At 32.4% G+C, this 72089-nt stretch overlaps 5 protein-coding genes and 1 pseudogene across 7 annotated transcripts; 4 read left to right on the top strand and 2 right to left on the bottom strand.

Moving 5' to 3' along the window:
* The first annotated feature begins 8874 nt into the window (after positions 1–8874).
* Positions 8875–10797, top strand: LOC105765639 (hypothetical protein). Its single transcript, XM_012584844.2, has 2 exons — positions 8875–10611; positions 10693–10797. The coding sequence occupies exons 1-2, from the start codon at positions 8875–8877 to the stop codon at positions 10795–10797; spliced, it is 1842 nt and encodes a 613-aa protein (XP_012440298.2).
* A 13927-nt stretch (positions 10798–24724) lies between these two features.
* On the bottom strand, positions 24725–26592 carry LOC105769199 (chalcone isomerase-like protein 1). The gene is made up of 4 exons (XM_012589684.2): positions 26322–26592; positions 25724–25946; positions 25555–25646; positions 24725–24926 (listed from the first exon to the last, which is right to left on the bottom strand). The coding sequence occupies exons 1-4, from the start codon at positions 26527–26529 to the stop codon at positions 24793–24795; spliced, it is 657 nt and encodes a 218-aa protein (XP_012445138.1). The 5' UTR covers positions 26530–26592; the 3' UTR covers positions 24725–24792.
* A 5748-nt stretch (positions 26593–32340) lies between these two features.
* LOC105769180 (serine/threonine-protein kinase STY13) lies at positions 32341–36007 on the top strand. The gene is made up of 6 exons (XM_012589652.2): positions 32341–33022; positions 33116–33248; positions 34135–34330; positions 35015–35139; positions 35225–35383; positions 35470–36007. The coding sequence occupies exons 1-6, from the start codon at positions 32892–32894 to the stop codon at positions 35788–35790; spliced, it is 1065 nt and encodes a 354-aa protein (XP_012445106.1). The 5' UTR covers positions 32341–32891; the 3' UTR covers positions 35791–36007.
* A 944-nt stretch (positions 36008–36951) lies between these two features.
* Positions 36952–40628, top strand: LOC105765656 (golgin candidate 6-like; annotated as a pseudogene).
* A 651-nt stretch (positions 40629–41279) lies between these two features.
* LOC105769149 (uncharacterized) lies at positions 41280–46954 on the bottom strand. 3 transcript variants are annotated; one of them, XM_012589612.2, is made up of 15 exons: positions 46761–46954; positions 46195–46334; positions 45513–45624; positions 45301–45417; positions 45081–45185; positions 44859–44942; positions 44496–44611; positions 44303–44404; positions 43683–43799; positions 43549–43605; positions 43059–43125; positions 42904–42957; positions 42555–42629; positions 41926–41973; positions 41280–41551 (listed from the first exon to the last, which is right to left on the bottom strand). In XM_012589612.2, exons 2-15 carry the CDS (start codon positions 46212–46214, stop codon positions 41414–41416), a joined length of 1212 nt encoding a protein of 403 aa, XP_012445066.1. In that variant the 5' UTR covers positions 46215–46334; positions 46761–46954; the 3' UTR covers positions 41280–41413. The 3 variants fall into 3 exon arrangements, with proteins under 3 accessions (XP_012445066.1, XP_012445081.1, XP_012445059.1); XM_012589627.2 differs by lacking the exon at positions 46195–46334; XM_012589605.2 differs by lacking the exon at positions 46761–46954 and having other exon boundaries at positions 46195–46728.
* Positions 46955–53020: 6066 nt separating this feature from the next.
* On the top strand, positions 53021–56324 carry LOC105769190 (SAGA-associated factor 29 homolog A). Its single transcript, XM_012589666.2, has 9 exons — positions 53021–53377; positions 54314–54407; positions 54534–54610; positions 55016–55125; positions 55216–55298; positions 55398–55451; positions 55683–55836; positions 55976–55989; positions 56091–56324. Exons 1-9 carry the CDS (start codon positions 53260–53262, stop codon positions 56191–56193), a joined length of 807 nt encoding a protein of 268 aa, XP_012445120.1. The 5' UTR covers positions 53021–53259; the 3' UTR covers positions 56194–56324.
* The last annotated feature ends 15765 nt before the right edge of the window (positions 56325–72089 follow it).

The following is a 72089-nucleotide window of genomic DNA, read 5'->3' as shown; positions in this document are numbered from 1 at the left end:
GCAACACAAAATAAAATAAGATGAAAATAGGAGACACGTAATAAGAAAAGGTAAACATCACGCAAAATACCAAGACAATGAAACAAATATATAAAACTAAGAATAGAATATATGTATGTATGTAAGTGTATATATTTACAAATTGTAATAATATAAAAATATATGTATGTGAAGTAAAATATGTATACATATATGTAAGTATATAAGAATTATGAAATATGAAAAATACATTTTAGAATGTACAAGTACATATATATATATATGAATTAAAATGTGTATATTACGTATATCTATGTATATAAAAATATGAAATATAAAATATAAAAAGTATATATTTATAATGAATGAAAAGTATGTACGTAAATATATATATTATAAAAATGTATGAACAATTTGAAATTATTAATGTTAAAACATTTTAATATAGATAATAATATATAAGATGATAATATATAAATTTAAACCAAATAAATAAAAAATAAAACTTGAGATAAATACTAGTTAATCTAAAACAGTCTAAAATAAAATAGCATATAAAAGAAAATCTTAAATAATAAAAGAAACAGTTTAAAAATATACAAAAATGGGGTTAAAAGGTCGAGGGCGCGATTGAAATCATAATAAAATAAAGGGGCTAAATTTTAAAAAGAAGTAAATAGGAAAGAAGGACCAATTCGCCACGCGCTGAAAGTATCAGGGAGCGAAGGAGAAAATATCCCAAGCCCCTTGTGGGCGGCGTTTCAGTGCAAAGGGCACACATGGTCAAAGGACCCGATTGAAGCAGACACGGAATTCACAACCCAAATTAAAAAATAAAAAGGTTAGATTGCACTTTAGCGCAATGTGAAGGGACCAAATGCGCAAATTACCCATTAGGGCAAGAATGCGCAGATCCCCTTCCTTCAAACGGCGCCGTTTTATTTTACTCTTATTTTTCTGCTGTTTCATTTTCTGCAAAGAATACAAAAGAACAAAAAATAAAAGGAAGAGAAGGGGCTCCTTTTCTCTGCTAGGGTTTGAAACCTAGCATGGAAAACCCCGCCGCCATCCGCGTCCCTTGTTTCAACTCGTCTCCGGCGACAGAGAGCAGGACTCCGGCGAAGAGACCGTGGCGCTCAGGTAAGTTTTGTTTTATTTTTGTTTTCATAAACAAAAGAAAAAAATAAAATAAAATAAATACACATAATATTAGAACCAATATAGAGAACGCAAAAATCACCTTAAAATCTGTTTTTTTCTTTTTATTTCGATTTTTTTCGAAGAAGAATCCCCCTTCTGATTACATTTCATTCGGCTCTTATAGCCGTTTACATATTTACTTTTTGCCGCTGTTTGTTTCTGCGATCTTCGTTTTTTTCTTGCTTCTGTTTTTGTCTTTTTTTTTTGCAGGCAAGATGAAGTCAATGGAAGAAGTCTTTGCCATTTCGGTGCAAGGCGTAGCTGGCGGTGGCAGGTAAGCCTCGGGATGAGGCGCGGATGGTACGCCCGAGGCACATGGGAGCAGCAAGAGCTGCGGCGCTAGGGCAAGGCAGGGAACCCTAGGGTTCCTTGATGCTTGTTTATTTTTTGGGCCCAATTGGGCCAATTTCAGTTTTTTTTAAAAAAATTAGGCCGTTTGTTTGTTTAATTTTGTAATGGGCCCGGGCAAAATTGGCTTCTACAACCCATAATTATTTTTATAAAATTTTTAATGATTTTCCAAAGTCACAACAGAGGAAAACGAAATCATTCTGACCTTGTCTCACAAAATTTATTATATCTCATAAATTAAAATTCCATTACTTACACCGTTTCTTCTATGAAAAGCTAGACTCAATAGGATTTAATTCCATATTTTTTTCATCCTCTAATTCAATTTTCAAAATTTATGGTGATTTTTCAAAATCAGACTACTGCTGATGTCCAAAACTGTCTTAGTGTAAAATGTTGATAACCAAATTTATAACACCCTCCTTTCTTTTTTCTATAATATTTCTCATCATTTCCTCTTATTTCCCTTCACTAACATATCAAGAACATAAAATCTTATATAATAAATCTCTATTTTAACATCAATTTCATACTTATTCAATAATATAAAACTAAAAATATATTGAAATTTTGATATTCTTACATTGTCCTATTGATTTCAATCTTTAACTTGATTTTGTAACTAATTCACTAACACTTAACATTCCATTTAAACTTCCTAACACAATACTTTATTTCACACATAAACTTTTGTACACTTTACAATTTATTCTCTTTTCTATTACTTCAAGATACCATTTTAATTTTCATACATAATATTAGCACATTCACAATTAATTCAACTAATTAAGCATACTCTATACTTGATTAAAATTAAATAAAGTAAATTTCTTAAAGTACTTACCTTGTCTCTTTAATTTCCTCACTTTTCTACCATTTTCTCCACTTTCACTTCCAATTTTCTCTTCCAAGATGATATTTTAACTCTCTAATGTCTCTACTTCACTTCTTCTTTTGGGTGGTCATGAAATTTCTAAAAAATTTGAGAGAAAAGGTGAGATTTAATAGTAAAGGACCAAATTGTAAAGAAAAAAACTTTCTTTCTTCTCTTCTCTTCTAACGTGAAATGCATGGAAAGATGATAGAAATTCTTTATCTTTCCTTCCTTATATGCTAAATAAATAATAATAAAATATCTCCTTAAATATTAATAAAATAATATTTATCTAATTAAATAATTATAAAATATCATCAACATCATCATTACTTTCTAGATTTCTCCCTCTTTCAATTGACCATTTTGCCCTTCGTGATCTTTTAAAATTCCATCCTTGAATCATCACTTAATTTGGTAAAATTGTGATTTAGTCCCTCACTTAATTCCACCCTTAAAATATTTACACTATTGGTCCTTCAAATTTTTCATATTTACACTTTAACCCCTCAAATTTTGAGTATTTACTCTTGATCAACAAAATTTTTCTCACTTTTGCAATTTAATCCTTTCTTGAATTAATATATCATAATATAATTCTCAATGTTGTCATAACTCAAAATTTCCCTTTTGCCACTTTATTTCCTTATTTTACTATATCAATGATACCTACTTTCTTACTATAGTAATTTTTGGGATATTACACCACCTATTAAAATAATATGTTAACACAAAAATTTAAAATTTGAATAATTTTATTATGGTAAATATATTAACTAATGAATTTTACCTTTTTACGAGTGGGAATGTATAATGGTAGTCCATTCAAGAACGTAAAAATGGCAACTGATACCGCATTCATGATTGTAGTAGAAGCATGCAATTACCAATTTTGATTTTTTGTGATTCAGTCACCCGACACATCTCCCGATACAACGTCGTCAACACAATTGACCCCCAGCTGAGTTCTACCGCTTCTTTAAAGTTGACGAGTTTTAGAAGCCACCTAAAATGGACTAGATTTCGTAACTTATCGGGCATTAGGAGACCCTTGATAATCATAAGGATGTACATTCGAGCGTGTTGTTCTCTTTGGACTTCAGTCGAATCCTCATCGAGCCCACCAAAATTTTTTCTTATCCAATTCATATCTATCTACACTCCAAAAATGGTTCCAGAACCCACCCCAGAAGTTGCTCGCATACATCTCTCCAATCGACTACGTGAATTGACCCAAATACTATCAGTCCATCCACTGGTAACCTGAGCTGTAACTGCATGTCCTCCAGAGTGATAGTGCACTTACCGCATAGAAGGTGGGATGTGTGGGTCTTGGGTCTCCACCTTTCCACCAATGTGCTTACAAGTGTGGGTCCAATTTACACCCCCGACTAATAAGTGCCACGTGTAAAAATCTGGCATATCTTAAATATAGTTCGATTAAGGGTGATGGAGGAGCAGGTAGATTACAAATATAAGTCTCCAAAATTCGATCTTTAACCTATATATAAAAAAATAAAAAAATTTAACTTCCAATATAACGATAAATTATTTAAATTAAATTACATTAAAAAAATCTGACAATTTGCAATTGATTGAAGGAAATGTGCTTCTTATCCAAACAGATTAGAGATTGTGTCATTATTAATTTCAGAAAACACGAAATAAAGTTTAATATAAAAAAATTACAAAAAAAAAACTTAAGACAATTTTTAAAAAAAAATAGAGTTAAGAGAGAAATAAAAAATAGTGAGAAATTACGAGGGAATTGAGAAATATTTGAAGATGTAAGAGAGAGTTGAAATTGAATTGAATAGAAAAATGAAATTGGGGGGTTTATATAGAAAAGAAAATGTGAACGTTGGGGCGGGGGGCATTGGCCCCAACGGCTAATTAAATAGTCGTTGGGGAAAAGAGCCGTTGGGGTGGGTGACTGTTGGGGAAAAGTGCTTCCAACTGGAAGTGCTTTTCTGCATTTCACCTGAAAATGTTTCCAGCAAGAAGCGTCTTCATAAAATCGATCTATTCTCATCATTTTTCGAGAAAATGGCCTAAACACGTAAAAAAAATTGTTTTCAGCATTTTTAGGTAATTTAATCCTGTAATTGGTGATTGATGTAAACCAAACGCATGTTTGTTGTGGGTCCATTGAATATGGCTTGAATGCATGGTTCATTCCATTGAACCAAACATGGCCTAAGGGTTTAACAATTGAGCATCAATTTTGAATAATTTCTCTAACGATATTGACTAAATTTATAAAAAAAAATTAAAGTGACCAAAATAATAACGATGTAATTTTAAGGTGACCTACAATATAGTTTACCCTTTCGTATTTGATTGGTCATGATAAGCATATTTGCTTTACTAAAGTGCTTTGGTTGGTACCAACTAGAGGTGCTCATGGGCCGGGCCCAGAAAAAATTTTGGCCCGCGTCTTAGGCCCGGGCCCGGCCCAGCCCGAAATATGGGCCTAAAATTTTGTCCTGGCCCGGCCTGGCCCATTTTTTAATAAACACCAAAAATTTATTTTAAAAATAAAAAAAGTATTTTAAAATAAAAATAAAAAAATATATTTATTATATATTCGGGCCGGGTCGGGCCCGGGTCAAAAAATTGGTGCCCGAGGCCCAACCCGTTTTCTAAACGGGCCTCGTTTTTTGCCCAAACCCATATTTCGGGCCTACATTTTTACCCGAACCCTCCCATATTTCAGGCGGGCTGTCGGGCTAGGCCCGGCCCCCCAGCCCATGAGCACCTCTAGTACCAACTTCCCCGCCATGCTAGTTAGGGATGATAAAATTCAAACCATCCGATTAAATTTTGTGTCATTTCACTTCATTCGATACACAATTTTTTTAAATGTGGATGCAAAGTAGGGCAAAGTGATTTTTTTTATAGTGAGTATGGAGTAATTATGATAATTTCTTGACCCGCTCTGCCCCGTCCCACCATATAAAATTATTATTTTGCCCTTGCATATATATGACTATTAAGGGTAAATTTGTAATAATTGTTATAGAAAAACTCATGTGCTCCATGTTTAAATCATGGTTTTCAGAATCAGACTGATGGCCAAACAGGTCAAATCATCGATTCAATCGATTCGACTAGTTCGTCTAGTTCAATTATATAAATTATTAAAAAATTAAAAATACACGTTAAATTAGAGTAAATCGGCTTGCGGATCAACCCCTTATTTCGATTTAGTATCCCAGTCAATTCTCAATCCAACCAATCTAGTTTTGGAAACAATAGTTTAAATACTTTTTAAAAAAAAATTAGGTTTAAATATTTACTTCCCTTTAAAAATATTAAAATTATTATAAATAGCTAGCAATAAATAAATTTGAAGTGGAGTGGGGTAAGGCAAAGATGGATGCATCCAATATCCATGAAAATAGTAGTAATTTTGAAATTTATACATGAATAATGGAATAGATTGAGTGATGAAGTCAAGCGTGCCAACTCTAAGGTATTGATGTATTTGGCAACATCTACTTCCACTCTACTCCATTATCATACCTACTGCAAGAACCCAAACCGATCTAAATCGAAGATAGCTCACGCTGGACCTTCTTTTAGCTTCCTTAAACCATTACTTGAGCTAGGTCCAGAGCAGAGCTAGAAAATGGCTATGGCCCTCCTTTTTGCTTGCCGAAACTGTATGTCCCTACTACAACCACTAGGTATCCTTTGTGGGCTGCTCTGTGATTAGTATTTTTGGCTTTTGACTATGGATGCAATTAATTTGAGTCCGAGTTGAAATATAAGAAGTTTAAACTCAATTTTGAAATTTGAAACTTTAGAATTGATTTGTGTTTGAATATTTATTTGAGAAAAAAAATTAAACTATCAGTTAGAAAAGAAAAACTTGATTTTCATATTCGACTCTAAGCTCATTTATTTTGAATAAGATTAAGCTTAAATTCAAAATCTAATTTAAAAAATAAACTATATCCAATGTCATAAAACTATTAGTAAGTTTACATTTTGATATTTCAATTTTAAAATATTACAAAATGATCATTGAACTATTTAAGAGTTTTTATTTAAGTTACTGAGCTATTAAAATTATTGTTGTATGGCCTTCTCTGTTCACATTGCCTACAACAATTGAAAGCTCTTATTCCCCTTCTCTTTTACAATTCATCTTTTTTTATGAAACATATTTTAATGTCATAAATCTACGAACCAAAATCCAAACAGCTTTCTTCCTTGATCTCTGACATTGATCGTCAAATCGACTTGCTTTTAAGGTATATTATTCTACTCGTTGGTGGGTACTAATCCACTGTATCGATAATCAAATTGTCACTTGATGTCCACTAAACTAACGAATAAATCAACTAAGGCAAGTGCACCTATCAATTAATAGTATAGCTATGGTGAGCACACATATCATTCCCTTGAGGACTACAATTACTAGTAATTATTGTCTTTTTATTATTTAACCTAATAATTCAAAGGATTGATTAAAACTAAAATTAACTAACGAATGCATCAAAGAAACAAAACACAAAAAAAAAAATCAAATATCAACCAAGTGACAAAACAATATCGAGGTAAGAATCCACCTAGACTTCATCTATAATTCTCAATCTAATTTATGTAATTTCTTTTTGTAGTTTCTTTGATCCGTAGAAATCTCTAATTTATGTTAATATCTCTTTCGAGCATAAGAGCAACTAACTCTAAGTTGATTAATTGAAATTTCTTTCTAATTAAAACCTCTCTTATTGTATTAATTCGCTCTATGGATCCCTGTATTAGATTTGACTCTAATCCGGTAGATTTATGTCATCCTATTTTTAGGATTGCATGCAACTCCATTCAATTATGTAATATCTAATCATAAGAAGGGTCTATTCAACTTCAAACTTATGCACATCAAACATGGATTAATACTCTATAATTATCAACCCAAGAACAATTAAGTATTCAAAATTGAAAACAATGAACTAAGGTTTTATTGCATAAACTTAGAAATCAAACAATAGAATCCATGCTAGGGTTCATCTCCCTTAGGTATTAAGAAAATTAGTTCATACTTGCAAGAATAAACAAAAAAAAAATACAATATAACCACTGAAATAAAAGAAATTCATGATAACTCCCTTGGAAAGCAACTTGAACTCTTGAATCTTCATGGAGAATTGCTTCGAGACCAGATTCAATAGTGTTCTTCGAGAAATTTTCGTGCTATTCTATGCCAGCTACTTATTCCCCTTTTTTATTTCCTTATTTATACCTTTTTAAAGTGTCAAAAAACCTAAAAATCGTCACTTTCAGCTGTTAGCGCACATGGTTCCCGAAATCCACACGCCCAGGACACACGCCTGTGTGGTTCTCTACTGTATGTGTTTAGCTTTTTCGATTGCTCCAATGTTCTAATTTCCACCTTTTTTTCACTTTTATTGCTCCTAAGTACTTTATTAAGCATCAAAACATGAATATAAAGGATTAGGAGTATATAATTCATAATTAATGTCACATAATCATCAAAAAATGCACTAAGAATAAATCTAAAATATGTTACTTTTGACATTTATCATCACTTGAAGCTCACTAGCCGAACTTTTAAAAAAAATTGACAACTCATTGACTTAAATAAAAACTTTGAAATAATATGATGACTTAAATGAAAACTTTCAAATAGTTCATTCACCATTTTAATCAATGTTTGACTTAACAAGGGTAAAATTTGAAATTTTTCAACCAAATGGCTTTTAAAGGCACGTCATTTGTACCTTGATTCTAATATCTCCTTTTATTTTTGTGAAATTATATACAATTTTTTCTTTTAAATTTTATTTTTTAACTATATAAATACAAATATTAAATGATTACAAATAGATTATCTGAGTAATCACAATGTGAAATCAAACTATTACATTACAAACAGATTAAAATTTATACAATTTAAATTAAAATCAATAAACTGACTGGACTGAACTAAACTAAAACCTAACCATGACAATCATATGAGACTCGAAAACCTATACATATTATTGCATGTAATGGGTATCGAACGTAGGTACACAACACCTCAGCGTTTTTGTTAATTGAGTAAAGCGCAAAATTTTATTATTTTTAATTTCGTTTGTGATTTTTAATGCTCCTAGATAGAAAAAATTGAAATTTCTTCATTGATTCTCGGATCTTAGTTATTAATTATCTCTCTCACTTCAACCATTTCCTAATCTTAACATTAAAAATATGGATAAAACTACGAAATTATGTCAAAAATAATTAATCAAAACACTCCCAAAAGTCATTCAAAACCTAACAAGAAAATCAGGCATGGCGATGAACACCCATGTTCAGCACAAGCAAATGAAGATGATCATCAAGAACCTAAAACAGGCAATGAAACCTTCTCTAATTCAAGCCCAAGGAAAAGAAAGAAAACCCCAAGAAGAAAAAAAAGCCAAAAATCGCCATTTTCATCCAATGATCCTTCCATACGAATGGCGATGTACGTCGCCATGGCTCATGCAGGACTTGCGTTAACGTTAACTCTCCTCTTTGGCCTCACCAAACTCCTTCAAAACTATTGGCGACCACTCCAATGGGCAATCCTTTGTTCCATGCCTTTACGTGAGCTTCGAATGTTGATAGTTTCCTTTTGGGCACACCCTCTTAGCCTTGGCCTATTTGAAACCCTAATCGCTATCCCTATCGCCATTTTGCGCGCCACCACCGCCTCCCTCCTCGACTCGCATGCCGCCTTGCTCCGCCTCATGAGCTACCGTTCTTCCTCTTCGTGTTCGACACCGCGTGCATCCGGTCGTCGTCATCAAAAATCACGTGTAATTGCTTTCTCCAAGCTCATGCAATGGCTAGTCACTTTTGGCCTTTTTGTTCTTGTTTACGAAAGAATAGGGTTTTTCTCTATCCCAGTTATTACAGTTCCTTGCTTTTTAGCTTATATATCTGGTTTTGGAGTTATGATTAAACCTGGACTTGCTTCAACTCTCTCAAGAATTTCATCAGCTCGTAAAAAGAGAAAAGCAACTGAAAACAACAAAAGTTTCTCATTTTTTGGAAAGTTAGGCCAATATATAACTTCCATGTTGTTCAATAGATTGAATACAATGGTTGGGATTGGATTGATTTTGTTTATGATCTTAGGGTCAATGTTAGGGTTCCTTTTCTTTTCTTATAAGATTGCAATTGAAGGGAAAGAAGCAGTCATTTCATTGAAGAAACATTTGGAAGAAAACAATTACAGTGAGATTATTGGGATTAACAAATGGATTGATGATAATAAAATCCCAGAGTTAATTGATAGTTATATGCCAAAGTTTTATGAAACTTTGTCACAAAACATTGATTCTTTAGCTGTTTATTACAATGTGACAGAGATTGTTGATGGTTTTAAGCAATATTTTGAGCAGCCATCAATAGTTGCAACCATGAACAATGAAAGCATTTTCTACAAAAAGCCATTATATGAAACCATTCATGGGTTACAATCAAAAGTGAAAAAAGGAGAATGGAAATCAATCTATGGTGACTTCTATGGCATCTATAGGAAACTCAAGTCTTCGATAGCTAATGAAGATTTATTAGAGAAAATCAAAGCATTTCTACTTCAAAGCTTGGATTCAACTAAAAGGGTATTTTTCAGTTGTTTAACAGTGTTGGGAACGGGTGCAAATCTCTTGTTCTTTCTAGGAATCCTCATTGTATCAGGAGCAGCTGGATTAGTAAACTTCATATTTGAATTAACAGTGTTTTTATGGCTATTATATTATTTAATCACTTCAGATTCAGGAGGGGTAATGGATCATGTTTTGGGAATGTTACCAGTTTCAAAATCTACCAGGAACCGATGTGCTCAAGTTCTTGACCATGCTGTTAGTAGTGTATTATTAGCCACAGCTAAGCTTACATTGTTCCAAGGATGTTTCACATATCTTTTGTGCAGATTTTACCGTATTCATTTCCTTTATATGTGCACATTCTTAGCTCTTTTCAACGCTCTTTTGCCGATAACTCCGGCTTGGGTTTCGTCGATACCGGCCGTAGTTCAGTTAGCGATGGAATCGAGATATATCGAAGCTGTGTTACTTACATCGATTCATATTATATTATTGGATTATGGAACAATTGCTATACAAGATGAGATACCAGGACATAATGCTTACCTGACTGGACTTAGTATCTTTGGTGGCATTGCTTTTTTCCCCTCCATTTTAGAAGTAATGTTATGTCCTCTTCCTTGTATGTTTTCATGTTATCAAGTGTGGTTATAATTTGGTGATTTTGGTTTGATTTTACAGGGAGCAATTATGGGTCCTTTAGTCATGACAGTCATCATTGCTTTGAAGAATCTTTATGTCGAATTTGTTCTTGCTTTTGATGCTGACAACACTACTCAGCACTAAGGTTGATTCATAATTTGTATAATTTAGCCTGGATCGATGGTATGTATTAATTAGACTATATTTAATTTATTTCTTAAAATTTGTAATGTTTCATTAATAAAAAACAGTTTAATTTTACAAGCATGAAAATTCTATTTTTGAAATTATTTTTAAAATATAAATATTATAATAGTAGATTGTTTTAATTATTAATTATTAATTACTTAATATATAGAGATTGTTAATTAAATTTACATATCGTGACTACTAAATTATTTGTTGTAATATTATTTATATTTTAAATATCTATTTCAATTTTAATAGTGTATTTAATTTATAAAAATAGTGATAAAGTTAAAATCATATCTCTATTGATATCAATGAGAAGGATTTTGCACTATCGATATCTTTTCATTATGGGTAAATTTCACTTATAGTAATCTAATTATGTTTTTTTTTATGACTTGGCTTAAAAAAGTTATAAATTTGGTCACTAACATTTTCAACATTGTTTTTGTTTGTAGTCTAAGCGTATATTTTTGTTATGAGTACTCCAACGTTTACGGTTGTTGATTCAGTTAGTTAAAGTAGTTATCTTGTTAATATAGTTGTTAAAATAGTCATAGCGTTTTGCTCTATACAGACTCTGAAATTAAAAAGGAAAGTTTCTTTTTCTTGTTACTTTGTAATCTAGCATGGTATCAAGAGCTGGTGTTTTCGTGATATAACAAGTATCGTGTTTTGTGGTTTAATGGCTACGGATGAAGTTCCAATAGTTGATACTCCTCGTCATTCATCAAACATTGGGGAGGCAGTTTGTTCCCAAGATACTGGTGGTCTGATTTTGTAGCAGGTTTAATACTTTTCAAACATGGCACGATAAAACTTAGTAAGAACAAACTTCTTTTATGGACACATCAAGTTTTATTGATTCTTAAAGGATATGATCCTAAAGGATGTGTTACGCACTGTTAATGTTCTTGCACAATTTCTAACTGACAATGAAGGGTAGTTGGTTGCCAATCTAGCTTTTCTTGTTCACAAGAAACATGACAAGTTTCTCTCTTCGTGGTTGTTATCTACAGTCACAAATGAAGTCTTGGTGTATCTCACAACAACCAAGACTAGCTTTGAAATCTAGTCAACTATTGACAGAAAGTTTGGTGCTAAGTCAAATGTTAAAATTTCAAGTATGCTTCATGCTTTATATTCTTTAAAGAAAGCAAATCTTACCATCAAAGAATACCTATTCAAAGTAAAAAGTATGAGTGATGATAGCCTGATTGTAGCTGGTAGTATGGTGACTGATCAAGAACAAGTGAGCATTATTTTAGCATGGCTTCCAATGGAATATAAGTCTATTCGTGTGTTAGCATCGGCAAATCCGGTGTCACTCCTGACAAAGATGCTTCTTGATTGTGAGGTGAGGCAGGTGGCCTTACTCATTGAAGTTCCTCTACAGGTCAATTTGGCATCTCACCAAAAACGAGATGATCGATCAAAGCAAGCTGCGGATTCTAGAAGTTATTCTCACGAGTTCAAGCATGGGCACAGAAGGTATGGAAGAGGTTGGTCTCGAGGCAGATCTCATGGTACTGGTCATAGCTGGTCTCGTTCTCGGCCATAGTGTCAGTTATGTAGCAAAGTTGGTCATGTGGTTCAAACTTGCTATTACTGATTTGATGAGAATTTTTCTAGTCCCAATCACGGTTCCTCTATGTCAGTTAATTATCATCATTTCAATAGGCAAGCACCTCACTACTCCACTCTATCTAATTGCTGTGGCTCGTCTGTTTCTTCTTTACAACCTCATTTTCAGTCCTTTCCAAGCAATCTTCGAGACTCTTCTTCTGTCAACACCGATCAGACCTGGTACCCTGACTCAGGAGCAACTAATCATATTACTCCTAACATGGCCAATCTCACCAATACATCGACCTATATAGGTACAAGTAATGTGTCTATGGGAAATGGTGTATCTGTGTCTATAGCTAATGTAGGGTCTTCTGCTCTATTGGCTGGTGCTAGGATTTTGTAACTCAAGAATGTACTTCATTTTCCAACTGTCTGTAAAAATTTACTATCAGTAGGACAATTTACAAAAGATAATAGTGTTTATTTTGAGTTTCATCCTTTTCTTTATTTTGTGAAGGATATTCAGACAGAGAGAACACTACTAGTGGGCCAAATGCATGATGGACTCTATAGATTTGATATTTCTTGAGTAGTTTCCAAGTCAATTACTAATGTGGTTGCTAGGATACGATTAGCACCACAACTAGCATACAATGTTCAACAAGGACCTCCTGTTAAGTAGTGGCATAAACGACTCGGTCATTCATGTAATAACACACTTGGTTGAGTTTTGCGTGATTGTAATATTATTTTCAGTTATAATGAATTGCCTCACATGTATTTAGCTTATCAAGTAGGCAAAGCTCAGAGGTTGCCTTTTGACTCTTCCAAAACAATGTACACTTTACCTTTTGAGTTAGTTGTGTCAGATGTTTGGGGACCAGTACACAACCGATCAGATGGCTTTCTCTACTATGTTTCTTTTGTTGATATGTATAGCAGATATACCCGGCCGTATTTCCTAAAGAATAAATCTGAAGCCTTAAGTTGTTTTCTTCACTTTCAGAAGTTCGTTCAAGTTCAGTTTGGTTGTTCAATCAAAATGTTTCAAAGCGATTGGGGTGAGGAGTATCGTTCTCTCTCGAAGGAACTCTCTCGATTAGGAATTCAACATAGGGTCACATGTCTGTATACTTCTGAACAAAATGGAGTAGTTGAGAGGAAACATAGGCATGTTGTTGACATGGGACTAACTCTTTTGGCTCAAGCATCCATGCCTCTAGAATTTTGGTCACATGCCTTTTCTCATGCAGTACATCTAATAAACAGGTTACCTACCACTATTCTACAAGGATGTACCCCTTATGAGAAACTTTACAAAGTCAAAGTTGTTTACTCACATCTTTGAGTGTTCAGACGTGCTTGTTTCCCTTATTTACGACCGTTCAATCAACATAAATTTTATTTTCGATCTAACATTGTGTTTTTCTTGGTTTTGCTACAAATCAAAAAGGCTACAAGTGCCTTGATAAAGCAGGTCATGTAGTTGTTTCTCGGTATGTTGTCTTTGATGAGTATAAGTTTCCCTTTTGGTGGAATTTTTCTTCCCAGTCTCGATCGGGCTCCAAAGTGCATTTGCATCAGCAGTCCCTTGTTCTTGTAGTTGTGACTCATGCACTTCGACATTGTAATTGTAATGGCCCAAATTCAAAGTTATCGAAATAGTGGTTTCGTAACCACAAATCCGATTTAAAGATAAATTTATTTTAATATTTTTGCATGAATATTGATATGATAGGAAAATCCTATGAAAATATTGATAGAAAAATTTTATCGATTTAGTGGTTAGTTAGAAAAAGAAAATATTGAAGAAATTGGGTAAAAATAAGGTATCGAGACCTCGATCTCGTAAAATCGAGTCAAAAATATTTTTATAAATATTTACGAAGTGTTAGTAAAATGGTATTAACATTTTGTTAGAAAATTTTAATGTTTGGGTAGTCAATTAAGTAAAAAGGACTAAATTGAAAAAGGTGTAAAAGTTACTAGAAGGATTAAATAGCTCAATTGTTAAATGAGGAGGGACATAAATTGAAAATAACCCCAAAATGAGATATTTTGGGCGGCAATATCTGAGAAAAATCAGGAGGATTGAAGAATTAAGGGTAAAATTGGAATATTGCAAAAATTTGCTTTAAAAGTTAGGACTAAAGTGGAATATCTAGAATTCTCTTCATATTTTCTGCACTCTCATCAGCCAAAAACGTCCTAAGGGTTTCTTCAAGCTGGTTTTTCATAATTTTTGCACCAAGTGAGTTAATGCTTGCCTTTTTCTTAGAATTTTTGTGCTTCTAAGACTTTTACAACTAGGTCCTATTACTAAATTCATTAGTTTTTGATTTCATGGATGAAATTGAAAGTCACTATGGTTGAGTGCTGTAAGTTCATGATGAAATAGCATGAAAGTGAAGCTTTAATTTGTTTATGAAATGATTTTATTAGGTGATTTCAATAGAAATTGATTTGTAGGACCTAATTGTGAAAAAGTTTGGAATTAAAGTCTAATGCTAAAATTATGATTTCCAAAGGTTATAAAGAAGTTTAAAGTGATGTAATAATGTATTAATTTAGGAAAAATCAGCTCAATTGAGAGGTTAATTGAGCAAGGATGAAATTATCATTTATTGAAAGTTTAGGGAAAAATGGTAATTAACCTCATGCACTAAAACAGTTTGGACAGCAGCAGTACTCTAACTTTGAAAATTCACCAAAAATTGTAGAGATTGAATTAGAGGATGAATAAAATATGAAATTAAAGCTTGTTGAGTCTAGTTTCTCATAGAAGAAATGGTTTAATCAATGAAATTGTAAATAATGAGATATAAAAGATTTTGTGATACAAGGTCAGAATGAATTCGGGTTCCCCTGTTCTGACTTTTGAAAATCATTAAAAATTGTACAAAAATGATTATGAGTTATAATTTATATGGTTAGAATACTTAATGAGTCTATTTTCAGAAGAAACAAACTAAAACATCATCCGAATTCTGTACAATGAGATAATTAATTTTTAGTGAAGAGGGGTCGGAACTGTCAACAAGTGAAACAGGGGAAACTTTAAAGAATAAACTGTACTTATTGGCTATACAAAAAATTATGAAAATTTTATGGTAATAATATATGTGAGTATAGTTTTAGGTAAAATTAACGGATCTTGATTTGGGGTTCCGTAGCTCAAGATATAAATAATTTAGTGTCTGTGACTCAGTGAGACAGCTTTGAATGCACTATAAATAATAATGGAATTATAGAGAATCTTACACATGAACATGAAATGTATTAGATTAATGATCAAATTTATTTATTTAGATCCGGAAAATTCAAATACGAAGCTAGATCGAGGAAAAGAAAAATTTCGGGATTAGTAGATTTTTATTTACGAACAAGTATCGAGGTAAGTTCGTGTAACTTAAATTTTATTCTTAAATGCTTGAAATGTTTGTTATTGATGTGAAAATGAGTTGGATGTTTATTGTATGATAATTGATGAAGTATTGATATACTTGATGAAAAGAGGAAAGAAATCCCGGTTGAATGAAAGGAAAATTGATGGATCTCGAAAAGGAATTGACGGTAAAAGGATCTAGCCGGACGGGTGATCCTATTCGATATAGCCCTCCGAAGAATATGTGGAAAATGGATTTAGCCGGACGGGTAATCCGAATTAGGGTCTCAATTTAGCTTGGATGGTATTTGGATCCAAGCTCATTAGAGTAATTATCGTTCATAGGATTTAGCTCTGGTGGTAATCCCGACAATACTCTATGAGTTTATATTACGAGGATTTAGCTTGGTGGTAATCCCTTTGTAAGGATGAGGTTCATGGAGTGTGCTCTCTGAAATGGAAATGTCGCACATGAATATGAATTGACGGACCCGAAATTCGTACACTTAGGTGTACCCCTGAAAATCCATCGAAATTCCAAGTAGTTCAACGGGATAAATATGGAAAAATAACAAGGAAATGGAAATCATGGAATTATGAGTTCATCAATCATGGTATATATATTATTGATACATGGAAATTATTGGACTAATTTGAATGTTGAGTTTGTGCATGATAGGGGAATAATGTATTAAATGGATGTATGAATGTTTATTGCATTGTATTGAAAATATTAGGTAAGTATAATTCTTGTTACATGAGCTTACTAAGCACAAAGTGCTTATCCTGTTTCCTTTTCCCCTGTTTTGTAGTGTTAAGAGCTCAGAGGTCGGATTTGGTCGGAGACGCATCACACTATCAACCTCAAGATATCGGTACATAAAGAAACTTATTTTGGAAATCAATGGCATGTATAAGCTAGTAAAGTAGATGTTAATGTGGAATGAATGTATGGTTAGCCATTGGTATGGCTAACAAATTTTGGTTTTGGCATGTGATGAGATTATCTTATGAATACAATAAATCTATCTTGAAAATATGTTAAAATGGATTGGTTGTGTTGGCTTGGTCTCGGTTTAAAATTTGCAGGGAGGATTAGATATTTATAAAGGGGTTATATTGAGTTTTAAAAAAATAGTAAAATCTGGTAATACCTCGTATCCTATTCCGGCGACGGATACGGGTAAGGGGTGTTACAGTAATCGTGCCTCTACTCCCTCATTAGTTTTACCACAGGTCTCTTCTATAGTAAGACCTTCTTCAGCAACAAGGGCTATTGTGTCTGAATCTCTTACTGAGGGACAAATTCAAATTGCAGATCCATCAGCAGTTGCTTGTGTTAGTGATAATGACCCTCCATTTGAACCACCCCTTACAGGTTGTGACAAGTCTGTTTTACCTTTACACACCAATTTAAATTTGCATCCCATGCAAACTCGGTCAAAGAATGGAATTTATAAGCCTTGTGTGTTCTCCACAGCTCTCACTAAAAATGAGCTCGTATCTTTTGCAGAAGCATTCAAAAGTGCTGCTTGGACAAAGGCTGCAAAAAAATAATATGATGCATTGATCACTAATCATACTGGGGAGCTAATTCCTTTACCTGAGGGATGTAAGGCAGTAGGATTTTAAAATCAAAAGGAATGGTGATGGCTCGGTGGCTAGATTCAAAAGCAGGTTAGTGGTTAAGAGTTACCTTAAAGAAGCATGTGTTGATTTCTAGGAGACTTTTAGTCATATAGTTAAACCAACAACAATTAAGATGGTTCTTGCACTAGCTGTCTCGATGGAGTGGTCTCTCAGACAAGTAGACATAAACAATGCTTTCCTAAACGGTGGTCTGCATGAAGAAATTTACATGGTGTAACCACTAGGTTTTGAGCAATAAGGTAGTAATGGATAGCAGCTGGTATGCAAGTTAAAAAAGGTATTATATGGTCTCAAGCAAACACCTCGAGCCTGCCTCCACAAGCTAAAAGAGTTCCCTGTAGCTGTTAAGTTTGAGGTGTCAAAGGCTGATAATTCTCACTTTATTCATCGTGAGGGGTTTCAACTACTCTATGTTATGGTGTATGTGGATGACATTATTGTCACTGGGAATGACTATCATGCGATAAATCGATTCATTAAGGAACTTGGTGATCAATTTTCTTTGAATGACTTAGGACAGCTAAGCTATTTTCTAGGCATTGAAGTTACTTACACTTCAAATGGTTTTTTCTTCAATCAGGAAAAATATATTCTTGATCTACTTCGCAAAGCATCTATGGACAAGCCGAATGGACCTCCCGCGCCAATGGTAACTACATGTAATTTATCTGCTCAAGTTGGAAGTCCTATTGAAGATGAATCTCTATATAGGAGTATAGTAGATGCTCTACAATACGTTGTGATCACAAGGCTAGATATTGCCTTCTCGGTGAATAAAGTATGTCAGTTTATGCACAAGGCATTGGATTCTCATTTTAAAGCTGTCAAGAGGATCTTGCGTTATTTGCAGGACACCTTGGATCACGGGTTATGTTTCACTCGAGCTTCGAAGCTCTTACTTGAAGGCTACTCAGATGTGAGTTGGGGTTTAGATGTTGATAATCGAAGGTCCACTCAGGTATTGTGTATTCCTTGGAAGGAACCCAGTTTCCTGGAGTTCAAGGAAACAACAAGTAGTCTCGTGGTCCACAGCTGAGGCTTAGTACAGAAGCCTTGCACATGTCATAGCAGAAATAATGTGGATCCATTCACTGTTATCTTAATTACATGTACCAATTAAGAACAAAGCCTTGGTATGTTGTGACAATTCAACAGCTGTTGCAATTGCAGGGAATCCTATTTTACATTCCAAATTTAAGCGTATAGAGTTGGATCTATTTTTTGTAGAGAAAGAGTTACAAGTGGTTCACTTCAGGTTGGTCATGTTCCAAGTCAAGATCAAATTGCAGACATCTTTACTAAACCATTATCAGCATGATTGTTCACCAAGTTCAGAAGTAAACTTAAAGTTCTTACCATCAGTCATGAAGTTACAATGAGGAAAAGAAATAACCAAGCACGGGGAATGTTATGAGTACTTCGACGTTTATTGTTGTTGATTCAATTAGTTAAAGTAGTTATCTTGTTAATATAGTTGTTGTTATTTCTAGTACAATTACAATATTTCTATGTTAAATAATCATAGCGTTTTGTTCTATCTGAGTTTTGAAATTAAAAAGGAAAGTTTCTTTTTCTTGTTACTTTGTAATCTAACAATTTTCAAGATTGTTTCGTTTGGTGACTAATGAGATGATGATGTGACACTTTTAAATTGATTATAATTATAATTATAATTAAATAAAGTTAAAATTTTAAAATATTCTACAATAATAATTTTGGGACCTAAAAGTTAATTAATAATTCCAATTTATCGTATAAAAGTATCATATTTTATTATTATTTTGCTTTTAAAAGTTTTCAATTATATATGATTTCAAATTTATGTGTTGTAACATGAAATTAGTTATCTTGTAATAAGATTTTAATTTAACTCGAACAATTTCACTCCATTCGCTTCGACTTGATTCGAAAAAATTTCAAATAGATTTAGGATAATAAAATAGGACTCGTTAACTTGATTAACTCAAATTTTCAATTTGACCGAACACTCAAATTGACAACAATGTTAACATCATTAATTATTTCTAATGAAATATTTATGTATATATATATTTTTTAAAAACATTCTTTTCACCAAGTGTTGGGTGTAGTAGAAAAGCACCTTACATTCTCCCGATGAGAATAAAGTTTGAATCTTAGCAACGATATTGTTGGAGTGGACAACTACAAACCTTAAATATAGATGATAAGACGGACATACATTCTTTCCAAACTCATGATGTTAATATAAATTTTTATATTGAAAGGAGTTATAAAAAGTTGAGGGCACGAATTATGTCAAATTAATATACGAGGATTAAATTCAAAGTTTAAGGAAAATAGAAAAACTAAAGTCATAATTTGATAGAGATAAAAATATAAATTTGGATTAGCATGCAACATTTAGTTGAATGTGAAAACTGACAATTGAAGCAAAGTAAAAGATCATGGTTGGCTATATAATGAAGCAGCTTGAAAATCATGGTTGGCTATATAATGAAGCAGCTTGAAAATCATGAAAGAACACATTTGAGTTTTTCTGGGAAAGAGACTGTGATTACATGTCTTATTGCAATGAATTCATTGGTTGAAATTAAGATTTTACGAGAGATCAAATCGAATAGAATCGAATTTTTGGATAAAGAATAAAGACAAGAATATTATCATGTCTTTCACCGGTGAAGAACTCAATGGATTGCTTCACTTATCTGCAGGGCTAGGGGTGAGCGTTCAGTAGAACCGAGTGAAAAATTTTCGAGTTAATTGAGTTTACGAGTTCTATTTTATTATCCTAACTCAAGTTGAATTTTTTTTTCAAATCAAGTCGAGTGAAATGAAATCGAGTCGAGTTGAATCGAATCGAACCGAATGAAATTGTTCGAGTTAAATTAAAAAAAAATTAAACATGTCAAATAAAAATATTGTTACATGATAACTAGTTCCATGTTAGAGCACATAAATTTGAAATCATATATACTTGAATATGATCAATTTGAATCATTAATTAGGCCCCAAAATTATTATTTTAGAAAAAAATTACAATTTTAATCTTTTTATGTATTTTTTAGAATTTTTTATTTTTTAAAAATATAAATTTTGGAAATTTTATAAATATTTTGAATATTGAAAATTATTTTGATTTTTTTATAATTTTTATTGAGAGAGACCAATTTGCTTATTTTCAAAGTTGACAAAGACCAAAAGAGTATTTACACCAATCTATTATTCGAATTATTTGAATTATTCGAGTTATTCGAATTTTGAAATTCAACTAGAATTTAACTCGAAACTCGAATCGAGTTATTCGAGTTGATTCAAATAATTCGAATAACTCGATTCGATTAACTCGAAATTAGAAAAAAATTAATTTTTTCAAATCAAATCGAGTTTTGTTCACCCCTATGCATGACGGCTTTGTATGACACATAAAGACTATATCCCACCAGTACCCATAAATCATAATGCAATCCGAATCCAACTCGATTTCATTCTATTTAATGGGATGGAGTGAAAAAATATGATGTAAAGATTGTTCAGAATTCAAACCGAATAGGTAACTTTCCGATAACGGTGACATAGTACATGTGCCAACTTACAAATTCCTAGCATTCAATGCAATGCCTAGTGTCACGGGCCAAAGTGCAAAGCTCGTGACCATGGCACAAGATGCGCCCCATGGAGGTCTATCGATAAGATGGGGAACATTTAGCCCACGAGAGCTGGCCCGATTCAGAGAAATATTGGAGAAGCCTATCAGATTGAAGCCTAGTTGGCCCAATGATGAAGACATGGCAACTTAGGCTAATATGGTAACTAATCTTAGAAGATAGAGGGAATCATATCTTGTAAAGATTAGATTAGATTTGATATGGCATATCTTGTAAATCCCTAAAATTAAGGGATATGGTTAATCTCGTCCGTCGATGTAAATATATCTTGATCGTCGGTTTTGGGGGAGCTCAACTATAAATAGAGAGCCTACCCCTCATTTGTACTCATTCCATTGTATTCTAAATTCTTAAGAGTAATAGAGTTCTGAGAGCATTTACTCAAACACCTTGTGTGCATTCTTTTCTGTGGCTTTCTGTTGTTCTTTGGCTTAGCTTCTTTTGGCATAAATCGCTTCCGCTCTTCAATTGGTGCCTTGGAGGAGTTATTAAGGAATCCTCATTTGAGTTAAGGCTGACTTAGGGGAGTTTGGAGCAAACGGATCGCCTAAGGCCGCACGGTTTGCGAGACGAAAGGTCTAGCCCCGTGACAAGTGGTATCCGAGCAAGGTTTGAACCAAGTAATATCGGAGTTGTTGGTTCAAAGGCACTGTTGGGATGTCGAAAGAAGTTGGTCAGAATGAGCCAATGGAGACCCGAGGAAGGGCTAGAAAAGCAAGTCGATCAAGGGACTTAATTTCAGCTTTGGAGGAGCGAGTCGTCACTCTCGAGGAGTCCATGGGAGACATCAAGGAGAGGATAGACGATGTCGATGATAGACACAATGATGGGTTGCAAACATTGCAAGGACAGCTCAGGGAATTTGTGTGGGATACTATCGGTTCCTCGGAGAATAAGCAGGCTGAAAAGAACGATGCTCTTGAGGCTATGGTGACAGCTTTGAAGGAGGAAATCAACGAGCTTAAGGGGGAGCTCAAGATTTTCAAGGCTGCCATAGGGAATGGAATGTTGGCTTCAAAGCCGAAGCCACAAGCGATGGATGTGCCCAAGCCGAAGGCGTTCAAAGGGGGAAGGTCTGCAAGTGAGGTGGACAACTTTCTTTGGGACATGGAGCAATACTTCCGTGCGATGAACATCGAGGATGATGTTACAAAGGTAAACATTGCTGCTATGTATTTCACTGACGTTGCTTTGTTATGGTGGAGACGTAGGTCCACTGATGTGAGACGTGGTGGTACTGAGATTGGGACTTGGAAGGAGTTCCAAGATGAATTTAAAGCACAGTTTTACCCCGAGTATGCCGAGGATGAAGCTCGAGCAAAGTTGCAACGGCTAATGCAACGAGGCACGGTTAGGGAGTATGTGCGGGAGTTTAATGAACTCATGCTTCAGATCTCTGATTTGAGCGAGAAAGAAGCATTTTTCTCCTTTACGGATAGGTTGAAACCATGGGCGAGGCAAGAATTGCAACGTCGAGGAGTTAAAGAATTCTCCAATGCCATGATGGTAGCGGAGTCTATAGTGGAACTTACTCCGAGAAGGGACAGGTTTGAATCTTCCAAGCCCAACAGGAGGGGCAATGGTGGGTACCATGAGGAGGATGAAGAGGGACAAAGCTATGATGGCAACGGTAGCAGTAGCGATGGTGATAGGAAACCACGAAATGGGAAGTGGAGACCTAATAGCCCGAAAGAAAAGAGGGGAAAGTTACGATACTACTTTTGCAAGGGACCGCACATGAAGAGGGACTGCCCAAAGGTTTCTTCAGTTTCGGCTATCAAGAGAAATGATGAGCCGGAAGAGGCGAAGCCTATTGAGGGAAAGCCATCGAGGGTCAATTCGATGGTGCTCATTCCTAAGGAAAGGAATGGAAAAGAAGGGTTGATGTTTGTAGACATCAATATTGCGGGTCAGAAGCGGAGTGCTTTTATTGATACGGGAGCATCAGACTTGTTCATATCAGAGAAGGCGGCAAAGAAGCTTGGTCTGTCGATTAGGAAATCAAATAGGAAGATCAAGACAGTAAATTCTGAGGAGGCCCCAACTTTGGGAGTAGTTCAGAATGTGGAACTACAAATCGGTGAATGGAAGGGCAAGGAAGACTTTGAGGTAATCGAATTAGATGATTACGATTATGTACTTGGCTTAAACTTCCTTGACAGGATTAAAATAGTTCTGTATCCATACGCCGATCAAATTCATATTTGTACTGGTCCGTTAACAAAAATTGTTGTGCCGGTGCATCGAGATATGAAGGTGGGGGCAAAGGTGTTGTCGTCAATCCAACTAGTCGAGGATGTTTCGTATGGGGGGAACATTAACTCGATAGAATGGAAAGTTACGAAAGCTCCTTCAGAAGTGTTAGTGGCGCAAGAGTTCGATATGAAGCCTGCAGATTCGACTGTAAAGCCGACACCTTTGGGAAATGTGGGTTGTGCATCAGGCATTCAGAAAAAGGGAGCGATGCAAAAACAGTCGGGACAAGTAAATGCTGCGAGTAAGGTACATTGCGAACACGTTGATAGTGTTTTGAATTCTGACTTGTTGGCTTGGCAAGGTCGTAGGGGCCCTTTCAAAGTTCATGAGCAATGAGGCCAAGGGACTGTGGGCAATACGAAGCCAAGGTGTGAGAATCGAGATGATTCAAAAGGAAGCAAGTCAAAATTTGGGCAAGTTAGTGTGGAGACTTCTTGCAAACGAGATGTACCAACGAGTGCAACGGTTCAAGTAAAGATGCGACGGAAGCCAAGGCAAAGGTTCCACAAGAAGGGACAACCTGATTGCAAGACAAGTCGAGAAGAAGCCAAGGCAACGAGAGGGTTCAAAGTTGAATCAAGTCAGTGCCATTCGGAAGTCGCAACGAGGGCGTTGCGAGAATGGGTGGGGGAGAATGTCACGGGCCAAAGTGCAAAGCCCGTGACCATGGCACAAGATCGCCCATGGAGGTCTATCGATAAGATGGGGAACATTTAGCCCACGAGAGTGGCCCGATTCGGAGAAATATTGGAGAAGCCTATCAGTTGAAGCCTAGTTGGCCCAATGATGAAGACATGGCAACTTAGGCTAATATGGTAACTAATCTTAGAAGATAGAGGGAATCATATCTTGTAAAGATTAGATTAGATTTGATATGGCATATCTTGTAAATCCCTAAAATTAAGGGATATGGTTAATCTCGTCCGTCGATGTAAATATATCTTGACCGTCGGTTTTGGGGGAGCTCAACTATAAATAGAGAGCCTCCCCCTCATTTGTACTCATTCCATTGTATTTTGAATTCTTAAGAGTAATAGAGTTCTGAGAGCATTTACTCAAACACCTTGTGTGCATTCTTTTCTGTGGCTTTCTGTTGTTCTTTGGCTTAGCTTCTTTTGGCATAAATCACTTCCGCTCTTCAATTGGTGCTTTGGAGGAGTTCTTAAGGAATCCTCATTTGAGTTAAGGCTGACTTAGGCGAGTTTGGAGCAAACGGATCGCCTAAGGCCGCACGGTTTACGAGACGAAAGGTCTAGCCCCGTGACACTAGGACTTGATTGTGACAATCAATTAAATGTTAGAAATGTATACATTCACATCTGTGTAACACATATCTCATATTAATACGGAATCAATACTAATATCATATTCACATTCATAGCCATTGTTGCATAATCATAGATCTTATTAACCAACAGTGCCTTCTTCCATAAACCTAGAAATTTAGAAGAGGGAAATCAAGGAGATCCCAAACTTATCTTTGGCATCTTTGTCAAGTGGATCATCTCCTATATACATGTTGATATAAGCCCTGCATAGAAGTTCACTCTCAACCTTGCTTATCACTTCGCCCATCACTACAAACCATTGGAAAAACATGTCACATTTCTGCAATTATTATTTCATCTAGAGATGGCAAAACACATATCGTTAGACAAATTCTAATCTAATCTATTTTTATTGGACGGATTTTTTCTTAAAAAGTGCATACGAGATGGGATAAGGTGGATTTTTTTGGGAGATAGTGGGTATGGATTATGAAACGGTTATAGTAATTATTTGTCTCATTTCACTCCACCTCACCCCACTTTCTGAATTTATCATTTTACCCTTATATATATAACTATTGTTAAAGTAAAATTGTAATAAAGTGTCAAGAAAAACTCATATGTTTTATGTGTAATTTTTTTAAAGAAATATGTTTAAATACATACTTTGCTTTAAAAAAGATTGAAAATATTAAAAATAACTAGCAAAAATTAAATTAAAGTGAGGTAGGATGGGACGGGGTGGAGTTGGGTTAGGTTGGGGATGAATGTATCAAACATTTATGGAGGTGGTAGTAGTTTTTAAGATTATACGTCCATAGTAGAGCAGGGAAAGTGGTGGAGTAAATCGTGATAACTGTGGAGCAGTAGTGAATTTAACAAAATTTACCTTCTTTCCACTCTATTATCATCCCTAATTTCAATTTCAAATACTCACCTTTTGTTTCAAGAACAAAGCCTGGAAGTCGAGAAATCTCAATAAGAGAACCCAGTGTAAGCTTGATATCATCTGATGCTTGTCCCATAACCCTATCATCAATAGAAAAAGTTAATTCAAAACTCGGATACTTAAAGAAAAATTAAAAATCGGAGCAACGAGTTATTACTTGTTGGCTAGCTCATCATTCTTCTTCCCACCATTTAGTTTCTTGATGGATGCTCCTAGACCTTCCCCAAAGTTCTTTCTCACCATGCTAATGGTGAGGCTTGAATACACAATCACCAACCTTACCATAATTTCCACATCACTGTTGATCACCATTTGATAGAGCTCTTTTGTGGGTTTTTCTAGGGCTTTCTCAATCTTTGACTTCAACAGAGCGTACATTCCTTTAAAAAAAATTTAAACAATGACATGATTCACTATTATGCAATACAATCATTTGAGATAAAAGTATCATAGAAGTTCTTAATATAAGAGTCGAATGCATTTTATTCTTTCTATTCAAAAATTTGACAAATTAGTCCATGAATATTAGATCAAAGAGTAAATTGACCATTCTATTAAAAATTTATTCATTTCCATAATTAAAATTGATCACTGTACATAAAAATGAAGAATTGTAATTATATAGTTACTCTATTTGTCATGTTAATTTTTAATAATAGAAATAGATAAACTTTTTAATAAAAATATTAATTTTTTTAATCTAACCTATAAGAAATTTTTAAGTAAAAGTAAGTTCCATGATTCATTTGATTTACCATAGCTATAAACCTTGATGCCCAATCCAAACATGGATTTCTTCCTAAGACCAACACAATTGAGCTGTTTCCCATCATCCAATTTAACAGGAAAAGAAACCCCAGTTTTTGGTTCAACTGCAACTTCCTCAGTTCCATTTGTTTCCTTTTCATCATTGGTTACTTCTTGAGTAGCTTTGGCAATGGTATTCTCAGAGCTGGTCGCCATTGTTGAAAACTTAAAATAACTTTACAACGCAAATGGAAATTAAAAACAATAACGATGGTTTTATGTTGGTGTGGTTGCTTTGAAAATTTGAAGAGAACCCAAAGGTTTATATAGATGGAAGATGTAAATAGGAAGATAAGAAACACATTTGTCAGCATTTTCATCTTACTGGCCTACCTTGGTATCAGCATCAGATAAAAAAAATCGAAATTTGTAAAGAATTAGTCACACATATCAAGGGGGAACACATCTCTTATGAATCCTGACTTGTCAATATTAGATTGGTTCTGGGTTTTGGCCATTTATGTACTTCGAAGTGCTCAATCCACCTTCACCTATCAACTTAAACAAAATGGCACATTTTCAACTTATTAAAACATCAAAATCCACCAATAACTCTTTGATTTTTACCATCATTCATTCAAGTTTATTAAAATTGTAAGTATTTTCTCCTAAAATTTATCAATTTAAAATTTTAATCAAATTATTCTCATATGATGTAAAATACAATTGATAGAAAATTTTGACAGAAAACTATCAACGATAGTAATGCTTAAACTAGAATTTTTTAAATTGAAAAATAGTTGGATTGAACTTTTAAAATTTAAAATACAAGGACCAAATCTTAAATTCTATACAAATACAAGGATTAACAGCACCTATATATTATAAAAATTATCATTTTTAGGTGATGAAGCGATATAATATCAAAGTATCACGTCATCACATAAATCAAAACTGAAAAAGGTTGTCAAATTTTGATAAAGAAATCAAGGACTGAATTGAAAAAAATTACCAAATTTAAAGACTTTTGAAAAGTGGTCTCTAATATTGAATGGGCCTTTACCTTTGAACTTTGGGTTTCAAAAACTGGCCCCAACTACATCCCATGTGTTCAATGAGAAGCTCTACACTTGCATTATTAATCTCTCTTTTTATTTTGGAGCAAATTTTAAGGGTTCATTATGATACATAATATAGACTTAAGTTTTCATTAATCTATTCTAGCTAAGAGAAATAAGTACTAAGATAATAATTAGATATAACTTTGATTTAGCCCTACTTAATTCTATCTATATTAATTATTATTGTTATTTGACATAATGTGAAATTTATTTTTAATATTTACATATTTTATTAATTTGATTTTTTAGTTAATTTGATGTTTAATCTTTAAAAAATAAAATTTGATTACATACTTTTTAAACATGGTCGAATTGTTATTTTTTCTTGAAATCTTGATTAAAATGTTAAAATTTTAAAATGGCATGCATAACAATTCATATGTACTTCATGCTAATTTTTTTTATTTTTTTAATATTTTTTAATATGACATATAAAATAAATAGTGTTATGCCAATATAAAATACATGTGGACTACCACGGTTACACGGTTGCGGGTTACCATGCGAACATTGTTAAAAGAATTAATGTTTAAGTCAATATTTTCATTAAAAATAATAATTTAAATTTTTTAAAAATTAATTTTTAATAAAATACTATTATCTTGAGTAATATTATATTTTCAATGGGTGATGAATTTTAATTATTATTTTGTTAATTGGCCATAATAAATGTTCTACATAATTTTTTTTAATTTATTTTGAAATGTACGAGAAGAAAGAGTTAAGAAGTCAACGGCTGACGCATTCTTACTTTTTCTTTTTTCTATTTTATTTTTGTATTTTTGCTTTGCACAATCCAAAAATAATTTCAACAAATTTTTGCATAATTTTTAGTGGCTTCCATTAATTCCTCTTTTTCTTCCTCACCGACAAGGTTGACCTCGTCAAATAACTATTTCTTTTTGGATTTTATTTAAAAAGAAAAACTTCCTCAATTTATACATCTTTTATCAATTTGACCCGTAATTTTTTTAACTAAATTTGGTCGTCAATCTTTTAAACAAATTTGACATTTCAAAAAAAAAGACCAAATTGTTATTTTTTAACAGAAATACAGACTAAAATGTTAAACTTTTAAACATGTCATCCTGCATGACAATCCACGTGTACTTTGTGCTATCTTTTTGAAAATTTAATAAACTTCTTTTTTGGATAATTTTATAATTTTAAATTATTTGTTAACATAACATATAAAACAAAGTAGTGTCATGTTAACATAAAGTACATATGGAATCCAACATGAGTTGCTATGCCAACATCATTAAAAATTAATATTTTAGCTAGTATTTTCGTTGAAAAACAATTCAAGTTTTTTAAAAGATCAATGGTCAAATTTAGTTAAAAATAAAATAAAGACCAAATTGACAAAATATATAACTATTAAGGGCTAAATTTATTATTAGACCATATTCATCGAGGTTCAACATCGTTATATACGCACGAAAATCACATATTTAAAACACATATATATGCTTAAAATAATATATAACAAATAGTGAAAGATAAGGTTTGAAAGTAATAATAATAAAATATATCCAATACATACGAAATTTAGATAAAATTTTAAATTGTAACGTAAATTATTTTAAATAGATAAATATATATGCTAAATAATTAAAATAGATAGTTTAAGATAAAAATGAAATGAAATAAACATTAGAATGCATATAATTTAATTTCTGTATAAAAAATACTATAATATTTCAAATAGTTAAAAAGATTTAAATTTGGCATGAATAGACGATTGAGTTTTAGTTCGATTGGTATGAGCATTGTTACCAATGTAAGAGGACATAAGTTCGTAGTGGCAGAGCCTGAAAATTTTTTAAGAGGGGTTGGAATTAAATTGTATATTTTTACGATAGTAAAAATATAATTTTATCATTTTAATAGTCTATATATTTATAATTTTTAAAGGGTTAAATCAAATTTTTATCATTTTTTGGGGTAAAGTGTAAATTTACCATTACTAGTTTAAAATTTTATAAATTATAAAAGGGCCTAAATTAAAATTTTACCATTTTAGGGTGACCATGATCCTCCACTATGCTCCGCCGCTATAAGTTTGATGCGCTGAAGTGCATTATCTTCCTATTTATAAGTTGAGAAGGGATTATGAGTAGTTTTAAGTATTACGTTAAAAAAGAACAGATATAATCCGAACCTATAATGAGATTGTAGCATGTAATGAAATAAAAATGAAAAACCTTGACTTCTTATTTCTTTCTTTTTATATTTTGAAATTATAATAATAGTAAAAAGAAAAAGCTTTGTTGATTGACACGTCATGAATCTAAGGGTAAATCAGGAAATTCGTGGAAAAAGTATCAATTAAGTAATTACGTGGCAGCTGATTGTAGCGTGACAGACTCAAAAACTTTGGAGAACACTCAAAAGAAGTCAGAGAACATATAAAAAAGTCAACGGTGTTTTTGTGATTAATTAATAGTCACCAGAAAACATTACCAATACTAAGGTTGATTTTAGTTGAAATCTTTAATGTTGACCGATTAAGTTTGATATAGATGGGATCATTAATTTCCACATCAATAAAAACTTGAATTTAATCATAAAATTTACTAATTTCACTTCACTTAATTTAAATCCGAATGACTTTAATTTAAAATGATCCGAAATTAGAATGTTTCAAACCTAAAATAATTTGTGTAAAAATAATATAAAGTGACTTTAAATGATACGACTTAAAAATTTGATTGATAAGCCTAAATTATTTGATTTTGAAATTGACTTGAATTCAAAATGATACAATAAAAAACTTTCAAAATTTTAAAGACTTGAATTGATTTGACCTAAATTAATTTGATTTATAATAAACTTTCACGAATTTAGTTATTCGAGATTGCTCCACAACTAAGGATATATGGACACAGATTATACCAATAGACAAGCTCAACTCATTTTTCTCGGGAGACTTGCATGAATGGGTTACAACTAATCTAGAGAATAGTCTTAGATTGCAATTGGCAATCTTTCTTTGGAATGGTAGCTTGGCGTATTTCAAAGAACTGGAACTTATTTATTTTTCAGGGAATAATGTGGAGGATTGAGAATTTAATTAAAGTTTGATACAATTGGGCTAAACAATATACCCCTTCTCTTAAGGTAAATGTTTCCAACTGGCATGTTCCCTTATCAGCTTTGCCCATGTTCAGAAACTAGATTCAACTGAACTCTGATGGTGTTGTAAAAGATGATTCCAATTTTGCTATGATTGGGGGAATTCTATGTGCTGGATACGACAAATGGATTCTTTGGTACAACCAATTTGTGGGCATTTGTTCAATTTTAGATGCTGAATTGTAGGGTATTTCAAAAGGCTTGATGATTGTTATTGATGAAGAATTTGACAAGATCTTTATTTTATCAGACAGTCAAGAAACGGTACAAGTTGTTCAGGGGAGCGTTTCAAATGTATCGAATTCCACTTTAGTTTAAAGAATTAAAATACTTTTGACAAAAATGGTGCAGTAATCGATTCAACACACTCCCAAAGATTATAATAAAGATGCTGCTAGGTTAGTGGTACTCAACTTTTTGAAACTCCCACAAACAAATTTGAATGTATTTCTAAATAGTTTGTTGTAATGAATCCCATCCACCAAAAAATAGAATTATTAGCATTTAAATATTATATAATTTTTTAATTCACAATAATTAAAATTAATATAAACACCATTATCATTATTCATTTTATGTATATATATACGGCTAATATTTGAAATTTAATACAAAATCAAAGTAGTCTTTGTTGGACTATATTTGGCAGTCAATCAAGGCTTAATAAAGGCCTGAAGAAAAACGCTATAATTTTTTGTTGTTTTATAATTTTCTTTTTCTTTCATGTGATTCATAGGAAATAAAAAATAAAAAAGGCCTTAAAATGTTATTTAAATAAATTATATTCTATAATATCTATACCACTTATATAAAGAAGTCTCAAACTTTTACAATTTTTTTAAGTTCAGCAATAAAATTGAATATAATTGTCAAGTTCAGATATTAAAATAAAAAAATATTAAAACGGATTTAATTGTTAAATTCAAATATCAAAATAAATAAAAAATATATGTACAAAAATAGACGTGGTTACCAAATTTAATGACTAAAATTATATTAACCCTTTTATTCTTGTGTGGTATTTGTCTTTTAAAATGTTCAATATGTGTTTTATTATGGTACATAGTGTTAATATCATTAGAGATTGATGAACCGATCAATAAAATTTCGACGGTAAATTTATTTTCCCAAATCATGAAGTTCACTTGGATAGTATGATATTAAGTGAAAAATTAAATAAATTAAAAATATTAAATTAAAAATAAACAACTAAACATATGATTAATGAAAAGAAATAAACACTTTAAAAGATGATCATTTGCTCAAATGGACAATATAATTACTTCATTAATCATATCTACTTTATGATGATGTTAACGGTTTTACTTATGTGAGTATAGTATTATTTACTTTATCTTTATTAATCATATATTTATTTAATTTATTTTTATATAATTTTTCATGTAATGTTATGTCGATTTAATGTTTTGAAAAAAATTTACATCTTCAATTTTCATTAATTAATTTAGTCATTCACTAATGGTGTTAACATTAGGTACGGTAATAAAATACATATTGATAGGAAGATAATAAAAGACTAATGATTAATCATAATAACCAACGTCCTTCAATATTAATAATAATACCCTGTAGTTAAATTGAAATAAAATTTTTAATATATTTAATAAAAAATAAACAATGATTTTTCAGACAAAGATTGAGGAAAGAAAAAAAGAGGACATAATAGTGTAGTAGGTAGTTTCATTTTCATGTCATTTCCATTACAGTACATGAATATAACCGCGTTGAAAATAAAAAGCCAAAAAACAAATCTTCCTTACACAATCTTAAATAATCTCTCTCTCTCTCTTCGTCTTCAATTAACCAGTAACCACATCCCATCACCCATTTCTCGATCCACTCTTTTCCCAGAGTCCTTCATTAAACTCTTCTTTTCCTTCTTCTTTACATAATTCAACTATTTTTTTTACTTAAAACAGCTCACTTTTTCCACCCTAAAAAAATACATCTTTTTATTTTAATTTCTCTTTGTTTATCTCAGTGTTTGATTCTTGTTTAAAGGGTCTTTTTTTTTTAAAAAAAATTTCTTGTATTTCTCTGTATTTTTATATATGAAATTTTGTTTTGTTGGGAGTTTTTGACTTTTGTAATGGGTAGTTCTTGATGGGTCTTTTTGGATCTGAAATCCATGATTTTTGGGATGAATCTTTGAGTATTAGTACTTTAATGTAGGCGAAAGCTATGAAAAAGTTTTTTTTTAAATAAAATAAAATAAAATGTGGGATTTTTGAAAAAGGGATTCTTTTTATTTGATCAATAAATGGTAGTTCTTTAGTTATTATTATTGTTATTTTAACAATGGGATCTGGAAATGGGTTTTTTTCAACTCAAGAGTTCAATTTAGATTCTAAATGGTTAATTGATCCTCAACAGCTTCTTGTTGGTCCTAAAATTGGTGAAGGTGCTCATGCTAAAGTATATGAAGGAAAGTAAGTAAAAAAATTTTCTCTTTGATTCTAGCTTTTGATCATTTAATACTTGTTATTACTTTACAGTTAACTTATGTTTTGTTGTTTTTCTAGATACAAGAATCAAAATGTTGCTATTAAGGTCGTTAGAAGAGGGGAAACCCCTGAAGAAATTGCAAGAAGAGAAGGAAGGTTTGCAAGGGAAGTTGCAATGTTATCCAAAGTTCAACACAAAAATCTTGTCAAGGTTCAATTCCTGTGGCTGAATTTTATGTTTGTTAGGTTTATAGTTAATACGTTATCGATCGATATCCGCAAATCCGCAATGTTTTATGTCATACTTAAGCCGAAATAGGTTGATATTATCTATGAATATCTGCGAAATCGGAAAGTTTTAGGTCATATTAAGCGGCAATAGGCGTCTGTCTTAGCATATTGTGTGCAGGTTTGTTGGATCATTATATTTGTTGGTTTCCGTCGATTGATATCCTCGAATCCACATAGTTTTATGTCATACTTAAGCCGAAATAGGTTGATATTGTCTATGAATATCTGCGAAATCGGAAAGTTTTAGGTCATATTAAGTGGAAATAGGCGTCTGTCTTAGCATTTGGTGTGCCGGTTTGTTGGATCATTATATGTGTTGGTTTCTGTTTATAATCAATACATTGTCGACTGATATCCGCAAATCCACATAGTTTTATGTCATACTTAAGCCGAAATAGGTTGATATTGTCTATGAATATCTGCGAAATCGGAAAGTTTTAGGTCATATTAAGTGGAAATAGGCGTCTGTCTTAGCATTTGGTGTGCCGGTTTGTTGGATCATTATGTGTTGGTTTCTGTTTATAATCAATACATTGTCGACTGATATCCGCAAATCCACATAGTTTTATGTCATACTTAAGCCGAAATAGGTTGATATTGTCTATGAATATCTGCCAAATCGAGAAGTTTTAGGACATGTTAAGCTGCAATAGGCTTCTGTCTTAGCATATGGTGTGAAGGTTTTTGGATCATTATATATGTTGTTTCGGTTTATTGTCGATGAATATCTGCGAGTCTGAAAGTTTGAGGTTTTGTTAAGCGGAAATAGGCTTGTATCTTAGTGGAGTTTTTGTTTATTTTTCCAGTTTATCGGAGCTTGTAAGGAGCCTGTTATGGTGATTGTAACTGAGCTTCTACTAGGTGGGACATTGCGTAGATACCTTCTGAATATGCGGCCTAAATGCTTGGACATGTGTGTGGCGATCGGATTTGCGCTCGATATTGCTCGTGCAATGGAATGCTTACATTCCCATGGGATCATTCACCGGGACCTCAAACCTGGTATGACTATAACTTTTTTCTAACAGTGCTTATATGTCTGCACTAGTTGCTTGCTTTGAAATATTAGTGTACTAGGAAATGGATTGCATTTTGTCCCCTTTTCTCAAAAAAGGGAAAAATAGTCCTTGTACTTTAGATTAAATAGCAAACTGGTCCTTCTGGTAATATTTCATCCATTCTTACTGTTAAAAACTGCCCCTTGTACCTCATGCTGAGGTACACATGGCATGCCGCATGTCACTATCTGGTTATTCCATCAGCTACGTCAGTTTTTAACAGTTCAAATAAATGAAATTTGTAATAGAAAGGACCAAATTACTTTTTGATCTAACGTGCTGGGAACAATTTGCCCATTTTTATGTAGAAGTGACAAAATGCAATATGACTCCTGGTACAAGGCCTCCTATGGTTCTTTTACCAAAAATTTGGTTGCTTCTATGTATTTTGCTACTTGATGGATCATTAGTTTCATACCGTATAAGCATATCTCGTGGAAACTCTTGACTAACAGAGAAGAATCGATTTTATAATGATTTTTCATCCTTACCTAATGAAAATTTCCCTTTTTAAACTGGCCAAAAAATACGAATACTGTAATTTAGGAGGACAAGCTGAGTCCATGAGATATTGTGTTGTCGACTTTAATACGCTTGCGTGATCCCAATAAATTCTGTCCTATTGTAGAGAACCTGATATTGACCGAAGACCATAAAACAGTTAAACTCGCGGATTTCGGTTTAGCCAGGGAAGAGTCATTAACCGAAATGATGACTGCTGAAACCGGGACGTATCGTTGGATGGCTCCAGAGGTAAACTTAAAACCGATGTTTCTTTCTGTATAAACTTTGGGTTTTCTTTTACATTTGTGATGCTTAACCTTTACATACGTAACAGCTTTATAGCACGGTCACGCTAAGGCAGGGAGAGAAAAAGCATTACAATCATAAAGTAGACGCGTACAGCTTTGCTATCGTGTTATGGGAACTCATCCATAACAAGTTACCATTCGAGGGCATGTCGAATTTACAAGCCGCATATGCAGCCGCTTTTAAGGTAAAATGAATAACACATAGCCTTGTTTTTGTACCGATAAACTAAGATGGGGATGGTTTCTCGAGTTTTAACTTCGTTATTTTCAGAATGTTCGGCCTAGTGCTGAAGACCTTCCGGAAGATTTAGCAGCGATCGTGACTTCATGTTGGCAAGAGGATCCGAATGCTCGACCCAATTTCACTCAAATCATACAAATGCTATTACACTATCTCTCGACGGTTTCACCACCTGAGCTGGTAATGATGCCTCCGAAAAGAACAACATCCGAGAATGTTGTGTTCCCGCCGGAATCCCCGGGAACAAGCTCGTTGATGGCTGCTAGAGATGATGTAGTGGAAACCCCGAAAACTGTGGACGGAGAGGATAGGCGAAAAGGTTTCTTCTTCTGCTTTAACCAGTGTTATTGATCCCCTTTGAAGACACAATTTTGTATTTCAAAGGGTATTATTATCACAAAATTAAAATTTTAGGGAAGTTAAATAAAGTAAAATTAGCATAAATTGCTTAGATATTAGAAAGAAAAAGTGAAAAATAATTGTTAAAATTAATCAGATTAATTTAGTTCATAATTGTTAAATTTGCACATTACTTTTAAATTAATGGATCAAAGAACTTTTGGTGGTAGGGTTGCTTCCATTTTCATTTTGTTTTAAATATTATTATTTCATATAGAAGATATCAGTTAATCTATTTTTACTATTAAAACTGGTCTTTATATATCAATATGACCACTTATTGTTCTGTTAATTTGAGAATTTTGATCAATTAAAATATATTATATATTTATTTTTACTTTAATTTATAGTTTTATATTTCACAAAATTGAGAATTTAAACTAATCATCGATAAACACATAATTTTTTAATTAATTTTGCCAACTATTGTTTTTAAATTGGCTTAATATAACATTTGGTACCTAATCTTTTTTGTTTGATTTTGTACTTGAACTTGTCCAACGTTTTACAAATTACTCTAATATACTAACAATGTTATTTCTTTTATGAGGTAGTAAAATAATCAATGTATGACTAACATGTGGCAGATGATATGAATTTTTTGTATTTCACATGTTCAATTACTTTTAATTCTATTTGTTTAATTAATTATTTAATTAATTGAAAATAATGAATTTATTTTAATTTGAGTTTTAAAACTCTTTTTCTTATTTAATATTAATTTGTTAAGAATAGCTCAATACTTATTTTTTAACATAAATTTCCGCTAACACTAATAATATTTTTGTAGCATAATAAGAAAAAACACTGCTAGTGTTTTGCTTAATTTGTATAACATTTAATAAATCTGGTACCAAACTAGAAAAAAGTGTCAAGTTTAGGTACCAAATTGAGCTAAAAATGTTTAGGTACCAAATTAAAAAAAGTGCAAAGTTACAATACCAAATGTTATATTATATAAAACGATAAAGTTTAACAATATTACTCGATTTCAACTTTTATGAAAAGACTTTGGTGGGCCCAAAAGACCAGTAATACGGCACCGTCTTATTCTATTATATTTGTATTTTTTTCCTTCGCTCAAAGATCGGAACATCACTTGACAAAACGACGATGAAGGTCCACATGAAACGCAGATCCGATTTCATTCTCTTTTTTCACTATACTTGGATCATCTCCAGTTTTTGAACAGTATGTGTCTATTTGTTCAGTAAGGTTAGCAATTGCATTTTTGCAGGCTTTCCCGTACGCATGGGTGTCTTATACTTGGATCATCTCCAGTTTTTGAACAGTATGTGTCTATTTGTTCAGTAAGGTTAGCAATTGCATTTTTGCAGGCTTTCCCGTACGCATGGGTGTCTTATAGGATGAACGTGATGATGTTGAAATGGTTTGTGATGCAATGTTTATTCTATTTGTTCCTCTTCTTGTTTCTTGTATACTGTTTCTCACTAGTGCTTGTGCTACCTCTGGAGAACTTTGATTCAGCAGTTTGCTGTCAATCAAGAATATTTTCGTGGCTTTTTTACGACCGTTGTTTTGTGGAGGAAAACTATATTCAAATGGTCTTCAAGGAGGAATTTGTAGTTCTCAGATGTATTAGATTTATTAGTGAAGGATTAAAGGGTTCAGTGATTAGCCTGAGAGTGGGATGATCTAGCTCTATGATCTGTGTTTATGCTTCTAACTTGTTATTTCCGGGTTACCTCCCTAGTCCCTATTCACGACCAAAGAAGTTTCTGGTGATTGTTCTTGGCAAATAATATTGCAGTTTTGTTTTCTTCATAAACCAAATATTCTTGTTTACCTTTATCCCACAATGGAAAAAAGATTGATCCAGAATTTCCTGAAAATGGAAAAAAGATTGATCACCATTCATTCCCTTCATGCAGGTTCGATGGGGCCCTTGAAACTCTTGTTAGTGCTTTGACACCAATTGATCATGCAAAAGGGCCTACGAACGAGGTTCAGCCAGCTTTAATGAATACTGATTTGCTTTCCCAAGAATCAGAGAGCATTGCTCTTCTACTGAGTTTGCTGGTTAGAGTTCTTTGTATCAGAGAGCTCCTTACTTGACTCGTGAGGCTGAGGTGAACTTTTGGTTTGTTTAATCCCCCTGTATTCAGCCGTTCAATATTTGATTGCTGCACCTGAACCTTGCTTAATATATTTGATTGTAGTCTTCGAAGGTGCATTTGAAAAGATTTTTGGTATTATTAAGGAGGAAGGAGGTTCTGAAGGGGGTGTTGTTGTGCAGGTGATTTATTTCATTTAATTTTTTCGAGTTAAGTGAATTTATGCTGGCTGGTTTGCTGTTATACCACTCTTTTTTTATTTTTTTGGCAGCTTGTGTAGCTAATTCACGCATGCTGTGTATCCTAATTTGCTATGATATGTTGGAGCAATCTATAAATGAAAGAATGTGATGCTTATATTGTTCTTGAACAGGACTGTCTCAAGCTGGTGAACAATCTTCTTCATAGTAATGCATCAAATCGGGTTTACTCCATGTTTTATTTTCATCGTTACCAATCTCTTTTGTGAGGGTTTATCTGCTGCTGATTTTAAGTGGGTTTTAGGTAGTACTAAGGGAGACTGTGGGCTTTGACCCATTAATATCACTCTTGAAACTAAGAGGAAGTGCTTACAGTTTCAGTCAACAGAAGGTTAGATATTCAATTGTTTATAGCTTTATGTGGCTTCTGTTTTTTCTCCATGATATCACAAGCTAACAGGTCATTTGCTGTTCTTCATGAAACAAACAACATGCCAGTAGACAACTAAAATAATCAGTGCATTGGAGACTGTTAATTTGTTGATGATGGGAGGTTCAGAAGCTGATCCTCAAAAAGACTTGAACAAGATCACCAGTAAAACGGTCCTAGTTCAGGTTCATTAGGAATCATTTCTGCTTCAATTAAATGCCTAAGAGCTATCTGTTTAACTGATAGATTATCTTGTTTCTGGTTTTCTTGATTGTAGAAAAAGTTGTTGGACCATCTGCTAGAAAATGTATTGATCCTATGGAGCCAGTTAAATCTTAAAGCTTTACTGTTGGCTTGGTCCATCGATGAAATTATTTAATTATGTTGTATGTATGGCAGCATGCTATTACATGGTCTTGCATTGAGTGAAAGCAATGGTGATCTTGAGGTAACCTAATGGTCTCATGTCTCCATTCCGCATCGTTAACTTAGTGAAAACGGACGATACAGAGATCATAAATTTGGACCATCTCATGATATTACCTGAAGTTTTTTTTATAAATATCGATATCCATCATGTATGGTATTAGATTTTCTTCATTCTAAATGGCGAATACTGCCTGAGAATTATCTAGCTCTGATATCTTAAAGTACAGACTTGTTGCGGGGCTGCTAGTGTTCTTACTTATATTCTCAAGGACAATTCTTGGTGCAAAGAAAGGGTATGCTGTGACATTTTGTTTCTCTTTTACACTTGCATCTAGAGAAAACTGCTAACTGCATGCCTCGATTTTTCTCTAATCTGATTTTGATGGAGATTGTGCAGGTCCTACGAATTGAACTTGAAGCCCCAACTCCATCCTTCGGGGCTCCAGAGCTACTATTGCACCGTATCGTTAGGTACTTGGCTGTTGCCTCTTCCGATAAAGATGGGAAGCCAGGTTTCTCGTATGTTCAACCAGTTATGTTGAAACTGCTCGTCACTTGGCTAGCAGATTGCCCAAGTGCAGTGCAATGCTCCTTAAATTCACGTCCCCACTTAACGTATTTGCTTGAGTTGGTTTCAAATACATCATCAACCGTGTGTGTTATGGGGTTGGCTGCATTTATCTTGGGAGAATGTGTGATTTAAAATAAATCTAGTGAAAGCGGAAAGGATGCTATTACCGTAGCTGATGCCATAAGCCAGAAAATTGGTCTTGCATCATACTTTCTAAAGTTAGATAAGATGCAGAGAAGCTCCCTTTTCTCATCGGCAAAGTCAGCTGAGACCCATAAACCGCTGACTAGATCCGCTGCTGCTAGTACGTTAGAGATTGAAGATGTTGCCGAGGATGATATCTATCTCCAACACTCGTGTTAATTAGTTTTCACCTGTCTCATATCCTGCTTTCCATGTGCTTTTCATTCCTAGAAACTTCTTGGCCGAAATGCCACTTTGGCTGAGAATTTGGCAAGGGCAGGTGGGAGTGGGAATTCTCAACCTGAGCTAAAGGCGGGCAGCGGCTCAGACCGGGTCCAAGTAGAGACACTTCGTAGAGATCTTCTGGAGGCATCACAACGGGTAGAGATGCACGAGGCAGAGAAAGCTAAATTTGAATCGGAGGCATCGACATACCAGAATTTGGCCGGGAAGCTGGAGTCTGATCTTAAGAGTCTTTCAGATGCTTACAATAGTCTTGAGCAGAGCAATCACCACCTCGAAAAACAAGTGGAAGCCTTAGAGAGTGGCAGGGGGAAGAAGCGAAGCAGAGCTAAACGATTTACTCGTGTGCCTCGGTCAAGAACAGAGCAAGGTGGAAAGACTAAGTGCAGGGTTATGGGAACTAGGTGAAGATGTTGATAAACTGCTTGAAGGTATGGGAGATGATACGGGGCTTCCCGAAGATGAAGAGGAAGAAGACTGATGGAACATGGATTTGCCTGGTTTATAGTTTGTACATAGCATGTGTAGCTGTAGAATTGGATGGAGTCGTCTTTGTTCATTCGGTTTCTATAGACGTTTTCTGGATATCTATGTTACTTGGGCTTGGGTACGACTTACGAGTATAAGAAATATATACCGCATACAGACCTATTTATTTATGTGCTGTACTATTCGTTCAAGCTCGATCAAAATTTAGGAGGATTTAGATAAAAATATTAAGTTTATTTAAAATATGAATTGAGCTCGGATTTAAACATTAAAGGTCTGAGTTTAACTCAGCCCGACTCATTTTAAGTTTATAATATTTTATATTATATTATTTTTATATATTATGTAATTTAGAACATATTAAAAAAATAAATTTATATGTATAAAATTATTAAATATAAAAATAATATAATATAAACATTTTTAAAAAAAAAAAAAATAATATGAGCGGGCTTAAAATAGATTTGGGTTAATCTTTTATAAATATGATCGAATTTAGATAAGCATAAAGTATGTTAATATCATACTTAGAGTTGGTTTGAACCTAACCCGACTCGACCCATGAGAGATAGACACGAATATTTATCAAATAGGGATACTTTTAAGAAAAACAAATAGGATAAATCTCAAAATTATACATGAATTTTAATTTAATATACAATTTAATACATAACATTAATTTGGTGCAATTACATAAAACTTTGATTGTGGTTCAAATGTATACATGACACTTTAATTTTGATTCATTCATACACATCTAAATAAATAAATACATCAATTTATTTTTATATTGAATAAATATAATTATATGTGTATGCAATATAACATAAAATTATGCTATATCAATAATTGTATTAATAATTTATGAGAATTGAATCAAATTAAAATTTCACGTATAAAATTGCACAAAATCAAAATACATTTATAGAATTACACATTAGACTAGAATTTATGTCTATCTCCTAAAATCAGAAGGGTCCATCCCATAAGTGATATCGGTAGTACTAATCCCCATTGATTCATAGTATGCTTTCTCTGCATCAGTCATCCTATTTTGGAACATGCTCCATTCTTTCTTGCACCTTTCCCTAACCTGCCACAAACAACAATTTTCAAGTAGCTATCGTCAATAACAGTTATAAAAGTATTGTGAAAGTCTTTGTCCTCTTTATTAAAAAAGAGTAAATTAATTACTATACATTTGTCAAAGAATAAGTTGATCTTTCTATTAAAAATTTTATCTATTTCTACTGTTAAAAATTAATTCTTGCACGTCAGCATAAAGTACATATGATATGTCACATATTACTGTTTAGTTATTCCGTCAGTTATACTAGTTTTAACAATACAAACGAATGAAATTTTTAACAAAAAAGATTCAATATACTTTTTGATAGAAGAAGCAATATACAATCATTATGAAAACCCCTATATTTATGTGTGGCGAGGATGGGGTCGAAGACATACCCCTTTCCATGGTGCCAGTCCAATGTCTTCTTGACCCATGGAAAATGTCTTGAAAAACAAACAAGAAGAAGGTAATATTATAGTGTACAAAATGGGAATAAGTAAATAATAAAAGGGTAATCTACATTCAAAGTTATTGAACTATTAGTAAGTTTATTTTTTGGTTATTAAACTTCAAAAAGTTATAAAACGGTCACCAAACTATCCGGATATTTTCATTTAAGTCACTGAGTTGTTAAAGTCACTGCTGTATAGCCTTCTTCGTTCTCACCTCCGACATCAATCGAGTAAACTTCGCCCTCCTCTTCTACAATTTAGTTTTTTTCATGAAACAACTTTGAACATCACTAATCTATGAACCAAAATCCAAATAGCTTTCTTCTACTTGTCGATGAGTATTGTTTCACCGAATTGATGCCAACTCGTCACTCGAAGCTTGCCCAACCGAACTTTAAAAAAAATGACTTAATAGTCCAGTGACTTAAATACAATCATTCAAATAATTCAGTGACTATTTTATAACTTTTTAAAATTAAGTGACCGAAATGTAAACTTACTAATAGTTTAGTAACATTGGATTTATTTACCCAATAATAAAAAGAAGGGTTTAAAAGGGGGTTTTAAGATACCTGGTTCCGTAGAGAAGGAATACCTTGATGTACAATCCATTGAACGTCTACAACACCTATTTTCTCATGTGGAGTCTGTTTTATTTCACACATTATCAGCAAAACTCCTTCATTCTATACATGTACACACATATTGAGTAAATATTACCGGATTGTGATTCATTACGAGATATTATCCGCTTTAGAAGTGTTTATCATTTTACGTATATCTGATTCATATTTTGCAAATTCAGATATTCTAATTATTATCTGCAACAGATTTAGAGAGGACATGAATATTAATCTTTGAATATCCATATCCGAATCTATTTTACACAAACATACGAATAACTATAAAGAAGTTACTAACCTCGACACATCTTCTAAGATAAAAATCGAGACCCCATCCGTGAACCAAATCATTCTGGCATTTCAAACAAGAGTTTATATCATAAATCAGGGCGGGGGGGGGGGGGGAGCTGAGAAAATGAACATCCAATTGAGATTAAAGCTTAATCAATTTACCTGAATCATGTGCCAAACACATCGCCATGCATTCCGAGAGAACACGGTAGCCATGATCTCAACAAATCTGTGACCAACCATGCAATGCAACAACATATTAGCAATATGTTTAAACATCATTTTAACAAAGAAACGAGTATACTATCTTATATATACTTCGGATTTGGTGTGAGTGTGAGACATGGATAAGTGTCTATGATACGTTCAAATTTTCCAAGTGTTTTTCATCCGATCTTATAAGGTTTTAAAATTAGGATTGAAGTTGAAGGCTAAAGTAATAAATAAAATTTGAGATGACGCAGGTTCAGGTGTGTGTATATATATAAGTATAAATTTAACTCGTGAGAAACAAAAAATTGCCTACCCTGTTACCATCCTTGCCACTAAACTCATGTTCGAATATGTATTAAATACGGGTGTTTGTCACAACTACTTTTGGAAAAACGAATACTCAAAGTAATAGCATATATGTATTAATAATGTTTCATACGCTGCACATGGAGGCAAATGCAAATCGGTACACCAACCAGTTCTCTCTTGAGTTCTCCTGAAGAAAAAAAAACCTACATTAATTTCCATTTTCAACCTATGTGGGACGTAAAAATATCGGTCAAACGCTCTTACGTGTGAATTTCAGTGTCGTTTCTCTTCATTGTCATTGCCCATGTCAACCCAATACTATCTGGATCTAACCCCGGTTGGGATATCTCTAAACCATGTTTCCTCACAATTTTGATGTATCTGAGAACCAAAAGAAGTTTCAGTTTATTTTCACATTACTTGCACATATATATATGTAAAAGTATCATGGAGTCGGATTGCATTCCCCTATATTTAAAAAATGAGTAAATTAGTCTCTATATATTAAATAAAAAAACAAATTGATTATTCTGTTAAAATTTTTTATCCATTTTACTGTTAAAAACTAGCCTCTATATATCAACATAATGTACACATGGCATACCATGTATTACTGTTTGATTACTTCGTTAACCACACTAGTTTTTACGGAAAGAACCAATATGCCCTTTGAAAATTTTTAAGTAGAGTCGAAATGCAATCGGATTTCTAGTACAGAGGCCTCCATGCTATGTTACTTGGACTAAGAGGGTAAGTTTCGTTTTTTTCATTTGGAAAATTATATCCCTATACTCAATACCCAAATATGCGGGATACGAGAGATTGAAGAGTCGAAGCAACATAGTTTTTGAATCCAAAGAAAGACAAGGAAGTTATGGACTTACTCCTCTGCATTAAAGTGCTCCACACCGAGATCTTCATCCCATATAAAGATGTAATCATACGGTGCAACAATGTCGGGGTGCAAAAAGCGCTTCGCAAACCACCTTATAAACATTTCAATGGAGTTTGAAATGCAACATAAACAAGGCTTATATATACTACTTATAAAAGCTAAAGGATTAGTTGCTTGCTAACCATTTACTCTGCTTTGGAGCACTCACGTGAATAGCTCTCTTTGACCACTCAAATTCATCCCATTCACTGGTCACTCCATCATAATGGAACAATACAATTGTGAAGTTGTTTGAGAACTGTCAACGTTTTAGGAAAAAGAAAAAAAGAGTATATACATGTGAGGCCAGAGATAGCCAACAATATGCACATACATACACACACATATATATAAATATGCTATGCTACTTGGACTCGGGTGTAAGCATTAGATACAGGTATGAAAATGAACTTATAGGACGCAAAATGACAAGTCAAAGTAACATTGCATATACATGCGCGTGTGTGTGTGTGTGAGAGAGAGAGAGAGAGAGAGAGAGAACCGGCCTTTTTCACAGCTGCATCTATGTTGTGTTTCTGATTATAACCAACGGTGAACGCTACAAGATACTTTGGTTTGATGGTTAAGTCCTGCAAATGCAACCCCGGATTATATCAGAGAAACAAATTTCGAATACATACAGATAAAGATAAAACATCATTTGCCTCAAACATAGCTGACACATACCAGATTAGCATAAATACAAAATATAGTATAAAGATGCATACCTCATCCGGATGACCCCATAATCGTCGAGGATATATATCAGACCTAGACGAAAGTATACCAGGGGGGAGTGTTTCAGCACCCTTTGGATTTGTTGGAGTCCATATCTGCCATAATTAAGGAACTACCAGTTATTATTTTTACATTAACTATAGAGGACAACGAGTAAAACAAATTCACATCATTCATTGCAGTAATCATAATAATAAAAGGGGGATTTACCTTTGCTCCTTTGGCTTTGTTAGACCCGACCTTATTAGCCTTGAGAGGGTTCAAAGCATCGAATAGTGCTTGAGTCGAAAGACCAGGATATTTGCTCTCAATGTATGTAAGATTGATCTAACCAAGATACATATGTAATGAAATAAACTTGTCATTCAAGGGACTTAAAAAACAACTACTGTAAATGTAATGAAACAGTAAGTGAGTGTAACCTTAGTTGAAGAAAGCTTTGGAGATATTATTCCTAAAAAGAAGCCAAAAATAACTCCACCAAATGTTGTTATAATCAACCTCATTGTCTCATTTGGTATCCTAACATTACCACTGCAACACAACAGAGGTGCAATGCAATTCAAATTAGTACCTTTTTAGGTGTCAATTCAAATCTTTTCAACTAGTAAAAGTGCCAATACATTTAAGGTAAAAATATTTCTGGAAGTCTTTATACTAAGAGTCAGATTATATTTTACTCTCGCTGCTCAAAACATGGGCAAATAATATAATTTACATTTAATCAAAGACCAAACTAATCTTTTTGTTTAAAATTCCTTTGTGACATGCCACTTGTAACTGTTTGGTTATTCCATCAGCTGCGTCAGTTTTTCTAACCTAAAAGAACTAATTTACCCATTTTTAAGTAGAAGAGGCAAAATAAAATCAAGCTTCTAGTATGAAGTTTTTATGATACTTTTACTGCCTTTCTAGTTTCTAGTACAAGTCTAATGTAAATATTTGGAGACGATTATTAAATGTATTTAGAATATACATGAAAGTTCATATTCATATAGTTGTATATCTATATCCGAAAATGTGTATGATAAAAGTATATCGAGAAAAAAAAAAGTGGGAACAATATGAATATGAATAAGATAATAACTTAAGAAAAAGCAATACCTTTTCAAAGGAACTCTCATTATGGAAAGGATCTTAGTCTACTTTTACCAAGATTAAATTGATATCCAACAATAGATGAATGCACCAAATGCCTTCATCTAGGGTTTAAATTCAAACTACAATAATTTGACAAACCAGAACTGAAAAAAAAAAGTTTTAAGGGGAAAAAACATGTTAGTGGTAAATTGAGGTTTGAGAAGTGTAAAACAACATGCATGAAATCTTATTGTAAAAAGAATTTCCTTTTTTTGATGAACCAATAAAATCAACCAAAACAAGCTTCAATTTTTCTTGATCAACAATGTCAATAAGCTAAAATAACACAAAAAAAAAGGGCATTTGAAAACTCAAAACACCATACATGAATCAAGAAGAGAATTTATGTTCTTCCTAAACCTGAAAATGCACCCAAAATTTTACATTAACATAAAAAAAAAAAAAACCCAAGCTAAGAGAAATCCCAAAACCAAGAAAAAAAATCTCAAACATTGAATTTAAAACACACACAAAAAAAGTTGATTCCTTTGGAAGAGAAATAACATAATCTAAAGAGAAAAACAACATACTTGGAACCAAAACGACAATTCTTAAATTGGGTTTTCCTTAAAAGAGTGAGATCAAATAAAAAGTTTGAAACTTTGGGGAACCAAATAAATCAATCAGCCGCCTCAAAAAAATGGTCCCCAGATTTTGTAGCAAACTGTTAAAAAGGTTTGGTTTTTCTTTTTAAATCTTATTCATTAACCGATTCTGTTTGTCTGAGGTGCCTTTGATTGACAATTGGTAATCTTATCAAAGGGTTCAAAGTGAGAGACCCTTTATTTGATGCTAAAAGGAAATGAAATCCATATATAGAAATATAAAATTTGATCTCATTTTTGTTGTTTTTGACCATATTTGGAAGAGGAACTCTTTGGTCTTATGCTTTTGATGTTTACTTTTCAAATCGTTGAATAATTGTTTATTCATTCTAGACTTTAAGTAGACCTTTCCTTAGTATTTATATCATGATTTTACAAAGGATCAGTTGTAAATTCTTTAGAGTTTATTTTAAAATATAAGGACCTATTTGATAGAGGGTTGAAAATTAGTGATTTAAGTTGTTATACTTGTTAATTCAAAATAAAAATAATTTTTATAAAAATGTGGAATAAGTAGATAATAATTGTTTATTATTTGATAGAGAATATTTTTAATTAATTTAATTTTATATTATATTATAGTATTCTGTTTAAATTTTAATTTTTGTTTCAAATAACGTTAAATGCTTTTTGTTTCAAATCTTTTATCTGAATGGGTCGTTAAGAACACAATCTTGCTTGAGATTCCTTAATACGGGTTATTTGCTCCCCTCGTGGCTTGCTTTCTGTCAACTATTTTTATCTTCTAGTGTCACGGGCTACATATCAAAACTCATAATCATTGTACATAGAAAGTTCCAAGGAATTCAACTTATTAAATGAGACTCATTTGATTTGTTTGAACTGACTTGACTCGTGGAATATACGGAGAAACTCATCTATTTGAAACTTTGGTGGCCCAATTAAACACTAGTAAAATTAGAATAAGGATGCATAGAGTTTAAATCTCTTAGGACTCTTATATTGTAGATAGACAAAATCTTGTCCGTCTATTTAATCCAATCTATACCGTTGGATCTGGGGGAGCTCAACTATAAATAAAAAATTTCTTCTTAATTGTAAACCTTCAAAGTAATAAAATACTTTTCGAGAGTAGGCCGACTTAGGCAGGATTTGAACCCAAAAAATCACTTAAGACCGCGAGATTTGCCATACTAAAGTTCTAGTCCCGTGACTCACTGCCTTCTTCATTACTTCCAACATTTTTCTTCATTTTCTTGCTTCAGCCTTCTGATTACTTTGGAGAGTTAGGGTATTTATCTGTGTATCCATACTATATTTTCATGTTCAATTGATAGGGGAAGACTTAATCGACAAATCTAAATTGATCTTGTTATTGCGATTGGAATATGTTAATGTTAATTGAGGATGAGGATTGTGTAAACTAAGTGAATGGAAGATACTTTGCTATGCCTTGTGATATGTACATTTGTTAGTATATTGTTTCAATTGCGGATGCATAACAAGATGTCATGTTATAACATGTCGTTGATTTATGTAATTGTTTTAAATTTAGTTGATAATGTTGTTTATCGGTATGCTCTTGACTTATGAATGTATAAAGTATCATTGGATCATAGTAAAAAACCATTGAACTTTAAGGAAAGCTTAATGTGAAGATTTATATTTTGTGCATAATTTATAAGAGTGAAGTGTAATTTAGTGGATAATATTTGAGTCTCAGCATGATCTCCTTATTGATGTAATGATTTTTTGCTTTCTAGACTTAATGATATGTAACTAGGATTAAATTTTACTCAATTCTTAGCCTTGAATCTTTGTTTATTGTTTGCTTTAAACATTTTTATCACTTGGTATTTTTGCAAGGCTTGTCATATCATAGGAGACTTTGTGGCTTTTGAATTGAATTTTGTTGAAAGGTTTGGTGTTATTTAAGATGTTTAAAAGTTGTTTTCAATTATCAAGGTAGTCATATTATGATTTAGAAGTTAATCATACTTGAATTTGCATGATTTAGTTGTGTTTTATAATGTCTAATGTGTTGGAATGTGTAACACCCCTAACCCATATCTGTTGCCGGAATAGGGTTTTGGAGTATTACCGATCAAACATACATAAATTTCAAACATTTCGTATCATATAATATTCAAGTCAGAAATTAATTAAACTCATACACACTGTCCCTTATTTGAGCCCTCGAGGCCCAAAATACATGTTAGAAACAAGTTGGGACTAATTCAATAACTCAAATTTTTTTCGAAAAATACTAAAAATTTTCAAAGCTGCAAGGTTCACACTGTCGTGTGACTCACACTGCCAAGAGACACTCCCATGTCTTAGGTCGTGTGGACATTCGAAATTGGGACATACGACCGTGTCCCAGCCCGTGTCCGTGCTCGTGTAACTCTCTGACTTGGGTCACATGGCCAATCCACACGCCTGTGTGCCAGGCCGTGTACCCTTTCGAAATGGCCTCGTACGCCCGTGTGCTAGCCGTATGGCCCAATCACGCACCCGTGTGTTTGGCCGTGTGGACTCAAAATTTACCTTAAACAACAAGTTTACCATTCCCTGTAGGCTTGGATACTAAACAATTCAAAAATCATTCGTTTAACCAATTCAAAACACAATAAAACACATTCAAATCACGTTAAAACAATCATCCTAGGAGCTTAACCAATGTACCCTCACCAATGTACCCTCATTGGTACCACAATTATATCATCAAATTACATTATCAAACATCATTCAAATCCAAATTATAAACATACCTAATTTAATCCATTTTGCCTAGTTTATGAACACTTAAACATCAACTTAACATGGCATAATAAAGCTTCAAAAACAAACACATGTTTATATATATATACCAAACCAATATTAAATTTATAACCTCATTTACATTTAATCCACAAAATAACTATTATTTAGATACCCTAGGTACATGCCGACACAAAAGATAGACATCACCACATTTGAGTTCTGGATTGTTGTTGGATGCTGAATCGGCGATCAAAATTGAAGTACCTAAGCTGCGCGCGGAAAACAAAACTGTACGCTGAGTAAAACTCAACGGTATTTCTATAATCCGAATATTTAAAGACAAAACAATATAATAGACACAATTGAATATTTAAAACCACATTTATTTATACAATAACATTAACCATTCAATACTCAAAACATAAATACATCATTTTATAACATATTCTTATTCAATTCGCATCACTTGCTATATAATAGCTTTTCACAATTTGATCCACATATCATTTGAAACAATAACAATATCCAATTCATGCATCTCATTTTCATGTTTCAATTCACTATCCCATTTTCAATTCATGTACAATATCATCCAATATCAATTATAGTACCGTTTTATTTAATTACCCCTATTAACAAGACTCGAACTCGAACGAATACACGGATCCAACCAACACACTAGTTTGGCACTCAGTGCTTCATTGGATAATCCGAAGTAATAATTGCGCCCAGCGCTATATAAATTTGGCACCCAGTGTCTTATCGGTTAAACCGAAGTAAATTGGCACCCAGTACCTCATCGACTCGAAGTCGAAGAAATCCTTGAACTCTTCCAATCCTATGGCATGCCATATATATCCAACTCAGCCCGATACAATTAATAGGGTCCCAATTCACTTTCCAAATACAACAATTATCCAATATCATATTTGCACACACACACACACACACACACACACACACACACACACACACACACACACACACACACACACACACACACACACATATATATATATCAATTCAATCCAATTCAATCAACTTTAAATCAATTCAATAATCAAAGTGTCATATACTCACCTTAACCACCTACCATATACATTAATTTAAAATACAACAATTAACAAGTAGGTTCAGATTATAGAAATACAAACCAGAATTAGAGCTATTCCACGTCAACTTTATCTTTCCCTTTTAGTTGAAGATTCTAATACAACATTAGCTATGAATTAAAACAATTAAAATTGTCAATACAACACAATTCAATTTCATATTGAATATTTCAAATTTTACTCAATATTTGCCTAATTTTCAATTTAGTCCCTAAACCGATACTAATTTTTATTCTTCACAATTAATCTTATATTTTCATACAAATTTCACTTTAAACTAAATTTAACTCCCTTTTAACTTAAACCCTAAATTTCAAATTTTTCACAATTTAGTCCCTATTACTCAAAATTTTAATTTATTCTACAATTTAATCCTTTTTCCATTTCTAGCTTAAAATCTATCAAGTTAATCCCTAATACTAAAATTATTCAACATTAACAGTATTTAAAAACTCAATAATTTCTAAAATTTTGACATAGGTTGGATAGTACTTAATACAGGGATTCCAAAAACATAAAAATTACAAGAAAAAGGACTAAATTGACTACCCAATTGAGCTTTGAACCCTAAAAATCCCTAAACCTTTCGTCTTTCTTTCTCTTTTTTCTTTTTCTTTCTTTCCTTTCTGTTTTCGTTTGGCTTTGGCTTTCTATTTTTTTTAATTCATTTACTTATTTTATTTTATTATACATTAGTTTTTATTATTATAATATATATACACTTAAATAGTAAGCAAACTTATTTTATTATAATATATATATTAAATTTATAAATATCTTACCTTATGCGGCCTCATTAAAGAACAATAGCATAATTGCTTCTTTAGTCTCTTTAATTTTTTAATTTATAATTCAACTTTCACCCTATATGTAATTTAGTCCTTATACCTAATTACTCTTAATTTATGCAATTTTACTTAACCAAAACCTAATTAATACACAACTAGCTTCTTAAATATTTTTAATAAATATTTATGAGTCTGATTTACGGGAACGGAGTCTGACTATCGGGTCGTTACAGAATGATTTTGGTTGCATGTCATGTATGTTTAGTTAAGGAGCATGTTTGGAAGTCTTGAACTACTCTCTTTTTCTACATTTTTTGCATGAGGTATCGGTACCCCATACCTACATACCGAAAACTCATAGTGGATATCGGTATTCAAATCCTAAGTGCCGAGACTTTTGAGATTAGTATCCAAAATTGTGAAACAAGTGAGGCTTGTATTGGTACATGATTAAAACTGAGTTTTCGGTACTTAGGGTACATTTTTTGGATTGTATTGGTACATTTTTTTATACTAATAAAGTCCAAAATACTGAGTAGATAATAGAGATACAATCCAATCTCCTTATTTTAGGGAATTTGATTGTTTGATCAGATCAAAATATGTTTATGTTGTTTCAAATGAATAGACTATCACACATTCAAAATATCAGTAAAGATTACAATCTAAAGATTTTATTTCAAAAGATTGTTAAAACTAAATAAAGCAAGTTATATGTAGCTTACTCAATGCTAAGAACAACAAACACAAAATAAAGATGGCTCACACAACTGCCACAATAATAATTAAAAATCAACCTGACTTATCTAAATTATTTCGATCGAGTTATTCAGTTAATTGATTAAGAAGGGTAAAACAAATTATTTAGCTGAGATAATTTGGTTACTTGGCCCAAGTGATTCTGAATTTTGGGCAAAAAAATATAATTTTAAGGGTGATCAAATTAGGGACTTATCAAATCGGTCCCTTTACTATTAAATAGATTATTTTAGTCCTTATACTATTAAAAATTAAATAAAATCAAATTAAAATAGAGTTAACATTTATTATTTAAAAATATCATTTACTATTTAACATAGTTACTATTATTTACGTTTTATAGTTCCGTAAATGAAATAATTTGTTTAAAATTAAACGCAATTGAAAAAATAATCTTCAAGATATTTTTTAATGTAAATGTTAACTCTATTATAATTTGAACTTATTTGATTATTTTTAATAATATAAAGACTAAATTGATTCATTTAGTAATAGAGGGACTAATTTAATCTAGTCTGTATATTACAGGGATCTCACAGGTATTTTAACCTAATTTTAGGTCCCAAGTGCAAAGTTTAATTTACACCGGAGGACCAAATATGTAAAAAGTGGCATTTGAGTCTAACGCGTGGCAATAAAAATATTGGCGAAAAGGAAAATAAATGTAAATTGACTTGTAATTCTTCCACGTGTTAATAACAGAGAGACAAAACTAAAAACATAAGTGAAAACAAAAAAGAAAAATCAAAACTTATCCACCGATTTTCCTTTTCTTTTTCTTCATTTTCTTTCCCTCTCTTTTAAATTTTAATTATATATTTCAATATTAAAACAATTTTTAAAAGGTTCCCCAAACTTTATTTATTTATTTTTAATTTTTTTATAATAGTATTAATTTTTATTTGAAAATAATAAAAAAAAAGTAAAAAACTTTTGATCAAACTAACGATTGAATGAAGTGAAAAAAAAAATCTAGCTGGAAAATAATCTGGTAAAAACAAACATTGTATCTCCGACGACGGAGATAAGAAACGTTAAACGATGTCGTCGCCGGACATTGCTTCAATCATGGACAACTCAAGGGAACTCGATCGATTAAGGAAAGATCAAGAAGAGGTGCTTGTTGAAATCAATAAGCTTCATAAAAAGCTTCAAGCCAGTAAATTTTCTCAACTTCTTTTTAAATTTTTTTGTCCTTTAGCTTCAAATTTTATGATCTGGGTTTATTTATATTGTTCTTTAGATTAATGGGTTTGTTCTATATTATCAAAATACGATGTTATTCAATGGTTTTAAGGTTTTTTTTTTTTTTTTGGTTCTTTGGGGTTTTTTTAGTTATGTTTCTTTTTAGGTGGGTTTGGTTTTAAAAGAGGTTAAAATTTGATCAAATAGGAGAGGAATAGTTTCTATTTGTAGTTTAACTGGTGTGACTTGGTTTAAAACTTAGCTATACTTATATGTTCGAATCTAAATTGTGGTTTAAACTTTAAAGGTAGCAAGTTTTGATGTAATTTCGGTGTAAAGATTTCGCCTTTTTGATCGAAAAACACGCGATTTAGCTGGATTAGTTGCTTATGGAGCTTCATTTTCATGGAGAAGGAAATTTTGTGGTTTTCAGCTTGTAGTGGTTTCACTTTTTTTTATATAGAATAATGTTCAATGCTTCATGTATAATATTACCTTATAACCGGTGAGCCTCGGAATATCCGTTTAGTTGCTTCAGGTAAGCTTTTGATATTATCATATCATAAACTTGCTCCTGATATCAATTTTCCCATAATGTTTTGATTGCTTTAATAGAGAATGTTTGCATGAAAGAGGTCAGAAATCGGAATATTCTACAAGATAACAACTAATTGTATGAAATCGGAAAAGGACTGTAAATGAAAAATATTGTTGTCAACTCAATAAGGTTTAAATTTGATCTGTAGTTTCTTGGAGTATTTTAGAAGTATTGTAGATGGAGCTTTGAGATCATAGCCATTACGATTTAAAAGCTATATTGGGGAACTATTGGATGCATTATTTTGAATTTCGGGGAATATATATTACTGAGAGTGTGTGCTAAATTTTGAACTTCGGTATATCAATGCAGCTCCTGAGGTAGTTGAGAAACCCGGTGATTCTTCATTGTCAAGGCTAAAAAGTTTGTATATTCAAGCTAAAGATCTTTCAGAGCGAGAAGTAGTGTATGTCCGTTATCTCTAATAAAGTCTTCTACCATCTTCTTTGTATTTAGTGATGAACTTTCTGGTTTGATTCTCATTACTGTATTCTCTTGTTCTTGAATTCCTGATGTTTTGTCTTCGATACAGGATTTCCAATTCCTTAGTAAGTAAACTTGACACTTTCCTGCCATCCGGAGCACCAGGACAACAGCGAAGAAAAATGGGTGCGTGTTATCCACCACTAATGCTCATTTTAGTTATGTTGTAATCAAAGAGTATGTTACGATGTTACCAGAAAAAAAAAGAGTATGTTAAGATAAGACTAATTTTCTGCAGTTTGATTTTCTCCGTGAAACCTTGTTTAGTGAAACACGGACTTGCTTGGCTGATTACTAAAGAGTTCTCAAGTTGATATGAGTGTACAGAATTATATCATGATGGTTAAAATCAAATAAAGACTCGGCAGTTAGTTGAAGCAATCAAGTGTCAATCATCTTTCTCTTCTTTCAAAGCTAGAAAATTGAATATATGACATGCGTAAAACAAAGTCAATTTCATCTCTAGATTTCACATACTAGAATGAGGGTATCTGAACTTCCTGTTTATGTTACTGACATCAAATATTGCAGATGGTAGTGACCAGAAAAGGAGAAGAATGAAATCTGATTCAGATATCTCTCGCCTTTCTCCTTCTATGCGGAGTCATATTGAGGCTTGTCTTAGTCTCAAAGACGAACAGGTAAGCTTGTAGAGCATAGTTTTCTGTGTAGCTCTATCACAATCTTTGATATTTTTTGTAGACCCAATTTACCTTTGCTTTTGTACTCAGGTAGCTGCGAGAGTCACCTCAGATGCCGAGAAGGATGAGTGGTTTGTCGTAAAAGTGATCAATTTTGATGAGAAAACAAAAGAGTAAGTACGGTTCATATTGGATGTTTCGTTTTGGCTCGTACGAAAATCCCATCCAGGGTCTTCTTTATTCTTGTTTTTAAACTGAATCTCCATATCCAGATTCGAAGTACTTGATGAGGAACCAGGTGATGATGAAGAGGGCGGTGTCCAAAAGTAAGCTTTTTATACTTTGTTCTTTATCATGCTTATATTGACCGGTCCGGAGGACTCTATCGTGGTTTAACTGTAATTACAAGAATACCTATATCGATGGCTCAATTTCTTTTATGCAGTCAGTCTTAAGAATCAATGTTCATTGGTAGCTTTTATTTTTCAATTATTTGCATAGCTGAAATTAGTTGATCTTGAAGATGTCATTCTTTTTTCCGGTTATTGCGATTTCAGGAAATACAAGCTGCCTGCATCTTGCATCATACCATTCCCGAAACGACATGATCCTTCTGGTACTCAAGAATTCCCTGCAGGGAGAAATGTTTTGGCTGTTTATCCGGGAACAACTGCACTCTATAAAGCAACTGTCATTAGTACACCTCGAAAGGTGACTATTCTGGTCGCCACCGTCATCATTCAGTACATAATATACACGTTTTGATCATTTCTTCTCCTTTATAAACTGACTAACTATCTTCTTTGTGCATATTCGCGGGGGTACTCTCCACCATACGATTTCTTTCCAGAGGAAATCTGATGAGTAAGTAACATTTTCCATGGCCTTTTATTTAAAAGAACCCGGAATTGTTTTACCTGTTGTCTGTTACTGAAATGCATGATACCTTTTCCAATCGTTTGTAGGTATCTATTGGAATTCGATGACGATGAAGAAGACGGAGCTTTGCCGCAAAGGACGGTACCGTTTCACAAGGTGGTTCCATTGCCAGATGGGCATAGGCAATGAGATTTGTGTATAAAAATGTGTATATTAAATTAGAATTTGGCGTTTAAAACATGTGAATCTGAACCCTGATTATCATGTATTGGCTTAGCAATGAAAGATTGACAATCTGATATCTATTTTTGTTACTTAAAGCTCTGTATGTTTCTTCGTTAGTATGTTAGGGTAGCCATTGCACTCGATTCCACTTGAAGATGCTCGTGTCGGACATATAACCAAAAAATATGTAGAAAGAAATTAGATGAAAGTACCATGGAGACTCTTGTATTGAGAGTTAAATTGCATTTTACTTTTTTTATTCAAAAAAATAAAAAAATCAATTCATGTACATTAGATTAAGAAGTAAATTGTTTTTTTGTTAAAAATTGATCTTTATACGTATGAAGTTCACATGGTACGCCATGTGCAATTGTTTGATAATTTCATTACTCATGCTAATTTTAACAGTAAAATAAATGAACTTTTTAAAAAAAAAATCAGTTTACTTTTTTATTTAGCATACAAAGGTTAATTTACCTATTTTTGAGTAAATGGGGTGAAATGCAATTTGATTCATGATAATTTTACCAAAGAAATTGTCTATCGGTGAAGTTATATGAAAAATGAAGGTACTCATTTGCAAATGATGACATTCCACGTAAGCTTCAATAATTTATATTGCTCCCCAACATTATTAAAACTTCTCATTAAAGTCTTTTTAATGTGACATTTGAGATCAATTTGCACGTGACAGATCTTTCCATACATCAAAATGGAGATCTCAATACATTTGAGATCAAAAGATTCTTTTACTTACTGCTTATGACATGCTAGAGTAATAGGAATTGCAGGGTCTGATAATGAGCCGTTGAGTGTACGATCTGCAACATATTAATTTGCAGCGTCAGTGTAATGAACTCCATCCCAGCTTACAAACATAGACGGGTTTTTGCACGAAGCTCCAAATACTTCGGTTTTGTTGATGATTGCTTTGATCCCGCACCATACGTGATCGTAGTTCGCGTGATATCCGCAGCAGGGCTTTAATGGATCCGCCATTCCTGTAAAAAATAAGCATAAACTTATAAATAAAGATACCCTTGCATAGCATGGAGATTAAAGGGTCCACCAAGATGGATTACCTAGATTCTTAGCATTGCCAATCATTACATCTTAGCGGTATAGATGTCTACAAGAGTAATCGAAGCTTCCGGGAACTCAATTCTTAACTAGATTTGTAACACTCCTGGCCTGATCTGATCGTCGGATCTAAGCTACAGAATGTTATCACACGAGGCTCACATAACATACTCTATTTCATACATACATGGCGGACCATGCCAGGAACTAATAAGTGATTGACTGATCCTGTGGCTTGTCCAATTGTGTATTGAATTGCAGATGGAGAAAGTGCGGATTTTCCAATGGACACACTTATTATGAAAATTAAGGCAAACATTTCATTTAGTAATTTACTGCAGATACCTAAATAGCACACTGGTTCGCGGATACCCACATTGCGATAGGTCCCACAAAACTTATAATGCGGAACATAATCTGAGTTCATTTTATTTACATACATCATGAGAGCCCAAAGTAATCACCTTCAAAATTTAACATATTTCTTTACAAATAATCAAACGTTTATATACATGTCACTTAGTTTGAATCAAACAAAATCAAGAGTCTACTACAACTTGGGCGGTTAATGTAAACTCTTTGCTGATCCAATCGACTCGCTCTGAAAGTTCAAAATCTACAAGATAAAAACAACTTAGGCGTAAGTATTAAGAATACTTAGTAAGCTCATAAAAATTCAATAACTAACTTACCTCACACAATAATTATGTGATAATTATATATGCAAACATAGTTTACCTATCAACCAACACAATTTGTCAACAAGGTAAGTGCGTATACTTTATCACATACAACATATTTAGTACGCAACATGATGTGTTAATACTCTTCATATCTGATTCATTGTCATACCTTTCACTGTTGCGGACTCCAATTTTAATAGTCAAGTCTTATATTACCATTCATTCCTTAATTCAAAAATTTCGCATCTCGCATGTTTTATATTTACCCGATGAATATTGTAAAAGAACTCAAAGCAATAGTACGTTTGACATCAGAGACTCGTCCAAGCTAATCATGTACAGAGGTGTCGGGTTACTCAGTTCAGGCTAAACCTTTATCAACATAATGAAAGCCTGACCAGAGCTATATATACATGTAAGGTTACCAGTCTAGGTTAAACTTTTAAAACGAAATCATATTACCAATCCAGGCTAAATTGTGCCACATGTATCTTCGAGTCCACAACAAGTATTAGATCTCGGAATGTCAGGAAATAACATGTAACCATGTGTATGAGTCTTTTACTAAGTTCATCGGGACGCTTTCATTTTGTAATCTCATTCTTATTCCTTTGTATGATAATTCAGTATCTCCTCTCTATATACTTAACAAACCAAATTCGACTTACCAAATTTTCAATTATACAATTAAAGAACAAAAGAAAATAAAGTTAAACAATGTTTATATTGTATGAACTTACCTAGCGGAATGATAACACATCATGATAGAATCTACTCAACAACTTTTCCTTTTATGTTATCTTCTCTCATGGATTCAAATCTTGATCTATAACATAATTTAATTCATTTTTATCAACCATTATCATTCTTCAACTTATTAAACATATAAGTAGTTCAATTCTATCACTCTAGATTCCCTTAAACGTAACAAATTAAATAGTCGAGCCCTTTTTATAAAAAAAATTATAGACATCTTAAACAGGTTTCGAAATGTCTATACTTTAGTCTTGATATACAAAACTAACAAATTTTCATTTTACCAAGTGATCCTTTTTCATAACCTTTCTTCTAATCTAATCATTTAACATCACAATTTTAAGCATTCAACAATGGTAATCTCATGAAATCTTTAACAGTAGAAGCAAACATCATTGTTAGCTAAATTGAACACAACAATTTCAAAAAATTAAATCCAAGCAAAATCGGCTCGAATTAGCTTACCATGCAAGAGAACAAAACTTGACATAGTTTTTCTAGCTGAACAAAGAAGAAAGACGATGATGGAGAGGATGAAAGAAATAAAAATGAATTTTCTTCCCTCTATCCATTATGTTACGGTACATATATATCTAATCTAATTATTAATTAAATTAACATTTTTATAGGTAATGTCAACACTTGACAGGACACTATCTATAAAAATAGCTAAATTATCATTTTAGTCTCTAATCGATTAACATATTATCATTAGCAAAAAGAAATCCATAATGGTCAACTTTTACTACCTTTATGATTTCAATGATCAATTCTCTAATCAATCAAATTTTTTGAACTAAAATTCCATATAACACTGTATTGAACCAATGACTATTAAATATTAATATTTATAGACTCGATCATTAGAGGACGGGGTTCCGAAACCACCGTTTCCTGTACCACTAAAAATAAGTTGTTACATGATTACTCTGTCTTGAGCTGTCTATTGAATTCATAGCCATTTCATTTTGTTTCTTGACACAACCGTACTGATCAACATAACAAAGTTCGAGATTAAGAATGTAGAAAATTTTAATCCGCAAGCAACCGATCGGACCTGTGTTGTGTATCCAGAAACTCCTCCCTCCTTTCTCATACTGATGTTGGATTTTAACATATTGAAAAATTAGATTTTGTTCCTTATCACAAGCATGGACTAAAAAGTTGCAATTATTTGTGAAAGTTCTAAGAAGACTTCTACTTGCACATGTTTGATAAGGTAAAATGTTAATGATGTCCACTAAACTAACTATTAAATCGACTAAGGCAAGTGCACCTATCAAATAATAGTATAGTTATGATGAGCATAGATATTGTTCCCTTGAGGACTACAATTACTAGTAATTATCGTCTTCCTATTATTTAACCTAATAATTCAAAAATTGATTAAAACTAAAATTAACTAATGAACGCGTCAAAGAAATAAAACACAAAACAATGAAATATCAACCAAGTGACAAAATAATACATAGGTAAGAATCCACCTAGACTTCATCTATTATTCTCAATCTAATTTATGCAATTTATTTTCTTAGTTTCTTTGATCCGTAGAAATCCCTAATTTATTCTAATATCTCTTTTGAGCATAAGAGCAACTAATTTTAGGTTGATTAATTAAATTTTCTTTCTGCTTAAAATCCATATTATCGCATTAATTCGCTTTATAGATCCCCTATTAGATTTGTCTCTAATCTGGTAGATTTATGTCGTTCTATTTCTAGAATTGCTTGTAACTCCATTTAATTATACAATACCTAATAACAAGAAGGGTCTATTCAACCTCTAACTTATGCACATCAAACATGGATTAATACTCTAGAATTATCAACCCAAGAAGAATTAAGCATTCATAATTGAAAATAAATAACTAAGATTTTATATAAAACTAGAAATCAAACAATAGAATCCATCCTAGGGCTCATCTCCCCTAAGTATTAAGAGAATTAATTCCTAATTGTAAGAAAAAAACCAAAAATACAATATAACTACCAAAATAAAAGAAACCCACGGTAACGCCCTTGGAAATCAGCTTGGATTCTTGAATCTTGATGGAGAATTGATTTTAAATCAACTTTAATGGTGTTCTTTTGGGTTTTTTTTGTGCTATTCTATAACGAATATTGTCTCCCCTCTTTATTTCCTTATTTATGTCTTCTTAAAGTGCCAAAAACCTAAAAATTAGAACTTCTCACTGTTAGCGTACACGGTTCCCGAAATCCACACACTCTAGACACACGTTCATATAACTCACACGGCTATATGGTTGGCCCGTGTGAAACTCTGTTGCCCATATGCAACTTTCGGAATGCTCCAGTGTTTTGATTTCCACCTGTTTTTCACTCCTATTGCTCCCAAGTGCTCTATTAAGAATCAAAATATGAATATAAAAGATTAGGAGTATATAATTCACAATCACACATGATCACCCAAAATTGCATTAAGAATGAGGCTAAAATATGTTACTTTTGACACTTATCAAATATCCCCACACCTAAGCATTTGTTTGTCTTCAAGCAAAGTCCTCAACTCACATCCGAATTAACTTTCCTTGTAACACCTCTAACTCATATCCGTTGTTGGAATAGGGTTACGGAGCATTACCGAAGTTTACGAAACAAATACAGTTAATTCATGGCATTTACTATTTATATCTGAAACCAATCATACTCAATCAAATTTTCTCTTAAATGGACCCTCGAAACCCAATTTATGTGTTAGAAACAAATCGAGACTAAATTGGAAACTTAGAGAGGTTTTCGTAAAATTTCAAAAATTTTCCTAGGTACAGGGGACACACGCCCGTGTGGCCAGGTCGTGTGGTTCACACGGCAAATGACATGCCCGTGTCTTAGGCCGTGAGGGCATTCGATGTGAGGCACACGATCGTGTCCTAGCTCGTGTCCATACTCATGTAACTCTTTGACTTGAGTCACACGGCCGTGTGCTAGGCCGTGTGGACAATCTATTTTTTTCAAAAATTAGGTGCAGGGGACACACGACCAAACCACACGCTCGTGCGCATGGCTGTGTGCCACACACGGCTGAGACACACGCCCGTGTCTCTGTCCGTGTGGACAAAAATAGGTCATTTTATGGCCACTTTTCTCACCCAAAATTTGGTATAAACCTAGAAACAACCATTTGCACATTCACAAACCATAACGACACCTTCAATTCAAGCCAAACCAAGTTTTAAATCTAACAAATCGTCACATATTCAAATAACCTAACCTACCAAATTAACCACATACAATTATATGCATACTTTACTAAATTTACTAATTCAAGCCATACTTCAATATACCTATCAATTAACCATTATCTAACCATTTTTAGCATGCCTCATGTAACAGCCTGATTTTAGGGTTAGTTAGAATAGTGGTTTCGGGACGACAATCTGAGGTCAAAATAATTATTTAATTATTTTATTAATGTTTAAAATATGATAGAATGTTCGTCTGAAAATTTTGTAATGAAATTTTACCGTTTGAGTGGTTAATTCGATAAAAAGGATTAAATCGCATAAAGCGTAAAACTTGTGTTCTATTAGCTAAAAGTGTCAAATAGCTATAGAACATTAAATTAAAGGTTATTATGTGATAATTAATCCAATTTTAAGTTAGTGGATGATATTTGGTTTGGCATTTGTGTAAATTTGATTAATTTTAAAGGTTAATTTAGTAAAAAGGTAAATAATGATAATAAATAAAATAAAACCAAATTTCATCTTTCTATTCATCATCTTCCACTGAAAATTAGAAAGATGAAAAATCATGGAAGCTTCAATATTTGTCCAAGTTTTGTGCTTTATTTGGTGAGTCGTTTTTGCTCGGTTTTTTAATAATTTTTACGTTTTTGAGATCGTTGCTTCGTAATCTAGCTAACCCGTACCTCCGATTTTGAAACTATTAAAGATTTTGATAGTTTCCATTTTTGAATACATGTGTTAATTGATGTTTGATGATGAAATATGAAATTTTGATGATAGTTTTACATGTTTGGTAAAGTGATTTTGAGTAAAAATGTCAATTTTGGACTAAATTGAGAAAAATGATAAATCGTGTGGTAAAAGTGTAAATAAATGAAAAATTTGGGCTGTTATGGCAATAATAAAAATTTGGCTAGCTTGGGTTTGTGTTTAATTTCATGAAATTGTGATTTTATGTGATAAGGAGTAAATTGCAAAAATGTGAAAGTATAGGGGAAAAAGTGTAAAATTTTCCTAATGTGTAAATTGTGTTAAATTGAGTGAATTAGTGATTAAATAAGTAAATTTTGTTATTATATAGATTGAGAAAAACAAGATTTGGACCTAGAAATATGAGAAAAACTACGTATTGGATTAGTTGATCTAATTCGTTGTTTCAACGAACGAGGTAAGTTCGTATGTTAAATAATGTTCTTAAATTGTGTTCTAAATGTTCATTTATCATTGAATTGAACTGAATGTTGATTGGATGAGTACGAGCATGAATCGACAAAGTTACGACCTCCGAAAGTCCCGTACGAACATTAGGAATAGCTTAGGATACTGAGATGTGATTACGTGTAAGACCATAGCTGGCTATTGGCATCGATATATGATAGCATGTAAGACCATATATGGGATATGGAATTGTGCAAAATATATGAGATTTTTGAGTATCCTTAGCGATTCCGAATAGTTCAACGGGCAAAGTCAAGACGAGAATAAAAGTGTAAACGAAATAAGTGGTACAGTTACGTACGATACTTATATATATATTGAATGAAAGAAGATTGATAAATAGATGTGAGCTCGTTTATATTACATGGAAAGGTTTGATTTTATGCAAGTGTTTGATTTATATCAATGCTTATTGAGGTTATCGAATTTCACATGATGAGTAAGTGGATAATTATGAGAAATCCATATGGTTATATTGATTATGAATATGTAATGAATATTGGATTGAATGTGGGATATCTTAAATTTCTTTTGCATATGTAAATGTGAATGAATTGGTGAGAATATATTAGATTTATATGAACATGGAAATGAATAAGCTTGTGAGACCCTTGGTTAGCTATGGTCTGGATTCATGGTATAACAGTGAAAGCAAATGAGTAACACTGTAATTTGTAAATACTTAATATATGTTATTTGATAAGTTGAGTATATTATCATACGAGCTTACTAAGTTGTATAGCTTACTTTGTTTTCTTTCTTATGTTTATAGTGTTTCGGAGGCTTGCTCGGGTTGGAAGTCGTCGGAGATTTCATCACACTATCTAGCTATCATTTCGGTATTTCAAAAGCTTTGTGATTTTGGTTATGTGACATGTATAGGCTAGTTGGTTTATGAAGTGTATCAGTGACCTTTGGCTATTTATGCATATGTGTTTGATATGTATTTAGCCATGAGATTTGGCTTAATAATGATGTAAAGTTTAATGTGTATAAGCTATGTTCATATTAGTTTGGTATGTAAATTTCCTTGTGAAATGGTATATCTTGGTATGTTTGATTATGGTTCAAATAGCTCAATAGAAATTTCGTAAGTGACATGTATATGTTTGGTTATTTGTGGCTTGACTATGAATGCAAATGTGGTGGCAATGTGGCTTAAGAAATGGTATGTTTAAATATGAATTTGAAATGATACTTTGGTATGCCTTAGTTTGGTTTTAGATTGACTGATTTGGTTGGATATTTAGTTGAATTTAAGGCATGTGATAAATGCAATTGATAGTAAGTGGTGAATGATGAATCATGTGGACATTTGATGAGTAGTAAAGAAATGGATATACAATGGTATGAAATGTACATGAAATGGTCATTTTTGGTTTCTTATTAGATGTGAAATTGATACCAAAATGATGTGGTTTAGGTATGCATGTGAAAGGTGAGAAATGTGGCTTAAACCAAGTCTATTTTCGTGCCACATGGTTTGAGCACATGGACGTGTGACTCGACCGTGTGACCTCTGTTACTTAGAAAATTTTCACAAGTTTCAGAAATTTTTATATGTGATCAGTTTAGTCCCAAACCTTCTCTAATGTATGTTAAAGGTCCCGTAGACCTCTAAAAGGGACAATATGTGTATGATTGAATGATATTTATTAATGTTGGATTATTTGATTGAAAAATAAATGCTGAATGTTGTGTTTCGATTGGTAATACCTCGTAACCCTATTTTGATGACGGACACGAGTTAGGAGTGTTACACCTCATGTATAATTAATTTATACTCATATAAGTTGATTTGAAATATAAACAAAACATAGTTTATAATAAACCAACTTTACTTAAAAATCAATCCAACCCAATACATGCCATATAAACCTTAATACATGTTGCAAAAGCTACTGAAATGAGTTAGATAGTGTGGATTGACGCGTTGATCTGATTTCCCCCGACCTTACAATAATATACAAAGACATTAAATAAAACAAGTAAGCTTAATGAAGCTTAGTAAGTTCGATGGTTTTAAACATAAATCTTACCGAACATTGAACATACTATAAGCAAATCAAGTAAGTAAATCATTCAAATTACATTTCCTATCAATCACAACTTCAATTTATGAATTCACTTATTTCACATCAATTCTATCAATAACTTTAAAACTTCTTATATTACTTTCATATGTCACTTACCATCCCTTACCAAATCAGAGAACAACTTACGGATGTGAGTACATCATATTCAGAAGTCGAAGGCTGCACAGAAGCATACAAGTGTTAAATGGAAACCCATAAGGGTTGAGCGGAAGCTCATAAGAGCTGAACGGAAACCTATGGGGGTTAAACTGAAGCTCAAAAGAGTTGAACTGAAACCCATTAGGGTTAAATGCAAACTCATATGAGTTAACTGGAGCTCATGAGAGCTAAACGGAAAGTAAACACAAAAGTTAGCAACAAATGCTAAACCTCGATTTACTTGGGTAAATTGCCGTCAATTCTTTCTTTGCCATAGAACGATCGTACTTAATCCTGCATCTCACTTTAGCCGGATGCTCATTTCAAATAATAATATTTCAATATTTCATTTTTATTCAATAATATACTAAATACATAATAAATTTAACAACATTCCATTTTTCAACAACATATTAAATACATAGCATCATTCATCAATTCAATATAATTATTAAACTTTAACCATACGAACTTACCTAGGGTAAATTTATAAATTTTGTAGTAGTTCAAGACTATTTTGCTAATTTCTCTTTTCTCGTTGGTCTACGGGTTTTGATCTAAAATATAAAATCATTTATTCATTATCATCCTTTCAATTCCAATTCACTTCATAATTAGTAACCTTCAATTTTGAAATTACACAATTACCCCAACTTTTACAATTTTTGCAATTTAGTTCCTTACCAATTAATCCATCAAATGAGCTATTTTTTCTCAATTAACAATTTATCTAAATATTCTAGGCTATTATACAGCCCTTGATAAACAGAATTTAATACCAAACCCTAATATTTAATCTTTTCACAATTTGGTCCTAAAATCAATTTCTATGGAAATCACTTGATAAAATCATCATATAATAAAATTAAAGCTCTAAATTCATGTTAATTCATCAAAAACATCTAGCACTCATCAATGGTAACTTTCAAAATTACCCATAAAATCAAAAACTAATGACATAGATAGTTGGACCTAATTGTAAAGTCTTAAAAACACAAAAATTTCAAGAAAAGAGCAAGAATTGAACTCACATGATGTAAAAATATGAAAGACCAGCTTTCGGAGACTCTCCTATGGTGTTTTTGGTTGAGAATTATGAAGAAATTGCTAGAAACTCTTTTAATTACTTGTTTATTTGTTTAATTTTTACAAAATTTCCAATTTTACCCTTGTTTCACCTAATTTCCTAATTTTTCCCTGCTAATGCGCCTCAGCCATCATCTTTGGGCTATTTTTCCCATTTAGTCTTTCCTTAATTATCACTTGAGCTATTTAATCATTATTTCTTTAATTAACAAGTTTTGCACATTTTTCAATTTAGTCATTTTTAATTAATTAACTATCAAAACGTTAAAAATTTTTAACGAAACTTTAATACTAACTTAATGATACTATGCAAATATTTATAAAAATATTTATGGCTCGATTTATGAAATCGATGTCTTGATACGTTGTTTTCGAAACCACTTAACTTAATAAATTCTTCGAAAACACAATTCACTAATTCAAATGTCTCCCTAAAATCGCATTTGGCTTATAAACACTAAATAATAAAATATACGAGCTCACTTGTCGGATTTGGTGGTCTCAAACCACTATTTCTGACATCACTGAAAATTGGGTTGTTACATTCCTTCACTTATTATTTTCACTGATCATGTCTTAGGGCAATCTATAGATCATCATGCATTAGAAATTTAAACTAAAATGACACCAAATAGTATAAGCAATCCAAGCAAAAAAAATTAATTCATAAAACATAGGAGTCTCCCATACCTTAATAATTACTTGAAATTCAAACTCAACAAGGTTTAACATCCTCACTAAGATTCAGTTAAAGCACTCAAAGTGTTTAAAGGTTGATTAATATGCAAGCAATAGTCAAACAAGCAATGTTATTACCATAAGCTTGCTTAAGAATCAAATCTCCACCACTACAAATATGAGATGACACAAAGATCGAGAGGTCTTAACAAAGGTTGTAATGGGGCTTAGGTTAAAGGTATGGAAGGGTATGAAAGGTGATTGCAGTCGAGAGTTGAATTGATGAGTTGCCAAACCAAAGCAATAAAATGTTGAATTTCAAATAATTAACATAGATAATTAATAACATGAATAATTTCAAAGAATAACAATGATTTAGGCTCGCAAATGAGATAATGAGACTTATAACATGAATAATGATTTCACAATTGAACAAGATAATACAAAATTTTTCCTTTTTTTTTCAAAACAAAGAAAGATTCAACAATAAGAATATAATCGAACATGGTTAGACAACTTACCAAAATAAAATCTCGACTAAAGGGACAATAAAAGGGTAATTCAATGATTAATGGGGTTTAAAAGGTTAAAATGAATGAGTGATAAATGAACAAAAAGGAATTAGGCTCAAAGGGCTTTACTAGTAGGCAGTAAAATAGATAGGCTATTTAAAGGTTAAGTGAGTTAAACCCTAAGTGCCTCTATCATATCAACATATCAAATCATTAATGTGGTCTTGACATGCATAACAAAAATAAGTTCTAGAATAACGACTCTAGTTGACACACTCAAAACCAAAAATAATATAAGCATAAAAGGATGGATGCTCTAAAGGCTTAAAAGCTCACAAAATTATGGGTTTGATGTCAAAACTTGTAAAGTATAATTCAAGACAAGTATTAAGTTCATGGAGAAAACCTAAAATATTTTTGTCTAAAAATAGCTCATCATGCTTGGTTCTTTCATGTATTAAAGTATAAATGAAAAATACATAAAAATCTACAAATTATCACAAAGCAAAATAATAATAAAAACTCCACATGTAGAAAAAAAAAACTTCCCTCTCATTATTTTCTATATGGTGCAATTTTGCTTCCAACCTTAGCAAATGTCACATCCTATGTTTTAATTTTTTTTTGTTAAATTAAGAACAAGGATTAAATATGGCTTAGTGGTTAATAGCTTTAAAAGTTTCCTAAATGTTTTAGGTTTAAGTCTCCTCAATCCCATATTTTTTATTTAATTTTTGGTCAACTTTAGCATGCCAATACCCCCCATTGTCGTCCAACCTACTTGCCATGCATGGGAAAGGATTCTTTCATTTCTTAAAAATTGAGATTCAACCAATTAAATTGAGAAGTGATAGTTAATCGATTCAACCATTATTCAATTATGAAATTTTTGATTCAAACGCGTTATGTGAATTTTTGGAATACTTATGGTGAGCACGTATATCGTTCCCTCGAGGACTACAATTACTAGTAATTATTGTTTCCTAATATTTAACCTAATAATTAAAAAGATTGATTGAAACTAAAATTAACTAATGAATGCATCAAAGAAATAAAACACAAAAAATCAAATATCAACCAAGTGACAAAACAATACATAGGTAAGAATCCACCTAGACTTCATCTATAATTCTCAATCTAATTTATGCAATTTCTTTTCTTAGTTTCTTTGATCCATAGATATCCCTAATCCCTAATTTATGCTAATATATCTTTCAAGCATAAGAGCAACTAATTCTAGGTTGATTAATTGAAATTTCTTTCTAAATAAAACTCCTATTATCGCATTAATTCGCTCTATGGATCCCCCTATTAGATTTGACTCTAATCTAATAGATTTATGTCATCCTATTTCTAGGATTGTGTAACACCCCAAACTCAGCCTAGACGTTATGGCCGTATCTGGAAATGTCACACAATAGTGTTTTTGAAACCTCGTTGTTACGTTGAAAACATTCCATGTTATTATCTTTAGTAAACCTTTGTTAGAACTTAGGAAGTCGTCTTTATTCATTTAAAACATTTGTTTTGAAACATCCCTCGTTACGGAAGCTTTAATAAAACAGTCTAAGTGATCATGCGTTTAGAAACTACTTTAACTTTTTGAAAACCGAATTTCCTACGACCAGCAGGTATAAATCCATAAAGTAAAATAAATAAATAAAAACCCAAAATTTAAAACCAAAGTCCCAGAGGGTCCTTAAATTACAACCCTAAATAATCAATAATAATGAAATCATAAAACATAAATTGAAAACCATGAAGTCCAAAAATTTCTATGGTCACCGCTGAGTCTTCCGTCGCACCGATCCGTCTAAGTCTGGGGATTACCTGTGCACATTAAACAAAAAGGGTGAGTTTACGTAAACTCAGTGTGTAATCCCACAGAAACAAACAAACTGTAACGTCCCTATCTCGTAACCATTGCCGGAATAGGTAAGGGGCATTACAGGACCTTTAATTCAGTTCGGAACAGTAAAGCATTGAACATTTACTAAATACTATCTCAAACATACCAAATTCAATGTCAATTTCATATATCAATTTCATACCCAAACATATGTTCACATCTCATTTCAATACATTATAAAACATACCAAAGCCTTGCTATACCAAATCAAAATCTTACTGAATTCACAAGTATACACATACCAAAATGACATTTCGTTTGGTCACACATATGTCTCATTTATGCCAAAATATCATTTATCAAAATCATTGCAAAATGAGCATAACACATAATGCTTCCATACCAAACCAAACATTTCCAATTCAAGCCATATCACTTAGCTTGATCAAACCTCAAAATTCATACCACATTTACCAACATAAAAGACCATATAATTCAACCCATAAACTAACTTGTACATGCCATATTTACATTATTTACATAAGGTCCAAAAGTACCAAATATCGTGTGGATAGTGTGATAGCAAATCTACGACCTCGTCTGAAATCGAGCTAGCTTCCGAAATCTATAAGACATAAGAAAATGAACTAAATAAGTATTAAGCTTAGTAAGCCCGTATAATATAGAATTAAACTTACCAATTTAACATTAAGCATTAAAATCAACTCATTTGTCCACAAAGCCTATTCACATCACCATTTGCAAGTTAGTCATTTCACTTCCATATATTCATCCATTCATAAAGATGAAACCAAACATATAACATTCTTTTAACATCCAAATTCATTCCTCAATTCTTATAAATCATATATCATAAAAATCAATCCTAGTCATATAGCTAAATATATCATGTCGTCCCTATAATTCATATATTCATAAAACAAATAATCCATGTAAATCGTATTTCATATAACTTATTAATCATGTAAATCATATAACATTTATATGAATTCGTTCCTATTCAGTATAACCTGTAATTCATCAGTAATAATAGAAATTTATCCGTATCAACATTAACATATACATATCAACAGTAATTCATCCATATAATTACATAACTTATTCATATGACCAGTAACAATAATTATGCCCGTTGAACTTCGTAGAATATTGATAAATACTTAGGTGATACACACTAAGTGTATTTATCGGTAATCTGTCAATTCATTATCCTTTCCGCTCTTTCGAGCCATGATCGATAAACTCCTCCTGAGCTAATAAACAGTAGGCTCTATTGAGCTGAAACGGTAAGCTCTGACGAGCTAGACAGTAAGCTCATACGAGCTGAAACAGTAAGCTCTAACGAGCTAAAAACAATAGGCTCTTACGAGCTAAAATATCGGTAAGCTCATACAAGCTGTGGTGAGTCTGCAACAAATGTAGGAGCTCGACCAAATCGGTAACCCTAGTGACATGTCCCTCGTATCTAACAACTTCATACGGTCCAAACGAGACTTGGTAACTATTCAAATTCATCACTTAAGCATTCAATGATCAATAATTCAATTTCTCAAATCACATATATATGATCTTTTCATTTAAATACATACATTTAAATACTCAATTCGCATACCTTCTCGAATTTAATTAAATACATACATTTAAATACTCAATTCGCATACTTTCTCAAATCACATATATATAATTGATTTAATTAAATACATATATTTAAGTACTCAATTCACATACTTTCTCAAATCACACATATATAATCGATTTAATTAAATACATACATTTAAATTCTCAAATCGCATACTTTCTCAAATCACATATATATAATTGATTTAATTAAATACATACATTTAAATACTCAATTCGCATACTTTCTCAAATCACATATATATAATCGATTTAATTAAATACGTACATTTAATTACTATTGCAATTGTTTAATAGTTTGATTCTAGCTATACGGACTTACCTCGTATTTGCTCGAATACTTTCGTCTACCCGTCTAACTTTTGTTTCCCCCTATCAAGTTTCGGTATTTATTTATCTTGATCTATATAAATTCAAATTTAACTCATTTATTCACCAAAATCATTCAATTCAATCCATATGCATATATTTTGGCCTTTTTACAAAATAGCCCTCATATTTTCACATTTTGACACTGTAGTCCCTAATTCACAAATACACAAAATATACGGAATTTTTTATACATATACTTAGCCAAATACTATATAGCTTCTAATTAGCCCATATTTTCATTTATTTCACATTTCAAACCACAATATTTCTATTTTTAATTAAATCCCTAATGCTCATTTTGTCAAAATTAACTTTATAAAACTTGTATATATATCAATATCCATCAATAATCTAGCATAATACTTCAAAATATACTAGTATTCAACAATGGCACATTTCAAAATCATCAAAATTTTTAGAAATTGAGGTACGGGCTAGCTAGAATACAAAGCAACGATCTCAAAAATGTAAAAATCATCAAAAACCGAGCAAAGAACATACCTTAATCAAGCCACACAAGTGTTG

This window comes from Gossypium raimondii, chromosome 7 (assembly GCF_025698545.1).
Source record: "Gossypium raimondii isolate GPD5lz chromosome 7, ASM2569854v1, whole genome shotgun sequence".
NCBI classification, from domain to species: domain Eukaryota; kingdom Viridiplantae; phylum Streptophyta; class Magnoliopsida; order Malvales; family Malvaceae; genus Gossypium; species Gossypium raimondii.
Note: the sequence above shows the minus strand (reverse complement) of the source record. Positions and strands in the feature narration are given on the sequence as shown.

Coding starts and splice junctions, on each gene's coding strand:
- LOC105765639 (XM_012584844.2), top strand. CDS start 8,875: ATGGCGATGTACGTCGCCATGGCTCATGCAGGACTTGCGTTAACGTTA. Junction 10,612..10,692: donor TTTTCCCCTCCATTTTAGAA/GTAATGTTATGT, acceptor TTGATTTTACAG/GGAGCAATTATGGGTCCTTT.
- LOC105769199 (XM_012589684.2), bottom strand. CDS start 26,529: ATGGCGACCAGCTCTGAGAATACCATTGCCAAAGCTACTCAAGAAGTA. Junction 25,947..26,321: donor CATCAAGGTTTATAGCTATG/GTAAATCAAATG, acceptor TTTTTTTTAAAG/GAATGTACGCTCTGTTGAAG. Junction 25,647..25,723: donor AATGATGAGCTAGCCAACAA/GTAATAACTCGT, acceptor TATTGATGATAG/GGTTATGGGACAAGCATCAG.
- LOC105769180 (XM_012589652.2), top strand. CDS start 32,892: ATGGGATCTGGAAATGGGTTTTTTTCAACTCAAGAGTTCAATTTAGAT. Junction 33,023..33,115: donor GCTAAAGTATATGAAGGAAA/GTAAGTAAAAAA, acceptor TTGTTTTTCTAG/ATACAAGAATCAAAATGTTG. Junction 33,249..34,134: donor AACACAAAAATCTTGTCAAG/GTTCAATTCCTG, acceptor TTATTTTTCCAG/TTTATCGGAGCTTGTAAGGA.
- LOC105769149 (XM_012589612.2), bottom strand. CDS start 46,214: ATGAGAGTTCCTTTGAAAAG. Junction 45,418..45,512: donor CAAAGCTTTCTTCAACTAAG/GTTACACTCACT, acceptor TATCTTGGTTAG/ATCAATCTTACATACATTGA. Junction 44,405..44,495: donor GCTCCAAAGCAGAGTAAATG/GTTAGCAAGCAA, acceptor AATGTTTATAAG/GTGGTTTGCGAAGCGCTTTT.
- LOC105769190 (XM_012589666.2), top strand. CDS start 53,260: ATGTCGTCGCCGGACATTGCTTCAATCATGGACAACTCAAGGGAACTC. Junction 54,408..54,533: donor CTTTCAGAGCGAGAAGTAGT/GTATGTCCGTTA, acceptor TCTTCGATACAG/GATTTCCAATTCCTTAGTAA. Junction 54,611..55,015: donor ACAACAGCGAAGAAAAATGG/GTGCGTGTTATC, acceptor CAAATATTGCAG/ATGGTAGTGACCAGAAAAGG.